General features: G+C 25.3%; 4 protein-coding genes and 1 long non-coding RNA gene across 12 annotated transcripts in view; 2 read left to right on the top strand and 3 right to left on the bottom strand.

Moving 5' to 3' along the window:
* Positions 1-14761: 14761 nt before the first annotated feature.
* LOC126907167 (stromal membrane-associated protein 1) lies at positions 14762-18107 on the bottom strand. 2 transcript variants are annotated; one of them, XM_050688272.1, is made up of 10 exons: positions 17846-18107; positions 17657-17790; positions 17393-17560; positions 16386-16590; positions 16006-16296; positions 15838-15941; positions 15569-15682; positions 15213-15272; positions 15013-15152; positions 14762-14937 (listed from the first exon to the last, which is right to left on the bottom strand). In XM_050688272.1, exons 1-9 carry the CDS (start codon positions 17961-17963, stop codon positions 15024-15026), a joined length of 1323 nt encoding a protein of 440 aa, XP_050544229.1. In that variant the 5' UTR covers positions 17964-18107; the 3' UTR covers positions 14762-14937; positions 15013-15023. The 2 variants fall into 2 exon arrangements, with proteins under 2 accessions (XP_050544229.1, XP_050544228.1); XM_050688271.1 differs by having other exon boundaries at positions 14762-15152.
* Positions 18108-18296: 189 nt separating this feature from the next.
* On the top strand, positions 18297-19769 carry LOC126907290 (GDP-fucose protein O-fucosyltransferase 1). 2 transcript variants are annotated; one of them, XM_050688455.1, is made up of 2 exons: positions 18297-19419; positions 19509-19769. In XM_050688455.1, exons 1-2 carry the CDS (start codon positions 18472-18474, stop codon positions 19524-19526), a joined length of 966 nt encoding a protein of 321 aa, XP_050544412.1. In that variant the 5' UTR covers positions 18297-18471; the 3' UTR covers positions 19527-19769. The 2 variants fall into 2 exon arrangements, with proteins under 2 accessions (XP_050544412.1, XP_050544411.1); XM_050688454.1 differs by having other exon boundaries at positions 18297-19761.
* Positions 19770-20463: 694 nt separating this feature from the next.
* On the bottom strand, positions 20464-55252 carry LOC126906668 (protein unc-13 homolog 4B). 5 transcript variants are annotated; one of them, XM_050687373.1, is made up of 18 exons: positions 54914-55252; positions 28809-29007; positions 25846-26007; positions 25121-25299; positions 24843-25047; positions 24608-24787; positions 24312-24536; positions 24105-24226; positions 23897-24043; positions 23670-23807; positions 23400-23606; positions 22948-23335; positions 22668-22883; positions 22395-22604; positions 22014-22317; positions 21827-21950; positions 21541-21740; positions 20464-20914 (listed from the first exon to the last, which is right to left on the bottom strand). In XM_050687373.1, the coding sequence occupies exons 1-18, from the start codon at positions 55237-55239 to the stop codon at positions 20805-20807; spliced, it is 3642 nt and encodes a 1213-aa protein (XP_050543330.1). In that variant the 5' UTR covers positions 55240-55252; the 3' UTR covers positions 20464-20804. The 5 variants fall into 5 exon arrangements, with proteins under 5 accessions (XP_050543330.1, XP_050543332.1, XP_050543331.1 ...); XM_050687375.1 differs by lacking the exon at positions 54914-55252 and adding an exon at positions 42041-42293; XM_050687374.1 differs by lacking the exon at positions 54914-55252 and adding an exon at positions 34533-34752.
* Positions 55253-66941: 11689 nt separating this feature from the next.
* On the bottom strand, positions 66942-69110 carry LOC126906865 (uncharacterized). Its single transcript, XR_007704369.1, has 3 exons — positions 68855-69110; positions 68022-68163; positions 66942-67544 (listed from the first exon to the last, which is right to left on the bottom strand). It is a non-coding gene; the product is annotated as an uncharacterized LOC126906865 (long non-coding RNA).
* A 693-nt stretch (positions 69111-69803) lies between these two features.
* The window catches only part of LOC126908671 (isopentenyl-diphosphate Delta-isomerase 1), a 2779-nt gene continuing 493 nt past the window's right edge, over positions 69804-72089 (top strand). The window contains exons 1-3 of one of the 2 annotated variants that reach the window (XM_050690951.1): positions 69804-69927; positions 71234-71703; positions 71768-72089. The exon at positions 71768-72089 is cut by the window's right edge and continues 493 nt beyond it. In XM_050690951.1, the coding sequence (XP_050546908.1) occupies positions 71261-71703; positions 71768-72041 (717 nt within the window). In that variant the 5' untranslated portion in view covers positions 69804-69927; positions 71234-71260 and the 3' untranslated portion in view covers positions 72042-72089. Of the gene's footprint in view, positions 69992-71233; positions 71704-71767 lie in introns of both variants that reach the window. The other variant, XM_050690950.1, reaches the window with a different exon arrangement.

Genomic DNA, 72089 nt, shown 5'->3' with positions numbered 1-72089 from the left:
TACTCAAAGATATCACATTTTCAACATTAGATCTAATAAATATTTTACATTACTTACTTTTTTAAATAATTGTTGATCTTCAATTTTAACATATTGCATATAATTTTTTACTGTATGTAAAAAAATAAAATATTTAATAATCTTATTATATATAAAACCTCATCTTCTCAGCTTCGCGTCGAATCTAAAAAACAATTGAAAAATTATTCCTTTTTAAACATACAATTTTCAAAAAAAAATATTTAATAAAAGAACTCGACTACCTTATTTTAATAAAACTATTAGCGAAGATGAGAAAGATGAATTTTAGTACATTGGCGAGCGTTTAAAAATTTTATCAAAAACGTCCACGCACATCATTTTTAATAGAATATGATTTTACTTTTCGCAACCTAAATATTTAGTTGAGATATTTTTTATTCTTTTTATTATTATTTAATTTACAAGTGGGAATAATTGTCTGGTAAATGCTTTTGTGGTTATATTATTTTGTGCCTGCATATAAGGACGTCATTTTTTTTTTGGATGTGTGTGATTTCAAGTAGGCCATTTTTAAAATTCATTAGGCCATATAAAAATAGATATACCTACTTAAGTAAATTATTCTTCTTTTGATTTTCCCGTAGATTATGAATCACAATCAATAGAAATAGTAAATATAAATTATAATAATACTTACTATTTAATATTATATTATATAATGTAGCGGTCGTTTAATTATATATTTATCAGTTCATTACCGTTATCAATTGTTGCTGTTAACTGCGCGACAAAAAAGTTATGATAAAAACGGTAGCACAATGGAGTCGAATGCACAGTATGGACGTGGCTTAGTTGGGTCAAGTATAGATGATATCTGACAGTGATTGAAATCACTATCATAAAAAACGTTTCGATGCAAATCTGTAGATAATGTTTAATTCTAAGAAGTTGGTAGATTACTCCAAAAGCAAGATTAACTCCTATTTTTTGTTCTACATTGACTGCCATTTAGACATAGAAAATAAATAGTCGGTACAAATTTTTTTTTTTTTGAACTTTTAGTACATAAAATAAGCTTTATTTTAACATATATTTAAAAAACACAGTCTTTCCCAGAACATTTTCAAAATTTAAATTGAAAAAATTCTACATTTTATACAAGTTTTCAAAAATTCTAAAAAGCTTTTTGTATAAATTCATAGTAAGTTAGATTCATGTAAATTTTATATTTATTGGCTGACTCATTACTATGGAAAATCCTTATTTTTAATACACGACGCAGCAACCGTACATTACACGGAAACATAACTTTAAAAAAAACGGTAGCACAGTGGGGTCGCGGCATAGTAGAGACAAGTATAGATGATGTCTGAGAGTGATTAAAATCACTATCATAAGAAACGCTTCGATGCAAATCTGTAGATAGAGTTTAATTTTAAGAAATTGGTAGATTATTTCAAAAGCAAAAATAACTCTTATTGCCTTAATTTTATCCCGATTAGTTATTTGATTTATAATTATAATATATGAATAAATAGTAATTAAATTTAGTATGAAATTTATATACAATAATTTAATATTGTAATTTTTACGGAGATATTATAAAACCAATTTTAATTCAATTTGACTATTCTTGAATGGAAGGAGCTCGAAAGACCCCGTGCAATAAGGGATTGTATAAAACAAAATAAAACATTTAATTCATCTGGCTGATAATTTCAACGGGCACGCGATGTGTTTATCGTGAAACGTAGTGTGTAAACTGTATACTGTATTTATTTATATTTACTTGGATACCGAATAAACGCACTTAAAGTAAATAATTTTGAACGAATCACGGCGATTTTTGTGTTTTGGAGAGCAATTAAAAATGTTTAAAATCCTCGTAAAAAACGTCCGAGTTCTCTGCATACAGCCCTTACCGTTGTATATTGAATCATTTTCGGCAGACGAAAATCACGATATGTATACAAACACCGTATTAGTCACCTATCGGTCAGAAACGACCAATGTTGCTAGAGTGCCCTACGGCGTCAAATTACTAACCGTGAATCCAAACGGATCTTACGCGGACAAGATTGCTACCAAACCGGAAAATATCGCCAACACTGACACGATTATGAAATTAGAGCCATCGGCTACCGGACTGATGAAAAACAAACGAAACAGTACTACAGATTGTGACTACGAATATGTACACTCCCGTGCCGAATTTTCATTGGGCTATTTTTTGACTAGTACATCCAAAAATGGCAATTATTCATTATTCTCGGTTTCCATTGTGAATTGTATGTTGAAGTTTATGTTGTAAGAAAAAATTTTATTGATCAACGCCGTGTTGCCACAATACAATTATGTCGTCTACGTATCGCAGTCACTATTTTGGTTTTTGAGTATATTGTGCTAAAAGCTTCTTCTTCAAACCATTCCATGGACCAAAACTAGCACCAGTATTTTCCAACATGTTCATGTCATGAATATGACAAAAATTAAGAAATTTTTCTAAATAATGAGAACAACAGAAATCCATTACGTTACTTACTAAACACCAAATAATAATTTATACAAATAATTTTTTTTTTAAACCGCCCTCAGGGAAACAAAGTACTCTGTAAAATATTCAAATGTTTGATCAAATACATGGCTATGCTTTGTAAAATATTTATCACAATTATTAAACAGCTAATATTTTTAAATATTAGAAATTGAAAAAAAAACGATACTTATTAACATTGATTTATTGTAACTATTTTATATAGTGCAGTGATTTTATTATGATATTTTATAAGAAGCTTTTATTTTTGTTATTTTTTAAGATAAAAAATAATTGTTTTTTTAGATATTAGGTATTTTAGACAATCTTATTATATAAGATTTGTTTATTTTAATGGAAACTTGTGCCAAAATTTTTATTTATTTGAAAATAGTTATTTTAAAATTACTTAGGTTATTTGTAAGTCTATCCCTCATAGATTTAAATTTGCCCTTTGTTGGTAGATTTGTATAAAAATCTTGTTAATTTAACAGTATAAAGGTTACAAATAAATATATAAATGAGTCAGGTGATTATTCTATTTTATATAAAACCTGATAACTAGTAAAAATTTGTAAACTTAATATTTCTCATTTATTTAAAATTTGAACTATAGAAAAATAATTCTCATCATCAAATCAATGTAATCCTTTTTTACTTAAAATTTTTAACAATTTAAATTATTTAGTAGCACAATAGAAGGGATTTTCACTTAAAAATCAACTATTTATTAAGATATGTGATAAATTAATGAATAAAATGTTGTAACATATATATAATGCATCCTTATAAGTACAGAAGTATTTTGTAAAAATCAATAAATAAAATGAATTAAAATAAAGTATATTCGATCCCAAATAGTTGGCATAGAGGATAAGAAGATAATGATTATTTATGCATAAAAAATTGTTTAAATTTAATGGGACTGTCACTTATCGATCACACCTGTATTAATTAATACAGATTATAACTAATAGATATTAGTTTTTTGGCCACACTTTGAATGAAGTCAAACGAGCTAAGTATTAAGAGTGATAAATTCAAATAATCAGATGAATAAAATTAAAGTGTCATAAATGTATAGTACAATGAATAAATCTAATGAGAGAACGTGATTGGCGGCTAAATGGTATGAAAGTATTCTATCCAACAACAACGTTGCTTCCATAAGTCTGTATAATTAAAAAGGACAGAACATTAAAATTGTTTTTAACGCTTACCAATATCATTTTGCCAGTTTACTTGTTAAATTATCTTTTATGAATGTGTTGAAACTTTCATGGATTGTCATATTATTTAAAAAGCTTGAGGATTTATCCATGTTTGCAGTTATTTGCTGATGTTTCGGACTCAATGCAGAGTCCATTTTCGGAGAGATAGTTACTGCTCGGTGGCTAAAACTTTACTGACGGCTTATCTTGTTATCAGTCTATTTTTGTACGTTGGTTGTTTATCATATCTGTTTATGACTCATGTTGTTTACGGTATCTTGTTTTTGTTGACGACTTTGTTTTTGTTTTTGTTTATTGTTGTTGTTTTTGAAATTCTTGGCTTTTTGGTCTTCCTTTTCTGCACCAACAGTTTTCCATTACGTTTATAGTAACTTTTTCTTGTATTGAACTGTTTTCAGCGTTGTTAGTTGATTTTCTTTTTGTCTGGTGTATGATGGGTAACCAGTTTAGCTTATTTTCCATCCGTCTTCTCTATTGAAATTCTCTGAACATTTTTCGATTTCTATTGCCTTTTTGTACATTCGTTTGCCAAAATGAGTTTCTTTGTTTAGTATTTTTACTTTATCGAATTGGATGTCATGGCCTTTGTTTTTAGCGTGTTCGAATACTGCGGATTTTTCTGTCCTTTGGTAATCCACGTCTATTTCGTGTTCTTTTATTCTTGTTGCAATAGCTCTTCCTGTTTGTCCAATGTAGGATTTACCACAAGAGCACGGTATTTCATATACTCCGGATGTTTCCATCTCTGGTAGCTTATTTTTCGGGTTCCGGAGTAGTGATCCTGCGACTGTGTTCGGTTTAAAAACAGTTCTTAGTTTAAGTTTTTTTGCGATTCTTGAAATGCGGTCAGTGATTCCCTGTATGTACGGTAGTATTAAAGTTCCTTTCTTTTCATCTTCTTTGTTTTCTTCATCGTCATTGCGTGTTGTGTTTTTTCTTTTCTCTGCTTTTCTGATTGCCTTGTTGATATTTTTGATTGTGTATCCATTGTTCTTGAGTGCTTCCGAAGATTGACTCTTCAATGAGTCCGAAACGTCAGCAATTAACTGCAAACATGGATAAATCCTCAAACTTTTCAAATAAGATTATCTTTTATTTGAATTTGTCGCTCTTACTACTTGACGTCAGTATTAAATTTATCAAATATCTGTCCATCGAGTTGAAAATTATCAATGAATTTGTCGCCACTTTAAAATATATTTTCCATCTACTGAAAATAGTTGATCGAATTTTCGCTTAAAATTTGATCGATATACACGATATAAACTAAAATTATTGCTATTAATAGACTATCCGGTTGGGTTATTTTCCTTGTTATTTATTGCCCATTAGTATTGTTAATTAATTGCATTTATAAAATGTAGATAAAGTATACAGTTATTGACAGGGGTATAGTTATTGGCACAATTTAAAATATTTTATCAATAAAAACAGATGTGTTGGTTTTGGAAATTAATTTTTTTTTAATAATTAGGCAGATTATTTTACTTTATATTTTTTCCAAAAATTGAATTTTTATTTAACTGTGATAGGTACAAAATCAATTTTAAAAAAGGACCAATAACTGTGTCATCTAAATAACATTAGTTCTAATGGAAAAATTTATTTTTTTTTTTTAATTATTCTATTTATAAATGAAGGATGTCAAATTTTAAATTATTTTAATTAATAAATTCTACATAATTAAATAATATCTAAAATAAAAATCCCCCTAAAATGTTAAGCTTAATTTTATTTTTACTTTTATATAAGTATGCTAAATTTTCAGTCAATCTAATAGTCGATTAAAAAAAAATGAGTCTGTGTCTAGCATTCACAAGCGAGCCATTTTATGTCCATATTTCTTTCGGTGCCAAATTTAATATGTCTTGAGAGTATTGTGAGGATTAATTTCTATCCAATTTTGTGATATTCGTAAAAGACGACAGTCATGAATTTCATCGTTCCCGAGCTAGTCACTATTATATATTTTTTTAATGACATAGTTAACATGGAAAATACTTTAATCTTACAAATTTGAGAAATGAAATTGTAAGTCTTGGTTATTATTTATACATAAGCAAATTTAACAGGGTATTATTTTGAATTACATTATATATTCTAAATAGGTTTAAGAAAAAAATCATTTATACATTGCAAGCGGGCTTTTTATATTTTGGCCTGTAACAACAACGTGGTTTGCCACTTGCATAACGACTAGCTAGAGTAGCAAGGGTCGCCACCACCTAGGCGAGGTGTCACACCTATCAGATATGATTACCGGACCATAGGTGGAATTTAATTTTAAGTTAATTAAAAGTACAATCTAAGTTAATATGTCGTTATATGTATAAATTACTATAATGCCTCGTAGTTTATAGAACACAATTAAGACAATCAAAGTTGTATGTGGTTGATATGTAAAACATACCGTAGCCCGTGTCTAGATTAAGGAATAGGAATGAAATACACGCGAGTAATTAAGTTACTCGCGCAATAAAATAAATATTACAGTTGAAATTAATAAGGAAATTTAATTTAATTGTTAAAAAAAGAAAATTAAGTTAAACATGGACAAAAATGCGAATGCATCAAAAACCATGTCTACAAATAAAGGCAATACAAATAAAATAAAATATTTAAACAAATAATATTACAAACATCACGGACGGTATTGGAACACATCCGTTAATGTTAACAGGAAATTAATGAAGAACACCAGGAGCGGTCTGGACACTCGCTCCTTAGCGTTGGCTAGAAGAAAAGGGAAACACGTGCTCTCCACACATAAACAAAATTAAGTTAATTTACAATAAAATAAAATGAAATAAAATAATTAATAAAATATAGCTCATTACATAAATATAATATAAAAAAGAAAACGATACCCGGTCTCCGAAGAGACCCATCCGATGGTCTGGATGCTTCGCCGAAAAGATCTGGCCGTTCGCCGTTGGCGGCTCTACTCCATCATTGAAAAAAATGTCAATAAAACAACAAATGTGTGCACCCTAGCACGGTCAATGACAGAAGAAAGAATAGAGAAGAGTCAACACCGATCTAACGGCAATTTCAAAACGATAACGGCCAGTCTTTTTGGAAGGGATCAATACGATAACAATTCGATTTTAATTATATTTCTCTTTTATCGCCTTATCTAGCGGTCAGCGGTAAAATAATGAGTGGTTGACACCGCTGTGTCAGAAAAAGGTTCTTTCGCGCGATAAAATAAATAAGTAGACATAACAAAAAAATCATAAACGGTCCACCTTCGAATTTGTGACGTTACAACATATCTAATAATTCATATTATCTTAATAGAGTAATAAAACTAAAAAAAGCTTTGATGTAGGGGACACAGCTCTCATGATAATTTTATCAAGGTTTTTCATCTCCTCCCTTGGTAAAATCATTAGATCACCACTGTATTTTATTAGTATAATAATTAGGGATGGGTAGTTCGTAAGTGAGTCAACTCTTTGAGTGAACTGAATGAGCTGAATCAGTGTGCCATGTACTGTGACTCAATGACTCAGTGTGGACTACTAAGAATTGAATTTAGTTTACAACGTCTTAACAATAAATTCTGAATCATGCGAATTGTGATATATAGATTTAACTTACAGAAGTAGAAGTTGATGGAGTAATATAACTGTTCTTATAGCTTATTACGCCTATTGTCACTGACCTCCTCATTTCACCTACCTCGTGTTCTCCTTTATCAAACTCGTACTCTATATACTCTATCTTACTTTTACTTATTCTTAAATCCTTTTCTTCAAGAACTGATCTCCACACCTCTAGCCTTTCGTTAATTTCCTCCCTATTTTCTCCTATTAACACTATATCGTCAACAAACAACATGCACCACGGCACCTCTCCTTGTATTTTTCTAGTAATTTCATCCATCATTATAGAGAATAAGTAAGGGCTTAAAGCAGAACCTTTTTACCCTGGTACAAGTGCCATCATACATATCTTCTATTATATTAATGTACCTTTTCGGAACTCTTTTTATCATTAATGCCCACTTTAAAACCTCTCTCGGTATTCTGTCATACTCTTTCTCCAAATCTATAAATACCATACACAGCTTTTTCTTCTTTTCCCTAAATTTTTCTATAAGTTGCCTCACACAAAATACTGGCTCCATTGTTGACTTACACCCAAAGAAAAACCTCAATCAATTTTGATAGAGAAATTTTATCAAGGGTTTATGATAATGTTTTATTAATACGAACAAAATAATTATTCTTATAAATAATTATTGTTCAAGACAAGAAAAAAAATTATCATATTGATAAATATATCATAGTTTCAATAGTAATGATATATTTATCAAATTGAACAATGAATTTATTATATAGATCGAGGTTTTTCTCTGGGTGCAGGCATAAATCCAAACTGGTTTTTAGATACCGGTGTCTCATATCTTATACTTTTATCTATTACCTTGACACGGCCCACGTCGCTTCGTTATACACGATGCCCCACGACTCGTGCCACCTTTATTAGCCGTCGCCCTACTATGAGTATTAGACTGACCAACACCGCATGTCATACGCTACGGTGCAAAATCCAGCAAGTGCCGCACGACCGACGACGACCCGCCGCAAATGATACGAGAGTCTTATCCCCGTTATGAGAGTGACAACGTTGACGAACCGATCCTCACCCGCGCACCATCGCCATCAACGCTGCTTATCTTTTGACGCCCGAGGATCACGCCTGACATCGCGTCGTCAACTCCAGCGAAAGTGCCGCGATATTATGCGAAAATTATTATTATTGTGTTCATCTTTTCGGTTTGTTTTATTTTTTTGTTAAAATAACCTGTTGTTACTCATTAATAAACAGCCCAGGGGTCTTTACCCTCAAAACCAGTGTCGACCACATTTTTGCGACGTAAGTCGTGTCAACCTTTTCCCAAATTTTCATACTTGACTCATAAGCTTTATGCTTCTATAATTTTCACACTCCTGTATGTCTCCTTTACCTTTAAATATCGGCACCACAATACTATTCTTCCATTCATTTTGAATTTTTCCTTCTAATAAGATTTTATTCAAAAGTTCTTTTAAACACCTTATGCCAAAATCGCCTAATATTTTTCATACTTCTACTGGCACTTCAACTGCTTCATTATTTTTCATTGATGCCACAGCCTCTCATACCTCTTTCTCACTAATTAAATCTACTAGTTCCTCATTCAACATTAAATATAAACTTATTTTAATTATTTTACCACGTCAAAGTTAAGAAAAGTGGCTTTGAATTTTTGAACTGATAAATATGAAATTAAACCATTGCTATGTCCCTGACGCTACGTTGTATTATATAATATGAGAATAGTAAGTATTATTATAATATATATTTACTAATTATGTTGATTGTAATTCATTCTTTACTATGGAAAATTAAAAGAAGAATAATTTACTTAAGTAGGTATATCTATTTTTATATGACCTGATGAAATTTCAAAATAGCATACTTGAAATCTTGCACACCCAAAAAAAAAACTGAAATGATTCCCCTGGTCACCGTCAGCTCACTGCTGGATTGTATTATCTCTAGGTGTCCAACATGTTGTATTGTTTATTTACTTAGCTTACTTAATAAACTATTATATCGTTGCAAAACTAAAAGTGTTATACATTATTGTAGTACGAGCCTTGGTAGTTACTCTAAGGGAGTATAAATTAAATAATAAACCTCATTTCCTGAGGTAAAGATAGCCTAGCCAGCTATTCCCCGTTGGTCCCTTAGGATGCTGTTGATGGGCATTTAGGCTTAACCCCTAAAAAGCAACGTTACATTACCTTAATAATAGATACAAAAAAATGTAAAAAAAATTTTTTTCTTATTTTTTAATCCGGTGAATAATTTTTTTTTATTAATTGTCTAAAGATTTGGATTTAAAATAGATATTAATCACTAATTTAGTTTTATAATACTAGAGGAAACTATTACGTTTTAATGGATCATAAATTATATTTATGTCTGCTATTAAGAAAATTTTTCCAAACTAGTAGTCGTTCAACATTGTATGATAGTAAATTTGTATAGAATATAATAGAATATATCTATTCTATTAATAGATATTAATAGTCATCAATAACTTCTATATATATAACAATAAAATTATAATAGACATTTGGTTTAAAAAACACTTAACTTCAACTCGCTTAAACAGCTAAATAGTTTATCGGATCAACAAAAATTATGAGAACAAAATTGTTAATACATTTTTTTCTCTCATATTATTTTATTATTATTATTATTTATGTTAAAAATAGCAAAAAATTGTTTCAATAAGTCATAAATTATGTTTATTTATTTATTATTAAATATATACATACTATTAACCAAAAATTCACAATAATAAATTTGTGTTGAATATAAGTGTATGTGATTATTTATAGACATAAATTATTTAAGATATGATTTCCGAAAAAATTATAAATTTAATTATCGCTAATTTTTTCAATTTTTTTTTTTTAATAGATGTTCTTATCTATCATTTGATATATTTTTTTATAAATTTGACCCTTTACCTACTCACAGGGGGGATTAAAAATGACAACTTTTTCAACTTAACTATTTAAAGTGTTCCGGAAATACTGACGCTTTTATATATACCTTAAATTAAAGTTTATGTAATATATTTTATTATGGAAAAAAAAGTTTCTGACTTTATTTTGTCTTCACGGTGAAAATGGCTACCAAATGATATTTTTGTGTGAAAATTCTCGATCTTATATTTTACATTTTTTACTTTAAAATGCTACAACTTTTTGAAAAATGTATGTATCAATACAATTTTTTCATGAGAAGTAGTATTTATATACATCTTTCATTCGACATACTGTTTTTTTTAAATCGGACCATTTCCCTTTATGCAAGGGTCAAAACTTAAAAATGTATATGAAAGTAGAACTTTTTCAACTTAACTTTTGAAAGTGTTCCGGAAAGTCTGACACTTTTATATATATATCTTAAATTAAAGCTAATGTAATATACTTTATTATGGAAAAAAAAAATTGCCTGACTTTATTTTGTCTTCACGGTGAATATGGCTATACCGGAATGCTATTTTTGTGTGAAAATTCTCGATTTTGTATTTTACATTTATTACTTTAAAATGCTATAACTTATTGAAATGTGTATGGATCAACACAATATTTTTATGAAAAATAATATTTATATCCCTTTTTCATTCGACATACTTTATCTTAATCAGGATATTAATAAGGAAATAGCAGATCATGTTGCTTTTGGAATAATTCAACAATTTTTTAAAATTAAAAAATCTAAAAATTTGCATCGAATACTTGATCCAACTATGCCACGTCAACACTGTGCCGCGACCCTCCTGTGCTGGGTTTTTATAATAATAAAAGTATTATTAGTAAAATTAAGCTCAACTGAAATATCATAATTTTTGTTACAATATCCTTAACTGTTAATTTCGGGAAAATTACAGTTTTTAACATTTAATAATGAGTTTAAATTTTTGCGATAAGTAAATCATAAATATTTTTATTTTTAACTAACTAATGCATAACTTATTGAAAAGTGGATGGATCAACACAATTTTTTTANATTATTATCGGATAATTTTTCTGAGAACAAATATTTATTAACATTATTAATGTGACATCAAAATTTAAATTAATAAAGTACTTTAAAATATCAAAAATCCTTAATTTTCATTAATTGTTAAAGTCACCCGAAAATATAAAAAATTGAGAGTTTCGACGTTCAATATGAATATATATTAATAAGTAAATAAATTAGCTTCTATTACAATTTATTTTGTTATTTTCTATGTTTAAATATATTTAATAGTAAATATATTTTTAATAATACTAAAATTGGTTTCCATAGCTTTAAACTGATAATTAGTCGTGTTATTTTATGTTATTCAAATTCAATCGTCAGTTCTACGATTACTAAATATAACTTGCGTACTTCACATCAAAATTTACCATCTCAACAGTGTTTACAATTTGAAAAGATGATCAAAAACTGGAAAGATTTTTTGATAGGTCTAATTCAGCTCTGCCTTCTATCTTGTTATTCATTTTGCATATTTCTAGTCATTTTGTATAAACTTTATCAACACCTTATTGCAAAGTATGAACGTCCTGTAAATGAATCGTTCGATAATATAAACTCATCCAATCCATGCATGATGACTGAAATTAATCCATATGATAAACATGTAACTTTAACAAAAACAGGAATTGACCATACGATTGCTGTAGAATTATCAATGGAGACGTTGGAACAAACACACAATATGTTTATATCAAACTCCGAAATGGAATTAGACCCTACGGCAAAAAGAGTAATGATTACATTACTAAGAAAGCTGCCAAGTCTTATTGAACACGATAGACTTAAAATTGACTCCTTAGATCATTTTAAGCCACAAAAGAAGTGTATTACAAAAAAACAACCCTTGAAAATGCAGTCAAAATCATTTATCATTGTAGCGGAACGCATTTGTTTGTTTGTCAGAGTGAAAAAACGGTACTTTGATAAACCTGAAGTATTATGTTCACAAAGCGTAAAAATTCGTATATTAGACGGAACAAAAAAAATGTGGGTCTTATAATAATGGACAGTTATATTTTGAAAAAATGTATTGATACATACAGTTGTTTTGAAACTAAAACGTAAATATTCATTAAAAAAGGTAAAAATAATCCCATAAAACATATTGTAATATTTAGCTGTTATAAAATTATTTCAAATTTCATTTTTAATGTTTAGAAACTTGTAGTAAAACTAATTTAAAGTATTTTTGTTTATAAAATATTCTTTTCATAAATGAATTGTTTAATAAATCTTTGTTGGATAATTTAAAATCATTATTAAGGACATTTAATGTCAAGGTTATAAATAATATATATATATTATAATTATATAATGAAATATTTTTCATACAAATATTTTTTAAAACAAAATATTACTACAGGTCTACTTTAAAAATCATTTATTTATAGATATATGTGTTTCAAATTATTTCTTAAATCATATTAATTTGATAAGTAAGATTATATAAAAATTAAAATTTCTTTAAAGTTACAAATATTTAATATACATGTTTAATTATGATGTATGTTTTATTAACTTTTTTAAATTACACATATTATTATACTTATATTTTTGTGTATTTATTCAATTGAAGTAAGATGATTATGAACAGCGATGACAAAGCAAATAGTTTTATGTTAATTTTGTTTACGAAAATTCCTAAAAATATTTCAAATCTGCAATTAGATTAATGTCCGTGGTCTCTTTTTTGAGATTATTACTAATTTATAAAAACGAGTATTTAAATTTAAAAATTAATTTTTAATATGTTAAAATAATCCATTCAAAATGTCATGTTTAACTTTTTTTGGTCCTTTAAAGTTGATTTTTATAAAAATTTATAATTTATAAATGTTGAACTTTTAATCTTTTTATTAGTTTAACTTGCAAATTTAAAATTGTAATATTCTCCTCTAGAACATTTACAAAAACCAATATAGAACCACAGAAAAGAATATACTAACACTATTACACGTTTAATTTTGACTTTTGGCTATATAGTAGCCATGAGTCATTGTCTTTCTCAGCGTCTTCAAGACACCACAACGGTACTAAAAAAGGAAAATAATTATTATAACTTTTTTGCGTTGATTGGAATACAAACTGATGACTGTATGTTTCTATAAAAAAGTATAACACATTCAAAACCCTAATCTCCGTTTGCGCCGTTCGTGACATAAGGGCTGAAGACCCTATTTTCCACTCACTCAATAATTTCTTTTTCTCAAATAATCTCTTTTCTACTAATAAGAAATAATAAAGTAAATAGGAATTAATTACTTTTGGTATAATCCACCAATTTCTTAAAATTCAACACTATCTACAGATTAGCATCGAAGCGTTTGTTATGATAGTGATTTTAATCACTGTCAGATATTATCTATACTTATCTAACTAGGCTACCACCACACTGTTGCGACCCCACTATACTAAAGTTTTTTTTAATTATTTACGAATATAGAAATTTATTGAAAAATATTTTTATTTTTAATTACATGTATTTATATGCGTATCAGAGTCGTTCTAGGTTTTCAAAAAATAATTTTTAATTATGCACGTTATAATACAAGAGGTGATTTTATTTTCATAACTATCAATAAAACCACAGTCTCACAAAATAATTTCTAGAAATACATCTTTTATCATAATTGATAAAAATCTCATTTTGAGATACGTACTGCTGTAGCATAGCGACGAAATAGTCATATTTTAACAAACTTTTTCATGTAAAATTTCTTACAGAAATAAGCAATAATTGCTATTAGACTATTGATATTAAACATAAGCGCTACATTTGTTTGAAATTAGATTTTGTTGATACTCTTTATTATCTATATCTGTAATGAGTATATAAATATATTATAAACATTCTTCAACTATGGAATCATGTTTCTATCATTTTCAAAAATTATAATTAAAATAAGAATGGTCGTTGTTTTAAAAAGTTTACTTGATTTTTAGTTTTCATAAGTACATGCAAACTTTTAAAAATACTTGGCAGATATCAATTTAATCTTATGCAAATACACAGATTAAAAAGTTTCATGAATTTTTTTTATTTATAAATAATAATTTATTTTACATATAAAGTAACTTAAGTTATATAATATATCTACATTAATAAATATAAACTTTTTAATAGCAAAAAATTATAAACATTGTTTTTGAATGACTCAATAATAAATAAATATGATTGATTTATAATTATTATTTTTTGACTTGGAAAGAAAATTTTCCAAAAATAAAAGTGATTCAATTAACTAGTAAAAATAATTATGATAATTGAAAGTTGAGATGCTAATGTTTATCAAGATCACAGTTTGAATAGTTCAGTAATTTTAAGGTTAGATATTTTTGATGTAAATATATTTTAATAGTATATTTTAGTCTTAATATATTTCAGTGTAAATATTATTTAAATTAAACAACAAAATTTTGTGACAACAACAACTAATGCTTTAATAGTAAAATTTAACACCAGTACAATTATGTATTTTTAATTATTTAAAGCTTAATTTGTTTAATATGTATACATGCTCTAATCCCATTATTTGGACGGTATGTTTATAGGCGAAGCAAAATATAATAATACTATAGTAATAAGACGACCTGAAATTTTGTACAGATAGTAAAATCAGAGAAATATTGTTTACATATACAAAATATCAAATATTTATGAACTACCACATTTATTTCTATTGCCACAAGTTAGATGAAAGAGATTGATTATTTTGGGTTTGAGTGTTAAAATCTCCAAATCCATTAGTATTTGATGGAACAGTAGTTTGACATCCTAAATTCATGTGGTTCATTTGTTGTGGCAACTAAATGATATTTATTATAAATAAAAAAAAATTGAAAATTCATTATTATTTTGCACTTACATTGGCTAGATTAGATGATTCAAACACAGAAAACTGGCTAGTTGTATTTATTGGATTCTCCTAAAAATAGATACAAGGGATTTAAAAAAAAACTACTTAACACATAGCTATAGTTATAATTGTCCATTTATGATATAACTTAACAAGACATACATAAATTTATTCCAAATATATTACAAAAGGTATACTATATTTAAACTTTATATCTCAAAATTGTTTATGCTTTTATATTTTTTGGAAATATTATTTCTTTACAATAATGCTGAAACTATAAGTGCCAAAAATTTAATGAACCCTTAAAATAAAAATTAAGCAGTTCATGGCTTTGCAATTATATTTATTAATTAATGACTTACTTTATTAAGATATTGGGAAGAAGCGTTTTTTGCTGCCATATTGTAAAATGGATTTGATGTTTGAGCATTATTAAAGTCAATTGAGCTGTTAGATAGTAAATTAGTAGGTAGTCCCTAAAAAATAATGGTAAATTATTAGTAATAGTTTTGAAGATTCTTGAAATAAATTCTACTTAGTTAATAAGCATTTCAGTAGATAGTTAAACTCTGAACATTTTTTATACATTTTACACAAAAAAAAAAAAAATTTATGTTTAAAATATACATACAGTTACATTGACTTGGGGAAATGATTGCATATTTTGAAAACCATTATTGTTGAAAGCATTAAAAAAGGGCTGAGGTTGTGAAGTAACAAATCCATTATTTTGACCTAACAAAAAAAAAAAAAAGGAAGAAATGTAAATTCTAAGAACTTAAAATTATTCATTTTTTACTTTTAAATTGGCTAGTGGAAATATTGTTTGGTTGAGATTTTCCATAAAGCGCTAAAATTGAGTCAGTAGTAAGTTTATTTTTTGTAGCTGCAGCTGATTGATTAAAAAAGTTATCTTCTTCCGATGAACGTTTTACTGTAGAGTCTACTGATTGCTGTGTTTGTGGTGGAGATGTAGTTGCAGATGACAAAGATGCACTTAAAAAACTACTAAATGGATCAGTAGAATCTGAACCCGATGATGCAAACGATGTATCAATTAACGTTGGATTAGAATCTTTTGTTGGGGTATCTAATTATTAAACATCAAATAAAAATGATTGATAAGTTAATTTTATATTTAATTAATTTTACTTATGAATTTATATTTAAAAAGTATACCTAATCCAAGAAGATCTGTGGAATTAATTGATTCAGTGGATAATAACTTCTTATTTGATGTCAACTTTGGGCTAAGAGAGGCAGGTTTTGGTAATGGGTTTGGTATGATTGATGGTACATTACGAACAACTGATCCCAGTTTAGATTCCCTCTTTTTTTTTTTTAATTTTTCGGCTTCTTCTTCTAATTCTTTATCCCAATTAACCTGTAAAATGTTTTTATGTAATTAATTAAAACAAGAAAAGAGAGTATCATATTAGATATAAAACTTGCAACAAAATATTTTATTTTGATGAGTGGTATTGATAATTCAAATAAATAAAATATTTTATTAAAGTACACAATTTTAAAATTAATCTATTACATGAAATTTCTGTATTTTAACAGGAACAATTATTAATGTTTTACAAATCTCCAAAATAGAATTTTTTTTTTTAATGTCTGGTAACAAATGGTATTGCATTGAAAATGGCAATATTTAATTTTTACATTCAATAGGTCAAAACCTAGCAAGTAATGCAATAAATACTAAGTTTGTCATTATATTTGTTTTTGGCTCTTCCTTTTAAAAAAATCATTCAATGATATACATAATATCTTATAAAAATCAACCCAACTTTCTTTTAAAGAAAACAAAAACATTTTTGGTTTACAAATAATTGAAAATAATTTTTTATACTATTCATACTAAATGACAATTCGATATGAGGTGCTCACAATGGACCAACAGGTCTGAGTGCATGGGCATTATGTCTACATCAATAATTGAAACTAAAACTAATTCATACTAAAAAGTATTTTATTTCTTATGCATTATATCCTATGTTTGGTAATCTTAAATCTACCTTAAAATAAAAAAAATAATTTTTTTTTTATATTACAAAGCAATTTGTTAAGTAAACTGTAACGTAATTTTTAGAATTTTAATTTTAATGAACTTTTTTAGTTCAATTTTTAATGAAAAAACTGATAAAATAAAAATTAATAATATTGCAGTGAATATTAACTTTAGGAATTGAAGGCTGAACCCATTCTTTGGCAATATATTTTTTATGCTCATATTTTGACCTAATAAAAGCTTCTAATGCAGAATCAGTTTGAGGTCGCCTAAAATTGTCAGGTAGATTAGCCTCATATACAGCACGAGCACGACTATTTCCCATCTGCTGTAAATTCTGTAACAAAAATAAATTAGTGTTGAATATTTTATACAAATTAATTTATCTACTGAAATTAACAACACTATTTAAATTTAAATTAATAATACATACAGCTACTTGCTCAGGTGTCCAGGAATCTAGATTAACAGACCTCACTTTGCTTATATGTACCCCAAGATTTCGATGAATCCCTGCACACCGAATACACAAAAAAATTCCTAAATTCCAGGATGCCCATCTGGGACCTAAAAGAAAATTCGGATTGCATTCAAAATTTAATTGCCTTGAGTTATCTCTCACCTTTTGAATCACAATCCACACAATATTTATTATCGTCATCTTTTAGCATTTGATTCAATAAGGCCTGGCATCTATCTTGTATTAACTTCTGTCTTTCTTTTTCTGTTTTTGAAGACATATTAATTCACTTAGATTAAAAATCAGAAATTAAGAGAGAAAGAAATTTGAGAAAAATCTGTAAGGCAGTAAAGATACTAACACATAATTCAAGTCTATGAATTTTAAGTACGAATTGATTGGTTGAATTATTATACAAAATTTTCATTATCAACATTTTCAATTCATACTTGGGAATTTGGCTATTGAACTTATACATTGAAGCCAACTTAACAAAAAAAGCACACGTCTACATCAAATTAGTCTATTAAAGAACAATTCTACAAAAGTTGGTAATCGTATGATTACACACTGTTCGTTATCATTATCTGTAATTCAAACTGTTTGAATTTTTATAATTTTTGAGTTCAACTCTACTTGAACAATACATTTTTTATTATAATACATCCCAATTTTACTGGTCTCAACCTAGTATACAATTTTGTATTTAATAACTTAATAATCATAAGATAACATAATTTTTATTAAACTCTGTAAAATAGTTATTATTTTTTATCTAGTCATTGATTATGATGAATTTGTTCCTTTATTTATGTATATTAATTTTATATTTTGCCAATGCTCAAGATCCTAAAGGCTATATTGCTTATTGCCCTTGTATGGGTCGTTTTGGCAACCAAGCTGATCATTTTTTAGGTGCACTTGGTTTTGCTAAAGCTCTTGACCGCACATTGTTATTACCACATTGGATTGAATATCGTTATGGACAGCCAAAGTCAGAACAAGTACCATTTGATAAGTATTTTAATGTTACTCCATTATTAGAATTTCATAAAGTTCAGCTCATGAACGATTTTATGTCCAAATTATCAGGCAGTTTATGGCCTCCTGAAAACCGTGTCTCTTTTTGTTATATGCAACGTGGTGAAAAAGAAGGATGCAATGCTAAGTTTGGCAACCCATTTGAATCTTTTTGGGATACATACTCAATTGATTTTTCTTCGTCTGAATTTTATTCGCCTTTAAATTATGATGTATACCATCAAAATATGGCAAATAAATGGAATGATAAGTATCCACCAACTGAATGGCCAGTTTTAGCCTTTGTTGGTGCTCCTGCTAGTTTTCCAATTCAAAAAGAAAATATTTATCTTCATAGGTATTTGAAATGGAGCGATGAAATTGAAGATTTAGCAAAAAAATTCATTGAGCAAACAATAAAACCTGGTAAATTTGTTGCAATACATTTACGTAATGGTATTGATTGGACACGTGCTTGTGACCACATAACAAATAATAATTTATTGTTTTCTGCTCCACAGTGTTTAGGTTATAGGAATGAGTATGGAAAAGCAACTGAAGAATTATGTTTTCCAACATTTGAAATCATAATCAGACAAATTAAAAGACTAATAAGGAAAAATTTAAATGATATAAGTACATTATATGTAGCATCTGATAATAACCATTTAATACCAGAATTGACTCAAGCACTTAACAGCTTTAACGTGAAAATAGTTAAGTATAAAAATGATAACCCTCATGTCGATCTTGCAATATTAGGTCAGGCAGACTATTTTATTGGCAATTGCATATCATCATTTAGTGCTTTTGTGAAACGTGAAAGAGATTCAAAAGGTTTTCCCAGTGAATTTTGGGCATTTCCTACTTATCAAAAGAATAGTCAAACTATAAAAGAAGAACTCTAGTACTATAAATTGCAGTATACTAATAGTTATGCGAGTTATGTTTTAAAATACAAAAAATAGTGATAACAATATATTTTAGATACATTGTTTTATAATAGTTTGAAAGAAGATTTGCTTAAGTAAATTTTTATTATTGTATTTAAAAATTTTTTATAAACATTATTTTACTAAAATAATAATTTATATAGTATTTTATATTTATTATTAAATGCTTTTTAATATTTTAATAAAGATTTGTATTTAATTTTTGCATTATTTACTGTATTATTATTTTACTCTAATAATAGAATAAAACCAGCAGTTAAAATGATTGTGCTTTAATATTTACTGTTTAATTAAATAGTATGTATAGAAATTTAATTTTAATAGATACCAAAATTTTCTAAGTATACTATTACCTGTAAAAATTGAAAGCCCTTGATAAAGTCTCAGTACTAAATATGCAAAAGTTCCGTTCTAAAAATCTTTAGTAATTTTAATCAAATATACATTATTTACAATTTAAAAATTAGAAATAAATTTTAAATAATAAAAAACTTCACTAAATAAAAAAAAAAATTACTCACATTTTTACAAGAAGATAACTTTATTGAAAAAAATATGCATATTTACAAAAATTCAAAATGCAGATGGTAAAATCAATAATTTAAAAAAACAAATAATTATAATCAAAATATTTGTTTAACTCATTGATAAAAAAAAGATTAATATGATTCACCTAAAGTGATAGATAAAATTATCATTAAAAAAAAAATTTAATTATAATTAAAAAAAGATGATATTTGATATATTAAAAGCCTTATTTATATAATAACTAGGGCTATTAACATAAAATCAGTTCAGAAGAAGTACATAAAAATGTATAAATATGTTTTTATGAATCAATCAATATATTTTACGTTATTCACATATATAAAATTGTATATATAAATAGGTACTCTAAGTGAGTCATTAAAGATAGTGCTTTTACAAAATGTCATCCCTTCACATAATCCATATGAACGCCATAAACACCAATTTAGATTTATCACTTGTTCAGTCTTAAGTTTGATTTGTAATTGTCAATTCAAAGAAAGTGTGTTGCATATAAAAATAATTATAATAATAATATTGTTATTAGATTAGTGATATCTTTTTATTTTTATTTTCAGAATGGACGTATTTCTTTTGATCCGTCCAATCAGTCTTTGCTGTCATTTTTTCGGTGGTGCATTTGAAGCTATTTTTATTTTTTGACGTTTTAAAAATTCTTTTGCTACTTTATCATTTGTCCGTGTTTCAAGAACCTTGCAGATTTTTGAATCTAGAGTATAAATAAGTTAATTTTAATTTTATAGAAAAATTAACATTTATTTTTCTTAACAAAAAAGTTATTATAAATATATAAAATTTTAATAACTCATATTTTATATTTGATATTTTTTATTAGATACATTTACCTTTCTTAAACTTAAGTCTTAAATGAGGATATTATTTATTACAGTACAAATACTTGGAATAATAATTATAATAATTTAAATCATAAAATTATTTATTTTCTTTAAATAAAAGTAACAATTTCATACTTGGGAAAAATAAAAAAACCCATTTCTCTAATAAAAATTTTCTAGTGATATCTGTGATATACTGTAATAAATTTTTTTTTTTTTTTTAAATAGCCTTTATTAAAATAATATTTAGCTCAACAATTATATTATTATACAATTATAAGCGAACAAAGTATAATAGTCATATTACTATGTTATAACGGTACAACAAATGCGGCAATAATTGTAAGTATTATATTAGTACATTATTTAAAATTATTGTTAACAGAGCCTGTAATTAAAGTTTAAATTAATATTTTATAAGTAAACACAAGAAAATTTAAATTTTTGATAAAAGATATTTAAAAAATCTATTTAATTGATTATTATTACAAAATCTCACCTAAAGATTTGGGCACGCTCAATTTCAATCTAATTTGTGGAGCATTACCAGAATCGTTCTCTAAAGGTGTAGATGGAATATCTTTAAAGTGTACATAAGCTTCTGATATGAACTCATTTGTCATTCCCATAAAATCTTGATCTTTCAATACAAATATTATCAAACCATTTTCTTCATTTCGTTGTTCAGGAGTAAGAGTTCTAAAATATGTAATAAAGTAAGTATATAAAAATAAGTATATAAATAATAAAATAATTCATAATATCTTGTATAACATTTAACCAACAATTTAAAACATTCATCAAACAATGGAAATAAGGTTTTCTTTTGAACAGTAGTTTTGGATTTAATGACATTCTGGAACTTATATCTTGGAAGTAAACAGATTTTGACAAATGGATCACTAAAACCTTTAAAAAAATTAATTTTATAATTTAATTTATATTTTATAGAACTAAATTATGGAAAATTACCATTAGAATCCATTGCTCTAATATTATTGGCATTCAGTACTTCTATATTCAAACTATCATTGATGAATATTACTTTAATTGACAAAATACCCTGTTCAGAGTCTTGAAGATTTTGTTGTTCATGATACCTTTCAAGATAATATTCATGTATAAGCTCATCAGTTTCTAATGTATGAAGTCGTAGTAGAGCTTCTAATTTTTGGATTGTTTCACTCTTTTCAGTTTCATCTCCACTTCTCAGGAAGCCAAATAGCATGTGAAAACTGTCTCTCAAATTTTTAAAGTAAGAAGGTGGTTTTTTTTTCTATTCATTACAAAGTAAAACGATTAATATAAGGTAAAATAATAAAATATTATTGAGAATAGTATTACTATTACTACCTCAACACTCTTCTGTATCAAGCCATTCATAATGCTAGCTAGTTGTTCAACTATAATATCAAGAATTCTTTGAAAATTTTCCTCATTTAGTTCGTTACTCAGTGTACACAAACTTTCATCAAGATATTGCATCAAGTTGTCTAAATGGTTATTGTTTGTGTTGATTGTTTCACTTCCTTCAATTAAAAATTTGCTCATTTCTGGCGACATCTTAAAATAAGACATAATATTCAAATATATGGCATGCAAAATTTAATTATTTATTAGTCATACCTTGTTAACAAGAGTTTGAAGTAGATCAATAATTTTATTGCTGACAGTATCAATTGAATTGTCAACAACTAAATCTAAGGTCTTCTTACAATGATCAGCTGATGACTCACTTTTGTAATTAGCCAAGTTATCCATCAATTGGTTTAAACCTAAATCGTTGACGAATGGCCTTATTGACTGTTTTACATAATCAATATTATTTACTGCCAAACACCACTTAAAAAATAATTAGTTGAATTGAAAAAATTATATTATTAATATTTCTCATTTGCATGATTACCTCTTTGGTAACTTCAAATTTCTTTTTATCCACTACTGTTCGATTGACTTTATAACCCATTTTATCTGAATAGTATACAGAACATCTACAAATATCATCTATAATTTTTGCCACAAATGAATAGGAACCTTCAGCGTCAGGCCAAGCTAATTGTTGCCAAAAGACTTTGATTTGATAATAAATTGCTAAGGTATCTACAGCTGAAGAACTATATTCGACGCTTGTGTCCATTTTCACTAATTTATCTAAATCAACAGCTCTTTCAATTCGCTGCATAGCTTTGTATGCTGCTATATCAAGCCATCTAGCAACACCTTGTTGAAACCATAGATGATATTTTGCTATATGGCTAGTTTCAGGATCAATTTGACAAGATGATTTTCCTAGGCTATAAAAAAAAAATAAAACCTGTTAAATTTCTATTAATAAAATAATTTTTAAATAATAATTACTCAGAAAACTTTTGAATACTCATGTAGAGTTCAAATAAAGAAGTACCCATAGCTAGTGGATCTTTATCAACTTCAAGTCTTCCATTTTCTTCAAAATTTATAGGTTTCATGTTCATACAAATGCGAGTAATAAATGGTTCACACATTTCAGATATTTTGCATTCATAAATTGAGAATAGAGTACAAGCATAAGAAAATTGAATTTTCCTTAAAAGAAAATATCTGAGATTTAAATTACACTAACTCACAATAATAGTACAAGTGTATTACTTAATAAATATTTTGTCATAGTAATCTAAAGCTTTTTGAAGATCAGCTTTAAGATGTTGAATAATTTTTATGTGAAGTTTCATTTGTCCTTCTTCTGTAAAATCATGCGGTTTATTGTGTTCTAATATATGTATATACCTAAAAAAAATACACTATATATTATATATCTTTTACGAAAAGACATAACTAAAATTTATTTGTTCATGTTCAATAATATGCTAATTTACCAATCTACAGCTCCTTGAACAACTGCATCATTTAATGTTGTCTTTATGTCTCTAATGTGTTCACATGGCAATAACCAACCGTACATATCTAACGGAAATAGATCAATGTCACTTGGTTTTTCAAAAGAATGAAGGTGTCGCAAGATGCTAAAAAGAAATCATTAAATTAACTTAGATATTGATATTAGTTTAAATTAGATCAATTTACTTTAAATTTGATTCTATTTGAGCTATAAATCTAGAATCTTCTGGCGATACCTTTCGTATCATTCTTATGTTAGTGTAGCAAAAAGGCAACAGTTTTTTAGAAAATGACCAAAATAACTTAAGCTAAAATGTTGACAAAATTATTAATAATTATAACTTCACATTTATATTTTATTTTTACATTCATTATTTCTTATTTATTCATTACCTCTTCATTACATATTATTCCAGTAGAAATTGGTTTCACTAATTTTTCAAGTATATCCGAAAACACTTTAAAGCTTACAACTGGACTTAAGACATGAGCATTACAATACTCAATCCATTGACTTAAGTATTCATCTACAGGTGAAATATTACCTTGGGCCACATGTTGCTGAATTATTAACTTAGATTCCGGCAAGAAATCTCCCTCCCATGAATTTGCCTCGAGCTAAAAAAATAATTTAAAATTCCCAAATTAACATCAAATTAATACACATAACATAAATATGATAAACTTACTTGTCGAGTATTCATTTCATGAGCCAAAAGAATTCTTAAAAGATGTCGGTGCTCTTGAGCAGCCACTTGTTTGTCTTTTTCACTACCAAAAGATAATTTAAGAAGTAAATTTCCTTGTGGCTTAGCCTTTCCCTTTTTCTCTAGATTGTACCAAGCTAATTGCCCCCGAGAAGGAATCATCTATACATTATAAACTTTAGAATCACATAGAAATAACTGAATAAAAGAAATTTACTTTTACTGGAACAATTGTACCACCAATAATCTCATTATCATGTTTTCCGTTTGTAGCTGTCACAGCAATTTCTTTCATAAATCTTTTCATTCCTTTAAACCCTTTTATGTCACCAACCTTGCCAACTTTTTCTTTAACAGTCTCTGCAGGGTCAAAATCCCAAACTTCCACACACAATATATCATCATCAGGAACATTAACTGGTCTAAAATATATTTCATTTGATATAAATTAATAGTTACAATTTAAATATCAGAAATTATTTTACAAACTCTTACAGTGAAAAATGTTCTTCCCATACGGGTCGTAATGTCTGGGTTTTTACTGATGTGTTATATCTATGTTGAGGTTGGGATGACAAAAATAGAGTACAGAACGGGTCGCTAAGTCCATTTGCATCTTTAGGTTTAATTTCTTTACCTTCAACGATTTCAATGTTTAACATTATATTTGGTGCCTTTAATAAATAGTTCAATAATATTAATATTATAAACACATATATATTATACATATTTCGCAACAAACTTTAGGAATGTATGAAGTAAGAAGTATTTGAAATAATTATAGAGTAAAAAATTATTATTAAAAATTGGTTGAAGTTGATTTTGTATAAATAAATCTAATAGATTAATTTTTTTTGTTTGTACAATTTCTAAATATTTCTAATTGTAATTGTATTTTAAACGCAACTATATTGAGAAGAATGGGCATTATAATATCTTAAAAAATATTTTATTGCGAAATCCATCGTCAAAAATTTTTTTTTCAATTTTATAAGAAAACGATAGACATAGTCTACTTTGACTTTGCATAAACTGAATCCAATAATGTATTTTTTATTTTACTTAATAGTATATAAAAAACATTTAGTAGTTATCAGTAAATCATCGCATTAATAGTTATTTTTCGAAATTTTTAAGAAAAATATTCAAAAATTTTAGATTGAACACACTCTTCTTCTCATGAATTATGTAATAACAAAATTGTTTAAAGCCTAACTTACTTGTTTCTGCTTAACTGTTCGGTAAATGTTATCGTGAACTTCTGGTTCAATTTTAAATGCTTCTTTAGCAAATTCAATCAATGTATTTTTCTGAATTGTGTTCTTCTCGGCACCCACGCTATGAATAATCTCATGAAGTACTTCTTCATACAATTCATCGATCTGTAAATAATACACGTATCGATGAAAACAACATAGTTTCTTACTGCAAGTAGATCCACCAGAACCAACAGTCATATTTTGCATGCGAATTTTACTTCTTCTCTCCATTTCCTCTTTTTTAATACCTCTAAAGTTAAACAATTTTTCCTTTGCTAAACCAGGCATCATTGTAGTGCATTACACGTAGAAATTACAATTGAAAAAAGTATTAAAGATCGGACGAGAAAAATTATGCTGAACACTCAAAAGAAATGGCACTTCTAAAGATAAATCGGATCTGCGTGACGCTCAAGCCAAATGTGCTATTTTTATGATGATCCGCTTTTGTGCCAAACTATGATTTAAACCAAACCCCGTTCTAATACAAAAATTTGTTTACATATTTTCGGACCTTTAAAACATCAATTATCAGGGGCAAAATGGTAGGCCACAAAAATTGTGATGGCCCTGCTACCTCCAAAAAAAATTTGAATTGCTTCAAAAAAGAAATTATGAGTAAAAAAAAAGTTCAAAAATCAATTTTACATATTGGATTAGGCTATTCATGGTTGCTCTCATCGTTCTATAGACAATGGCCCCCGTGACGATTACTATACTTATTCCCGAGGCCACTTCTCTCGTGACAATAATTAATAGCAACGTACTATCCAACCATCCCTCATAGATTAGAGCATACCAGTTACTTATGTTTTCAATGGAAATAGTACTTTTTTCATGTTTTTAACTAAATGTTCGTATTCTTAGTGATGTGTAAATGTTTAATGAGAAAAATAATTTTTAAGTAAAATAAAAAAGTTTTCAAGTTAATTAATAAATATTTATACTCGCTGATGATGTATTCACAATATCTTAACAAAATGTATAAGTGCATATAGCCCTATCCATCATTTTATAATTTAGGAAAATGATGGGCAAACAAAAATAAAGTTTACTTATTTTTTCAAAAGCTTAAAAACACAAATGATTTTTCTGAATTTTTAAACTGAGCGAATGAGAACTATATGTCTTCCACTATACACCAATTCGATTACTAAAAATAATAACTAAAACGCATAAATTTCTTAATTAGGCCTTGTACTCAATAAAATTAGAGTATTCCACCACCCCAAAAAAATACAAATAAAACGTTAAGTAAACGATTTGAATTTTTTAAGGGCTTCGACATTTTTGTTGTTTATGAAAATGTGTCAGATTAAATAATTTTAAAAGAAAATATTGCAACGAATTAAAAATAACTTACATTTTCATAATATAAAAACGTTTGATTACGTGGGACACAAGGTTTTTTTTTAATTTCTAAGTAGTTATTTAATTTAATTAGCAAAAGACACAGAGGATAAGTAATAATATAGATAGGCTTGTTTTTATAAACTACATAGAAAAAAAAAATGTGTTAGCTAATATTTTTTTTAATAATATTGATTCATTTTTCTTTCCAAAAAAATGTTTACATTCGGTGTGCAGTAATCACATTAGTTGGGAATATTTAAATATCTAATCTAAATAAATAACCTTAGCTTATTTTATTTTATACAAGATAGTTTTTTTAAATATATAGATATTTTATTTATTGAGAATATATTTTAAATACTATTATTTAATTTTATATATCGTTTCAAAAATATTTTACAATTATAGTAAAATAATAACACTACATTTTATGAAGATAGAAGTGAAACATTTTGGTTGAAAACCAACAAATACGTGATGTAGTTATTAAGTAACTCTACAATTAATGTTTATAACAAAAGCATGTTTTTTTTATTTTTGTCTACCACACCTAATTTAAACAATACCACTGCTCAATTGCTATCAACCAAGTTAAATTACTGTTTAAAAAATGTGTACAAGGGGTATATAGAAAATGCATTTTCATTTTTTATGTAGTGTTAAAAGATAAGGTACGAAAAGTTAATGATAGATTAATGCTTTAATCTACCTGACAACGAATAAAGATGAGTGGCTAGAATGATATAAAATCTGACCTTGTAAAATTGTTCTATTTAATGTTGGAAACAGTCCAGATTATTATTTTTTATGTATTATCATCCTAAACACATAATCTCTGAAGTTCATGAACTTATAAATATATTTAAAATTACCCTTGCTCTTAGATGGTATGTACAACCAAAAAGTTATTACATTAATCAGTAGTTTTCATAAAAATTTGTTGGCACAATTTTTAACCATATGTTTTAATTCAATAGAATTGTTTAAAAATTTTAGTTAGGTCTATAACTTGTTTTTGAATTTTTATTATTGAGACTAAACAAATAAAATGTCTAACATTAATTTTTGACTTCCATTTCTATTAATCAACACTGTTAGCACTTATTAATTATTAATTAAAATTACGTACAAAATTTCTTAATGTACCACTCTGTAAAATATAGAGACATTAACATATATTACGAAACTATTAAACAATAAAAATTAATCACTTGTAGTTAATATTATTTAAAATTAAAAACTTTTGTGGATTTTTGAGTTAAATATTTTTTTGATTTAAATTAATATTTTTAATATAATTTTAATTTTAAAGCATTATTGAATTAATTTAATTAAATCTTATTAGTAACTGTGTTAATTGTAAGTTTTAAGTAACGCAGTCGAATTCTTTATTTCTAAAGAAAAAATAACATTTATTATTATTATTAAAAAAACTCATTAAAATAAAGATTCATACAAATTATGACAAAGATTGACATTTTCTATTGAAATTTTTCTGTTAATAAGTTATTGGCGATTAAAAAATATTATAAAATAAGGAAAATTTACTGAGTACAAATTTCATAACTTACATTTAATTCCAACAAAGATGAAAAAAAATCAGTGTACGATATAGTTTTAGAGGCAGTGTCTTCATAAATCTTAGCTAGTTCTTTTTCATCTAGAATATCCAATTGGTCTTCTTTCTTAATAGCTGCCGATTGTTCTTCAATATTTTCTTTGAGTCCAGATCCATATCGTTCAAAAAACCCTCCATCTAATTGTTCAACCCTAAAAGGAGAAAAAAAAATTCATAAGATATTCCAAAAAAATATTTATTAGTATTTAAGAAGATTCTAAAAGTTGTATTTGATTTTCGTAAGCTAACAAGGTATTATTATTTATTTCTTAACCAATATATTGGTATATATTGGTATTATATATATTTTATAATATTGCCTTTAGAGATTTGCCCCGATTTTTTTAAGTCAAATGATTTTTTTTTTGAAAGTAAATTTCTTTGTGTCTTTTTTCAATTGTCAACTTAAATATTTGACATTATAACTATGTACTTGTTACCTGAAGCTTATGCACCTCTTACCTTCTTTGATTTAGTGCTACTTCAGATACAAATGTATTCATAAATATACGAATTAATCAAACACTGATAATTTATTTTAACTTCTTCTTCAGGTTTCTCAGTCTTCCGACTGGTATAGCCTTCTTACAATTCTCCTCCATTTATCCCTGTCTTCTATTTTCCTTTTAACATCAACATATTTTAGGCTCATTTCTCCGTGATATGAAATTTGCTCTAGGTCTTCCTCTTCCTTTTTTCTCTGGTATAATTCCTTCGAGTACTACTTGTATAGGACTATCATGTCTCAGAGCATGTCATAGCCATTGTAATTTTTTAGTTTTTATGAAATCTATTATTGCCCTTTGCTCATTTTAACTTAAATCTTTTAAAAAAAAGATTGAATAACAATGAAATAAATTATCTGTTATTGTATAGATTTCTAGTTTACACACCTACAATGTTTATGCAGCATACATCATCAACCAGTTTACATTTGTTAGTTTTCTATATCTCTCAATTTCTAATGTTCAACTTTCTCTTAAAAATTTCTTTCAAGATATTCGTCAATCGTTTTTTAAGTATAGAAGCTATATTCGAGGAGGAATGAAATAATACTGCCCTCAATCATAATGATAACTTTTACATACATTCGTTGTAGTTTAAGCAAATTTTTATTACATTATATTTTGGATACTACCCAAGAATTTTTTTCCGAATGCAATTTTAATAAATTAATTTTAACATAAAAATTAATTTATATTAAAGATATATAATACAATCTATCCTTTTTAATAAATTAATTTATTATAAGATAATTTAACAAGAAGGAAAATGGTTTCATTATAATACGGTAAATTTCTTTTCACTCAAAAAAAAAAATATCAAGTTGGTCATAATATTAAAATAGTGACGGAAAAGTGGCAAAACTTATGACAACAATATTAACCCACGCTAAAAAAAACTTAAAACTCTTACTCAATTCAATCTAATTATAATAATTTATTTCTTAATGAAACAAAACTACAGAAAATTATTAAATCTTAATTAACAAAATATTAATAACACCTTTTCACAACAGCTTGTAATTTAATATGTAGAGCAAAATATATTTAAATAACAATTAAATAATTTAAGGAGAATTCTTCTCCTAAGATAATAAGAAACTTCTCTTATAAGTCAATCTATCTGTTTCTGGGTATCAAATAACTGTTTATTCACATAAATGTAAAATAATATTATATGCTTTAACAAATAAGACAAATATTATTTTACTTTTTCCAGGTAAAATAATATCGGAACTTCGGAATTTGTAATTAAATGGAATTACGTTCTTAAATACAATATTACGTTCCAAACTGTTGAATTATACTTAATTATTTTATAATTATTTTGTTTATCATTATTCTATTATAAAATATGCTTTTTACTATTTTATCTACTCGATAGTAATTAAACTCTAAGCAATTTGTTTAAATCAATTAGTTGTAAATCATATATAAGAAATGCTGGTTATTCTAAATCATTGTCCAGCTAATAAGCAATTTTAGTACAAAATTATTACTAGCAAAACGGATATTACAAAGAATAAATTTCTGAGAAAAATTAAATTTTTGATAATATTTGATAGTGGAATTGTTAGATATAAGTGAATTAAGTTTTCCTTTTATAAAATATTACATGTCCGTGTAACAATGAAACTTTAAAATAATCATTGGCGTAACTAGCCGGGGGCTTAACCTTCTAAGCTCCTCTTAATTAGAAAACTGTTCCTAAAATTTCAGAAAAATTGTATGCATTATTATATAAATATATATTTTTAAATTGAAAATAATTGAATATAACCGCTCAAAAGAGTGTGTTGTAGTTACTCCAGTGAAAATAAATAATGCTGTTATCTCATTGTCTTAAGTTCAACTCTATAGAAACACTTACTATGCTTGACTGTGCAATGTTACTATTTGTGTATAAATATATCTGCAATGTTGTTCCCGTGTAATAAAACTATTCACAATAATATAAAAAACAGAGTAAGTCTCGCTATGCGCGGTATTTCTAAAGAACGTATATTTTTATCAGTAGTATTATCGTTAATAAAAATTATAAATATACTTTAAATAAATTGTGAGCAAAAAGCATGTACTATAAGGTAATCTGTGTTCCAGATAATGTTTTTTCTAGTGTTCTTAAAGTTGAAGACACTATTTTGGCATCTTTCCATGAGTATTGTACAAGTCAGTAATTTTTCATTAATTGGAGCACATTTATACTTTGATTGCACATTTTTGTACTTGTTTAAACCAATGTTGAATGTTGGAAATTAAAAAATTTTTATGTAATAACTTTAATTATTTGCATTTAATTTGCTTGATGTTTAGGGAATATCTATTGATAATAATGTAAATACTCAAACAACTTGTGTAAGATTTATAAAATAGATTTTTAAATTTTGTTTTATTATTATTACAATCCCATAATTGTAAATTATTAAATAATCAACACTGAAAAATTACTATTTGAATTTTAAATTACATAAAATACTCTTTTGAAGAACATTTTAGTTCAAGATGTACAATATGGTTTATTCACAGTTATAAGTCAGGATTTTTTTTAGTTTGGTTTGGTACAACTATAAAAATTTGAATTAATGAATTTACTATTAAAATATTTAATCAGCATATATATTAAATATTTGATGCGTATAGAGTACATACGACGATATATATTAATTTACTATTTTGTTTTTAACAGGTTTTTTCATCTAGTTCTAAAATGTGTATGCAAATTAAAACCACATGCAAAAACACAGTTTTTTTTACAGGTTTTAGTTTTAAGAATCAATAAAGTATGGTCCATAAAACAAAATTTAATCACAAGTTTTTTTGGAAATTAAAAATACTAAGTTATTTAAACTTTCACCTATTTACTATTCTAATAGTCAACACCAAAAACAAGAAATCCTTGGACCAATAGCATATTTTTTATAAATCATCATGTAAAATTATTTGATAATTTTCATGGATCAAAATGGATCAAATATTATACCTAAACCAATGCTTTTTGTGTAATGAGTGTTCTATCATTCATTTTAAAGAGCATAAACAAACGTTTGATACCGTAAATTAATAATTTAAATTTTTTAAAATTTTAAATGCTCTAGAAACTTAACTACAAAATGACTTTGCTACCAAATTATTTCTGAATATATATTGTATAAAATGCTATCTCGATTTTTTTTTTTACATTTCTAATAAGTTTTTAATATATATATGTATATATGTATATATCTATTTTTATTTTTGATAAAATTAAAGTTCTAAGATCTAGTATGGCTTAAGAAAATAAAGTAACGAAAAATGTTCAATAGATAAAAATTTATGAGATTTATCAAAACTTGGGGGACACAGTATATAAAGCGTGATTCTTTTAATACTAGTCACTCGATTTCTCTTAAAATAATAACAATGTTAAGAAAATTATTTTTGTTTTTTTTTTTTTTTTTAGTTTTATATATTTTTTATTTATCAATTATAATTTTTCTATTTTAGTCCGAAGTTATCAACTATTTTTTTATTTAAATTAAAACATGCATATTTAAAAAGCTTAAAAAATAGAAAATGACTGGTCAATAACAACTTTTGACACATTTTTCGGAAATTATTAATTTTTAAATTAGATTGTAGGTGGCACGGGTATGACAATATTTATCATTAGAAATTTCTCGAGTTCACTACTCCTCCCACCTAGACATAAGAATGTTAATTACTTTCTAAGTACTGGTCCAATAGTTATACGTTATTACATATAAGTACTTTCATCGTTCGTTAATTTTGTGAATAAAACAATTATAACTAAAAACCAACAAAATAAAAATAGGCGATGACTGGCATAAATCACAAAGAAAACAATAGATATATATCCACTTAAAGTAGTATAATCGTAGGTGTAATTTTATTATTCAAATCAATGAAACTTTATTGGGCAGTTTACTTGTAGGACGTAGTACTATATAGATATAAAACATTTACAAGAAGTTCGACATTGAAGTTTTTAATTAGTAATTAGGGAAGGGTTGTGGGTGCACAACTCCTCATTTTAATTTAATAGTGAAGATACAATTATTTTTCGTAGAGGTAAGTGAAAGGTTCAATTTAGTATATAATACCTCAAGACGAAAGCCTAATTACGCCATTGGTGGTGTTGCCTGACTATACAGCGTGATCAGTTTATTATAAACCATTCGATTACTCGCAAAATAAATACAATATTGAAAAAAATTGTTAAAAATTATTCAACACATATATTATATTTGTTGATTTATCAAGTAATAATTACTTTTTAGATTGATCTCTTATAAATTAAAGGGGTGTCAACTTTATTTTTTTAAATAGCTACATACATATTTAGCTAACGTATTAAATAGGAAATTTTCTTATTAAAATTATGACGGGTCAATAACAACTTTTGTAACAGACTAACGGTGAGGAGGAGTGCTGCTATTTTTATCACTAGTCATTTCCAGACCGTACAGTTCCTCTAGCTCAGGTATAAAAATTTCAATAACTTCCGAAATAATGGTAATTAGATAATTATCTATTAAATAAACTAGATCATTATGTATGTTCCCATTTGAAAAATTGAAATTGACACCCTTATAATGTTAAACGGATGAATATAAAAAATACTTCATGATTGATAAATTTAAAAAAAATCTTATTATTTTATTTTTTGACTAATTAAGTGGTTCATAATATTGAAAAACTGTGTTATGATAAACATTTTTAAAGAAAAATTGATTTGATGAACAATTTTGTACAATTACATATTTTTTTATTGGTAAATAATGTTAATAAAAGCCTTAAAAAAATTAATCAAAAATTATGGTAAATAAATTTTAAGTCCTAAAGGAAGGTCCTGATTTAGATTGACATTATAAATATTTTCCTACAAATTCCTTTCCTATAAATTATAAATTTTTTTATTATTTATTATTTATTATTTAAATAAAAATAAAATTTAGTTTAGATTAAAAGTATATTAATAAAAAAAAATGTTTTAACAATATTAAAATCCCTTAGCATGGCATAATAATTAATATACCAACCTAGATTAAACTTATTAATAATAATTTAAATGTTTACAACTTTTAAAAATTAAAAAAAAAATTGCAACACTGTAGTTACTCTATTTTCTATTAAATAAGTGTAAAGTATTTATTTTAAATAATCACAAATAATACCTTAAAAATTTGATTGGATTAGCAGCATTTTCTTTTAGTGATGTATCATAATGATTAATGATCTCCGTAAATTCAAAAACAACTGAATTATGATTCAGAGAACTACCCATTTCAATAAATAATTAGCTCTAATATATTATATTATATTAATTTTAAAACTATGAAAACGCAAAAAATTAATGATCATAAAAATATCTAACTATAAGTTTATCCTAGAGTAACTCGATATAAAATGCACTACATAATCTAGTTAATAGATCTATGATGCACAACTAGCACTACGATTCGTATATTTCTAGTATTATATATCATCACTTTAGAGTGGTGTAATATGAAACTAATTATAGCTATAGTAACAGCTAAATGAAGCATACTTGGTAAATCCGAGTTTTTTTAGTAAAAACGACAGAAGTCAATCGATTTTTAATCATTTGTTAACTGAAAATTACACTAATTTTGCAGGGATTAATACTTTATTGTTATTTCATTCAAAAGCAACAACTATTTTTTTGATAATTATTAATTTACATTTATTTTTAAAGTTTTTAATATTATAATATTGTTTATAAAAATTTAAAAGCAATTGAATATTATCCAAATTGGTATTTTTGCATGTTATTAGAAAGGTGACATTGACTTTCATTTTTCACACAAGACTTCTTATAATTCTATCTTTAATATTTTAATCACTTCATCGAATCTATTATTGTAAATTGTAATACCTTATATCCGAAATGTTTAATAGCTCTTTGCTTTAAAATGGACAAGGTGATACAGTGTTGAAAAACCTTGGCCTAATTTATTAGCAAAATATGAAATTTTGATTCTATGAATCGATAATCGAAATCGATTAAATTGATAATCTACCAAAAATGGTAGATTATCAATAATACAAACAAAGATAGATTACAATTATCTCAGATCAGTTGATTTAAACGAATCGTATAAACGTTATAATATCCCAAAATCATATAATACAACAAATATCAATAATAAATATTGTATTGTTATTGGCTAATACAAACTTTACGCTTGAATAACTTTAACGCCTCAATGCATTTTTAGATCCCATGATTTTTTTTTTTTGTTTTTATTTAACATTTAAATATATTAAAATATTACCTTAATATTGAAATTAACGATAAAACATTAAGTTTAAAGTATTTTGATTTCAAACAGTGTTAAATTTTTTTGTTTTAAGTTATTACCATATTATGTTTAAAACGGTATTAAAATTATATGCATTTTTAAGGATCTTTTAGCTTCGTTGCAAAGCTGAGAAGGTATTAATTTTACCATGATGTCTGTTGCCACTTTTTTTTCAGTTCTCACCGAACCGATTTCTTTCAACAATACGCCAAAGGATTACAAATCGTATCTAGTTGAAGACATTACCCTTAAAAATTGAAAAATTTTCCCTCGTTCCCCGCAAATGGGGGAAATATCCAAAAAAATTACAAATTTAAAAATCGGTAATTTTTTCATTTTTTTCACTTTTTTTTCTTAAAACTTCCATAACTTTTTCAAAAATAAACAAATCAACATAATTTTTTTTTATACTAAAACCTTAGATAATTACCTTTCATTTGATATCATTTTTTTGAAAATCTAACACTTAACCTGCTCATTGGGGGAGATTTAAAATAGCAACTTTTTTACAAAAACTAACTTTTTCAACTTAATTTTTGAAAATGTTCCGGAAATACTGCGTCCTTTAAACATATATCAAATTAAAGCTTATTTTATGTACTATAAAATGAAAAAAAAAAATTTGTCCCGACACTTTTTCTTCTACATTTAAACGGCTGCCGTAGTTAAAAAAACACTATTTTTGTGTTAAAATTTTCGATTTTCGATTTTTAATTTTCAACTTAAAAATGCTATAACTTTTCGAAAAATGCATGTATCAGCACAATTTTTTTTTTTCTAAATACATTATAAGTACATCTTCCATTTGACATACTTTTTATTAAAATTAGACAATTTCCCCTTATATAGGGGGGGTTCAAACTTTGAAACATTGTATAAAAAATAGAACTTTTTCAACTGAACTTTTGAAAATGTTCCGGAAATACTGCGTCCTTTAAACATATATCAAATTAAAGCTTTTTTTATGTACTATAAAATGAAAAAAAAAAATTTGTCCCGACACCTTATCTTCTATGTGCAAATGGCTGTCGAAATTATAAAAAAAATGTAATATTTGCGATAAAAATCACCTTTTATAACGATGTTTTTTGTAATTAAAACTGCCATAACTTTTTCAAATATTAACTAATCAAAATAATATTTCTTTATACTAAAACCTTAGATAATTACCTTTCATTTGATATCATTTTTTTGAAAATCTAACACTTAACCTGCTCATTGGGGGAGATTTAAAATAGCAACATTTTTACAAAAACTAACTTTTTCAACTTAATTTTTGAAAATGTTCCGGAAATACTGCATCCTTTAAACATATATCAAATTAAAGCTTATTTTATGTACTACAAAATGAAAAAAAAAATTTTGTCCCGACACTTTATCTTCTGCATGTAGGCTGCCGTAGTTAAAAAAACGCTATTTTTGTATTAAAATTTTTTTTTTGCAAATAATTTTTAAACACTATATTTGTGATTTAATAAGTTATTTTATGTTAATAATGATTTTATGATTATTGATACTTAATTTATGTTTTATCACTGGCGAAAATAAGGAAAGTATACGAGGATAAATCTCCCAATTATATAGCAAAAATACAATTTTTCGTTTGGAGTGGTAGTGAATAATTATACTATATACATTCCCCGAGAAAAAACCTTAGTAATGCCATTGTGTTTTATATTTTTTATTTTTGATCATATTTTGAAAAAAAAACTAATTATCCATAACTTATAATTACAAATAATGTTATCCATTCCTGTTAACTAGTTCACATATAATATATAAATATTCCTTAATGAGAGATAAAATAATAATCAACGAAAATAAATTTAAATAATTAATTAATAAGTTGATTGTACGTTTATTTATTTTGAACTCATATTTTTTACTCCCCTGATCAGTATTTTTATTTTTATAGATTAGTAAATTGAAACGTGTATTATTATATTTTAAGAAAAGTAACTTAGATTGAATAGAAAAACAATTATACTATTACTAAATTTAGTGCCTCGCGTGACAAAAAAATTTGTATTTTAACATTCATTACTAGTTTAAAGGTACTTTAGAATGAATACTTAAAGATTATTACGTGGTCGTATTTTCGACACTTATACATAGTACAGATAATTTTACAGACTACAAGTTTAGTCACAATTCAAATTGATGGTTAAGTCATACATAGATGATTATTAACTAAATATGCATAGATTATACTACATTGCATATAAGTTAAAACATGTGAATCTGATATGATAACTATAAAAAATTTAAGTGTGGTGATAACAAATTTAACATTAATGACTCAATTAAAAATTAACACATAAAATTAAATGATAAAAAAATAACCCAAACATTTTTAAATTTACTAAATTAAAGATTTATAAAAATCATAGGCATAGGATAGTAAAAATCGTTAAGGGAGGGCTAAATTCAATTTTGCCTTAAAAAAATAGCTAAATAATAATTCATATAATGTTGCTAAATTTCTAAGGGGGCTCATATTGTAAGCTAAAGGAGACAAGATTCCCTAGTCTCTCATTCGATACCAAAGATAAAAATATTATTTTAATTAATAGTCTATCTACAAAATTGTACTAAAGCTTCTTTGATCATTTCTTCATTTCTTCGAAACATTATTTAAAACATGAGTTACTATTAAGTATTTAGAATACTATAGATTATAAAATATTATTTTATATTTTTTCATTAATCCAATTTTATTATGAAACACTTAAGAATGAAAATACAAGAGAAAACCCCAATTTTTCTTATGTAATTAATGTCTTTTTTTACTAGTCATTTTTAGGGTAGTTCCATAATCTTTTAGGTTACAGTATTTTTGGAGCGTACCAATCTTCATGTCATACGCCTTTAGTATAATATAATTATTAATTACTTATTAGAACACAAGATTAAATATTTACCACTAGGATTGACCAAAGAAAATTTATTTACAGTCAGGCACGTACCCAGAAAATGTTTATTGGAGGGGCCAACAATTTTGGGCCCTTGTATCATTTTCCATAATTTGTTTCCCAAGAAAAGCTTGTTGGGGGGCTCCCTCCACTCCACCTTAGACAGTATCCCATACTATGAATCTTACAAGTTCAAAATTTTACCATTAGTTGGTTAAAAACAAATTGTTTTCGTATAAAGTACACTAATTATTACAGTATTTTAAAAAATGTATAGTACCTATAATTAAAAAAAAAAAAAATACTTTCATCTTCACTATCGGGATGAATTTTTCATATTGTGAAAAATAAATAAAATAATGATGTGAATATAAGCTGATTTTCAACTTTTAAGCTATTAAGTTGTAAATAATTTTTAAAATAAATATAAATTATAAACAATGTAAAATTTATTTTATTTAAAATTAAAAACAATTCCTGCCTTTTTTTAGTAATATTTTTATTACTATTATTTAGAGCAAGCAAATAACAAAAACAAATAAATTACCTATTGTAACTGCTAAATTATAAAAAAAACCAAGCATAGGGAGGTCGCGGCACAGTGGTGACGTAGCATAGTTGGATCAAGTATAATGATATCTGACAGTGATTAAAATCACTATAAAAAAACGCTTCGATGAAAATCTTCAGATAATATTTAATTTTAAAAAATTGGTGGATTAATCCAAAAGCTACATGATCTGCTAGTTCTTCATTAATATCCTGATTAAGATAAAGTATGTCGAATGAAAAAGGAATTATTAAAAAATATTATGTCTCATAAAAAAATTGTGTTGATCCATCCACTTTTCAATAAGTTATGCATTAGTTAGTTAAAAATAAAAATATTTATGATTTACTTATCGCAAAAATTTAAACTCATTATTAAATGTTAAAAACTGTAATTTTCCCGAAATTAACAGTTAAGGATATTGTAACAAAAATTATGATATTTCAGTTGAGCTTAATTTTACTAATAATACTTTTATTATTATAAAAACCCAGCACAGGAGGGTCGCGGCACAGTGTTGACGTGGCATAGTTGGATCAAGTATTCGATGCAAATTTTTAGATTTTTTAATTTTAAAAAATTGTTGAATTATTCCAAAAGCAACATGATCTGCTATTTCCTTATTAATATCCTGATTAAGATAAAGTATGTCGAATGAAAAAGGGATATAAATATTATTTTTCATAAAAATATTGTGTTGATCCATACACATTTCAATAAGTTATAGCATTTTAAAGTAATAAATGTAAAATACAAAATCGAAAATTTTCACACAAAAATAGCATTCCAGTATAGCCATATTCACCGTGAAGACAAAATAAAGTCAGGCATTTTTTTTTCCATAATAAAGTATATTACATTAGCTTTAATTTAAGATATATATATAAAAGTATCAGACTTTCCGGAACACTTTCAAAAGTTAAGTTAAAAAAGCTAGTTTTTTGTGAAAAGTTGTCATTTTGAATCCCCCCTGTGGGCAGGTAAAGGGTCAGATTTATAAAAAAAATATACCAAATGATAAGTTAAGACATCTTGCATCTATAAAAAAAATAATATTGATTTGGTTATTTTTAAAAAATTTATGGCAGTTTTAAGTAAAAAAAATGGGGAAAATGTCGAAAATTAGCGATTTTTAAATTTGGATTTTATTTGGAGATTTCCCCCATTTACAGGGAACGAGAGAAATTTTTACAATTTTTGTGGGTAATGTCTTCAAATAGATACGATTTGTAATCCATTGGCGTATCATTGAAAGAAATCGGTTCGGTGAGAACTGAAAAAAAGTGGTTACAGACAAAAAAAAACACATCATAGTAAAACTAATACTTTCTCAACTTCACATAAAAGCTAATAATTCTTTTTTATATTGAAACCTTAGAAATTTTATTTCATTTGTTAACATTTTTTGATAGTAAGATCATTGTGACATACTTACAAATATCATACTATGATGTTTAAAGTAATAAATTATAAAATTATTTTTATTAATCATTAGCGTGTTAAAATATTTTTTCTTTTTACAATCTTGTTTATACTAAACTTAGCAACAGACTAGGTATTGAAAAATTATCAAAGCTTGCACCATTAACAATTATTGATAAAGAACTATTTATGATATACTTTCAGTAGTTGAAGTGGGGAGATACGTAGGGATGACATCCCTCTACTTTTGTTAATTCATATTTTTCTTCGTTCTACTTATTCAGTTCAATATATTGTAAAATGTGCATTAAGTTTATAAATTTATATTGGTGATTTTAACAGTGGCATAGTCAAAATGACTATTAAAATAAAGGCCGTTTCTCCACTTATTTTGAGGCACTTAGATCACAGTATATTTTTAAATTATTATGTAGCAAAATTATGTGATAATATATTTTAAAACTGATTAATTTATGTCCAGTGTTATTTTATGTATAGATTGTTAACTATTTTTTATTTGTATCATAATCATGTACCAATACGATATTATTAATATGCATAAAATCATAATGTAATATACAGTAGTTCTATATGTCATTAACACCATAAAAAGAAATTGCTAAAACATTAATTAAAAAATTGATTTTTATTAGAATTTTCACAATTTATTTGTTCCTTTTGTAGAATTTGTAATTTAGAACCTTTATGATACAGCTATTTTGTTCATGCCACTTCTACATTTGATATTAAACTTATTTCTAACTTACCAAAAAGTTGTTTCATAATATTTCTTATTGTTTTAAGATTTCAATTAAAGATAGAGTTATAAGGTCAGTAGTATCCTTATTTAGATGGAATTAGGAACGTTTATTATATTAATACTCGCCTTAAAACAACAAGCAATTAATCTGACAACGCTAGAGGTAATTTTTATTTAAAAGTGGTTATCGTCACTTTTATATTTCCCTGAATTATTTATTTATTTTAATAATAAGTTTATATTTATCAATACAATGATTGTATTTATTTTCAATTTAAACTCGTTAATCAATCCATAATATATATATAAAAGATAGTTGAGTAATTTATTTACTATTTATAACATATATTAAAATGATCTACTAAACTAACTATAAGACAAATGTATATTGTAAACTTTGAAAAATCCTTTCTATATTAGAAAAATAATCTTTAATATAGATTAAGTTTAGGTGATTAAACACACCAAGATAAAAAAAACTTTTATTAAGATTAATTTATCGAGAGATTACACTCTCAAAGTATTTATTGACTAAAGAATAATATAATATTCAAAAAACATCTCGATTTATATAAAACATCATCTAATATAATTGAGTAGTACATTATATATTTATAAGATTTCCTTTTACACAACAAGACTTATTTTAACGATAGAACTTATTTAAAATAACTTAGTAAAAAAATCGAGTTATTAAAAATTTGAGTTCTATTACCTAACTTCTGAAGAGCTTTGTCTACTAAACTTCCGTTGTATGCGGTCGTAAAACCCTTTCCACATAGATTCTTCGTCTTCCATTTTTGTTATTTTAGATTCAAAAAATATTTGTTAAATTTTCGGTTTTCACTAACATACACTAAAAAAAACAAAACGAATTTAAGATGTACAGTGTGATCAACAGAACACACTCCGTTCTACCATCGCAACACAACTGGCGACTACAAAACTCGAACTGGCGTAGAGTTCTAAACAAAACCGGTTGCTGGTCGCCTCGTCGATTAAACAGTACTACTAAGTAAAAACCCAAACAAATCCAAGAGAGTGGGGTTGACCTTTAAAAATAATAGTTGTTTTATGTCATAATAGTAATTTTGTGAATAATATTTTGTATGATTTTCTCGTAATTTGACATAGTAATATTTGGATACATTTCTTTGATAAAGAAAAAATTAATGAATTGAACAAGTTTTTTTCAATTTTATGTTTTAAAAAAGTTAAGTACAATCGGAATCTAGCGTAGTTGAGGTAAGGAAATTGTGTAGATTCTAATTGCTTGATATCTGACAGTAATTAAAATCACTGTTTTAAAACCCATCAACACATATTTGAAACAAGCTTAAAAAAAATGTATCAAAAATTACTCGATCATTAATTTTTAAAAGCATTAATTTAATGTAAGGTAAAAGTTATCCTACTTGCAGAATGTTTCTAAAAATTGAGCTGAAAATTTATTTTTTTGAATGCATGGGTGTTCTATTGAAACCTTTCCTGTACTTAACTAGATTTTCATAAAAAGCATATCAAAGAAAAGTTATTGTCTCAAATGTTGTCGATATAAATATCATTAGATCAATGTAATTCCAAAGAAGTTAATTCAAAAAAGTGACGACTTTTTAAAGAAAATTTGCAATTTCTGGAATTCAATTACTCATAGAAGACAATCGTCAAACGATTTTTTTATAAGTTTTAAAATATTTTTCAAATGAGTTTCTCATTGAAGCACAATTATCATAAAACATCAATTTGTTTGTGAAATGTAAATTTATTAATGATTTACACTACTATTGAGTTAACACTAATTTATGTCAAAAATTATTAAAATTATCATGGCAGATAATACCTTATTGAAACATCTGATTTAAACTTACAAACGTGAAAATAGTTGAATGTAACGTAGTAACATTTATATGAATCAATAGAAACAAACGTCTAAAATTCTTTTTACACTACCTAGTTTAAAAACAATTTTTTATTAATAACATAATTGTTTATCCTTGACTAACAAAAAAAATTGCCTCGTTTAAAAGTGCATCAATTTATATTTATTAAGCAGTAATTAAAGAAATTTAAACTTAGTTACTATTAGGCAACTAAATTTCATTCTTTAGAACTAATTTTTGTAATATTTATTCGGTATTTTTTCAATATAATATTTCATTTGCTCTTTATCAAAAATAATGGTTTATTATTTTAATAGTAAAATAATAACCATTGTTTGTTAAGAATGAAATCCTACATAATATGAATACTTAATTTTGAAAATTATTCTTAGTTAAATTATTTTAATTTATCAATAGAACTACTAGGGTTTCAATTTCTTTTTTAACAAATAAATCAGAAAACTTTAGTATTTCAAGACTCCTAACTCAATAAATGTGAGGTAGACATTCAAATAATTTACATTCACATTAAAAGTTGTCTGCATAGTAACCTGTTATTCAATTGTGTTGTATGAATTTCATCAACAGTACTTTTTAAAACGTAACACAGAGGGGACGACAAAGAATAGAGGGGACCCAACATAGTATCCACAACTGTGGACACAGATTGAAATCTAAAACTAATTAACTATAATCACTATCATAAAACGCTTCTTTGCGAAAAAACGCAATAAAATTTAAAAAGTATTTAGAGGAAGGGTATTATTCCCTCAACCTTCCTCTCTTTATATGCTTATTAAATAGAAACTAATTTGTATAAAACTCTCCCTAGAAAAACTTGTGTAAAAAAAATAAAAAATAGCTTATCTGAATTTTGTAATATTATCACAATAATTGTTATTTTTCTTTAAGCTTATTTTTAACTTTAACATTCATTTACATAAAAGAAGACAAAATCTTCTAATTTTCTTTTAGAAGATCTTAAAGAAAAAAGATTATCGCACATCACGGTCTGCTTTACGTTCGGCTGTAACATTTGTCCATCACGAATGGATTCTATTGTTTTATTAGTTATACGGTCAAAATTTTATTATTCGATGAACGTACAAGTTCAATAAATGTGAGATTTCGATAAACTTTACATTCCACGATTGTTTGCAATTAATTGTAATAATAAAATATTTATTTTTAATTAATATATAACTTTTTAATAACAATAATTTGTTACTAATACATAAAAGTCTATAATTTCTTAAATTAATTCACTTGAAGTGTATTTAAAAAACGGTAGCATAGTGGTGTCGCGGCAGTGTGGACGTGGCATAGTTAGGACAAGTATAGATGATATCAGACAGCGATTAAAAAAACTATCATAAGAAACGCTTCGATGCTAATCAGTAGATAGTGTTTAATTTTAAGAAATTGATGGATTATATACCAAAATTAAAATTATTTCCTATTTCCTTTATTATTCTTGATTAATAGTTTTTTGTTTAGAAGTATAATATAATGTAATATATATATATTACATATATAACTTGAAAAAGTTGATTTTTGTTATTTAGTATTGTAATTTTTATAGAGAAATTATAAAAAATAAAGTAATATTACTTCTATGACAAACATGTATAAACATAGAAGTGCTTGATGCAATAATTTTCAAAAAAAAAAAATTGTTTGTTACTTATAAATAAATTTATTGATCTACAAGGTATTTACTTTTCTAACCCATTTTTGAGCATATTTCAAATATGCAATTAAAACTTCGCATATTGACTAAATAATAACAAAATTCTTCTAATTACTGTTATAGTAATTATAATATTTGTTATAAATATTTATGTTTCATTATTATGTTACATATGAATAATCAATAAATATATTATAATTAAAAAAATACGTAACCTGCATTGTAATAATTTAATAAAAATCAATAACTTAATAAAAAAATTTTTTTTAATTAAAGTTTTCATGTTTTTCTAATTAGTAATAATCAATAAAAATTGGGGTTAATAAAGTATATATTGGTCTATAATCATTAAAAAATATTTTATTTTATTGATTTGATTTTGCTGTGTAATTCAGTATAAAATCGAATTTTATATTTCTATATATGTTGAGATATTTAATTAAAAAAAGTTTTTTTGAAATAGCTATTTTTTACAATAGCGTAATTTTGAGATATTTTCTGAATTTCTAAAATTAAATTATTTTTCCAATTATTGGGGATTATAAGTTTAACAAGATTAAAATCGTATTCTTTTAACGTATTAACATTGGTTAAAAAGCTGAAAATAATTAACCTCAGACACAAAAATAAACTATATAGTAATATATTTTGATACGAATAAGAAAGACGTTCTCACACACAAGGGGAGACTAAAGTGATAGGATCCTCGATATCCATTGAATATTTTGATTAAATGTTATTTAATGTATATTTTTCAACTCAAAAAAGAATTAAGAAAAAAATGCAAACAAGTTATTACGACTGGTAGTGTTTGAACTTCGTAACCCGAAAATAAAAGACTTTATTATATACGATTTTTTTTTTTTTTTAATAGCCTTTATTAAAAATTATATACGATATATATGTTTTTTTCACATAAATTATTAATTAAAAATAATTTTTTTTATGTTATCAAATTGTAGTATCATGATGATAATAAATTTGTAAAATGCAAACTTTTTTAAGTATCAAATAAAATGTATAACTATAACACATATTCTAAAACTTTGAGTAATTTTGTATTATATGAGGATGTTATTTATATACATTTGTTTTTCATAATATTAGTGTTGAATATATATGATTCACATGCTAAATAACTTTAATGACATCCAAAAAAAAAAAAAAACAAGGGGACTAAGGTCAAATTAGTATTTTTTATTGTGATTTTATAAGCTATGAATACATTCAAAGTAATTAAACGTATAATCTATGGTATTTTTCTCATATTTTTATGTAACATAGCATAATTATTACTTTATGTTCAACAATAACATAAAAAATAGTATATTTTAGAATAGACTTCACAATAATTGTTTAATAATACATTTATGATTAATTAAAAGAATTAAAAATAAAACTGTTTTGTATTATTTGAGTATCATCAATGTACATCGGGCACTTTTGATACGTTCAAATAGAAAATTCAATGTCAAATAGCTAAATATTTTGAGTACTTTTTATATTAACTTGGATTTTTAAATCGCATTATAATTGTTTTCACTATTAATTATTATTATTAATTTTGATTTAAATTTTACACCAATTATACATCCATAGAGTAACTAGAATAAATTTAAAAATTTTTCCCACCCTTACCCAATTTTTATTTAATACAACAATATGATTAATTTTCTAAATTTAGAGAGCTAATTTTTTAAATAGGGGCTAACCCCCCTAGTATATGTATAGATATATTGCATAATTATTTAAAAATAAACAATATTTAGTTATATTTAAAATTATGTGAGTTAACCTTATGCAAATATTATGTGTATGAGGTACTTTTTCATATTAATTTAAATACAATTTACATAACTTCTTTGATAAATATTACTTGATGGATCCGATTTCATAATATTGTAATATAGCTACTTCAATTATTTTTAAAAACAGGTAAAAACGATAAATGTTTAATAATAAAAATAGTGCCATATCAATGGGTGAAATGTTATTAATAAAATATATTTACTTTCAATCAGTCGTCCTTCTTTATGAAAAAATTACCATTCGCTATCAAAAATTATATTGATATGATAAATTTATTATAATTCATTCTAATTGTAGGCGAAGGTACTTAAATTATACATTGATCTCCCATGTAAATATTTCATAATTTATTTGCATGTAATTAAATTATGTTTTAGTTTGAATAAAGTTAAAATTGAATAGAAGGTATTATTAGTTTTTCTTAAGTATATGTTGGCGTAATGAATTGTACTCTTATACAAATTTCAAAACATTACAAGTTCATTATTTATTCTACCCGTGTTATCTATTCCATTATCGTATAAATTCAAAATTGCATTCAGAATTTATATTTTAATGATAAAAATAAAAACGTGAATATAGTAATCAAATACATCCTATAATCTATTAAAATACTTGTAATAAAGCTTAAAATAATTAATTTTGTTTTAACTAATTATTATACAAAAAATAACCCACTTTCTTGGAATATAAAAAATAATGTATTTTTAATACATACTATTTGTCAATGTATGGAACAAGAGAAATATTCATATTATATAATGTGTAAATATGACACTTTAATCAAATTAACACTTGGACAATTTTTTTCCTAGAAAACAAGATATTAAAAACCTAAAACCCAAGAGATATTTAATTTTACCATAGAGACAGGACTCTTTGAACATTAATAGGAGTAACCTAATAGAACATTATATATATATATACAGTATTAAATATACAAATAATGGCAAAAACATTTCGGTATAAACACTTATGTAAAGAAAGCGAATTTATATAATTCAGTAGGATTTGCACACAATGGACCTACAGGTCTAAGTTCACAGGCAGTTTTTGTCCACCTTTTTAACAACTAAAACTAAAACTACTATTAGTAAAGAAATGTCTTAAATATTTGAATATTTAAGTTCAAATTTACTTCAATTTTTAAAAATATTTTTCAAATTCAGATTTCAATGGAATCAGTTTAAAAGTAACACTGACATTATTTCGGTAGGGATATGATTCCTATTATTGATAGGAAATATCGAATAGTAACTATCGAACTATTCGACAGTCGTCCACTATTCAAACTATTCGAATAGTAAAAATATTCGATAGTTACACGATATATTCAAATAGTTTTAAAAACTATTCGATAGTCTATGCTAAAAATAAACTATTCGGTTGTATAAACATAATTCGAATAGTTAATCGATAGTTTAAAATATTTGAAAATACCCATCACTAATTTATACTATTATTAATTGTATAATAATTTATTTTAAGTATTCATTAATTATCTTCTTATAATAATTAAGTGTACTGAACAAAAATTTTAGGTAAAACTAATCGAATATTTGTTGAAACCATTGGGTAGTCCATTCGAAAGGTTTTTAAAACTATTCGATAGTCTATTCGAATAGTCTTTAAACTATTAGATAGTTTATGCTAAAAATAAACTATTCGGTTGTATTAACACAGTTCGAATACTATTTGATAGTTTAAAATATTCAAAACCGCCTATCACTAATTCCTATGTCCCCCGAGACAAAAATATTGACTCAAGATACAATGTTTTTTTATTTGATGAAGGTTACGAAAATATTTACTTTTGCATAACTTCTGGATCAAAATTTTAGTTACGTCACTAAATTAAGAGTTAAAAAATTTTTTTATAATGTCTAGTATTATTAATATTTTAAATCCCAATGGTCAATAAACAAAACTAAAATAAACCTACAAACATTTATTTCACAAATCCCCACCCAATCATAGAATTCCCGCAGAGAATATTTAGCTTGAATATTATACAAGAGGTGTTTAAAAAAGTAAGGAAATAAGTCAATTGTATGAACAATGAATAGAATAGTAACCATTTTCCTTATTTACTGAACACCCTATATATTACAACAAGTAAATAGTCCTACTACTATTATACTTAAAGGTATAAATTTGTTTAGCTTGTTAGAAACAATAAGTAAAAATGAAGGTTGTCAAAAGACAAAAGAAACAATGAATAATAGCAAGATATGCTCGGTCATTCATGGTGTACATTATGGAAGTGACACATAACATATATACTATAATAGAGCAGACAGAACCCATTTAAAAAATTAATAAACTTTAATATTAGTAACACCTTAAAAGATAAGTACACCTATTTAGCTATTATTGTTAACAAATATTAACAATTAAAAGTCGAAAACGCTTCACCCGCATTTTACTTTTTTTTTTGAACACTATCAAAATTTAAAACAAAAACATAAAGGTTTATTATTATAGCAAGAATAATAATATTCATTTTTAAAATTATCTTAAGAAAGTTTTTTTTAGCATGATGAGTATGGGAAATATATCATTATGTCAATAGTTTGTTTTTTTCTCAAGCGTTATAAATTGTGACGGACATTTTCGAATATTTTAAACTATCGAATAGTATTCCTTAGTTTTTTAAAACTATTGAATAACTATTCGATTTTTTTTTTAAGGCAACCGAATAGTTTATTTTTAACATAAATTGTATTCGAATATTTTTACCTTTCAATAATTTTTGAATGACTATCGAATAGTTTCAATAGTTACTATTAAATATTTCCCAACACTATTTATAAATACCATATTATGTGTTATTTATCCAATTTGCGTATAATTCCTTTGTAAGTAGATTATAAATAATAAAATAAAAAATTAATTAACAACATAATAAATGAATCGGCATTTCCAAAATAATTTATTTCATAAATTTATTGCAGATGAATGGTCATTGCATAACATGGTGATTTCAAACTAAAATACCTTTGCCAATAATGGTATATAAATTACTTTTTACATAGTATGTAGAAATACCGTTCCAAAATATTTTTTTTACAAAAATCTCAATTTCGAAAAAAATGTTTTTTTCACCTAACAATTTAATTTATGACGTTAAAATAAAAAAAATCATTTTGAATTTTTATATCTATTGTTAGAGCGTAATCAAATTATTGTAAGAATAATCAACGAAGATGATATTTATACATATGTTAATGTAAGTGTGTCAGTTAAGTATGTCATTTAACAATATATACTCATCTCACGATAACTCAATACAATTGTAGCGAGTTATTTCTATAAATTGATTTAAATCTATTAAATATTTAAGAAATGTACAAAATATTCATCATGTACAATTAAACTTATTATGCAAATCTATTACTAAGTGAAGCGTAAATGTTTTTTACATCATTTACACAAGTTTTGAAAATCATTTTATCAATAAATTATAAATTATTATTATTAAAAATTCGTTAAAATTATTTTTTAATTTAAAAAGTAATAAAATTCATTATATAATTTATTATTATTAAAAATATTATTATTTTACTATATACCTTAATATGTGATTTAATATGTATAGTTGTCGAATGTGTTGCATGTTACAGGCGAATATCATAATACAGCAATGCAATAAATAGACTTATTATTAGTCTTAATTTAATAGTTATTATGTGTTTAAGCATTTCTATGACGATTAATTGATTTTTACTGAATTAAAATTCTACAAAGCTATGTTATTTTTAGTAGAACTAAAATCTTTTTCAATACATGATTAATATTTAAAATGATTAGGCACAATAATTCTAATAAACGCTAAAAACTGGAAGAAAAATTAGTATTTTTTATCAAATATTAATTTTCTACTCTAAAGTACTTAAACTAACAAGTTCTAGCAAGTAAGTTTAAGAATTTAGTAAATCAATAACCCCAAAAAAATTAAAAACTAATTATTATAAGAAGAATAACATTTTCCTTAAATGTTAATCATTAATAATCAAAAAATATCTTGTGCTTAAATGAAATACTTAAAATTGTCAAATTTAGGAAAATAGCCTAAAAAAAGGCTTTTAATAAAAATTTTTGGAAAGCCATTTTCTAAACATATACTATAAAGATGTTTTGTTTTAAATTATAGTTTATCTATAAGTATGTAAAAAATAACCAAACTATTTATATTAAGATCATATAAAAATGTTTTTAGTGAGGTTAGCTTTGATTTGAATACGTTTGTTATAATTGGTTTATTTTATATATATTTAAATAGTACTGGATAATAATTGATATTAATAAAATGAGAATTTTTTTATACGCATTATATTAAACAGGAATTATAAAATACATAATGAAATTTATAATTAAATAACTTTTTCATTTCTATTATCATACCATATGGTTGCCAATATACAAATATTTTTGTTCAATTATTATCTTTAAGTAATTCCCACACATTTAAAATTATGAAATAATTCAATTAATATCAAAGTTCATTACTCTGTAGAATAAATGATAAAATGATGAAAAATAAAAATAATTTTTTTGTTATTTAAAAAAATAGTTTAACAGCCAAAGATCAAGGATAAATACTATGAGGACTAAGAATTTATTATAAAATGCTCTTTAAATTTTGTAAATATTAGAAATCATAAAAATATTAGTGGAGAACATGAACTCACTGATAGTACCTAAATCCATACTAAAAATGAAGAATTATACCTGTTACATTGAATTATATGTAAATTATTGATGTATTTTCTTCGTGGATTATAAAAAAAAGACTAGTAATACAAAAATATGTGGAAATGGAACATAAATATCATTCGATTGTGATGATATCATTGTTATGTTAATAATTTCAAACATTTGAATAAGGTCATTGACACTTATCAATTAAACAAATTCATAATATAAATAAACAACATTTTTATTAAATAAATATTGAAACAACCTAAATATTACAATGAACTTTCTTAAGTTTCTCACTTAATTTTCAAAGTTATTTTTTGTTATTCCTCGAATGTATTTAAAGAATATGAATCCCCTACCTAAATAAAAATATTTATATATAAATAAATAAATCCAACCTAATCCTATTTGAAATTAAAATCGTTAATATGTGCAATAAGTGTCATCATACTATTGATATTTTCTTATTAATCGATAATTGTGTTAATTATTACATATTATTTTATGGCCTTATTTTACAATCTTAGACAAATTTTATTATTGCATTGACATATACATTAAATCTGATGACTAATAGAAAATGAGTATCATTTAAATATATTTAAAATATGCCATAAAAAAGTTCTAATTTTTTAATTAAAGTTCCTCTTTATTTACCAAACCTGAGAATGTCTACTTATATAACTTTAAAAGAACCAAAAACAATACTGAAGGGTGGAATCACAGGTTTTCTAAGTTGTGTAGACAAAACTATCCAACGCATTGGATATTGATGAACAAAATTCGTCAAGAAAAAGTAGGTGATAATAAAAACTCGAATTGTATTTTCTATACAATTTTTTCCGATTAAAGACAGTTTTTCTCAGTAGTATACAAAAAAAAAATACGGTTAAAATAACCATATAAACGGTTAATATAGTAACAACTACAATGAAGACAGTTGGAATAACTGAAAGTTGGGTTAACCCAATCATTTATTTAAATATTCCAACTCATCTAAAAAAAATATGAACAAATAATATCTATAATCATATCAAAGAATATATTAAATAATTAAAATTTAAAAAAGTATATGATAGATAACAGCAAGAGATATCTTTTAACATTCATGTTATGCTCGTGTATTTTGGTAACCACTTAGTAAACCATTTATTACTTAAAAATATTAACATGATAAAATTTTAATAAATATTCGTCAGGAACATCGATATTATGTTTTTATAAAAAAATTAAGAGAAACACATTTTATTTAATATGTGCTATTCAGACGATTCCTACCTAAATTAACATATATCACAGAATGCAACGACACCTTTAAAAATTTATTTAAATATCCAACTATTTTTATTAGAATTGTCACTATATTAATTGTTCATTTTTTTCGTGGGTTTATATTTAAAAATTAACGTGTTCTAAAATGAAATACGTTAATAAATAAATAAATTAGGCTCGTGATCTTATATTATCGCAATTATTATTTTAATATAATAAAACTGTAAATAAATTTATAATTGTTGATGTAACAGTTCACACGCATATTTTAAACGGAAACCAAAATCGACTGAGTAATTATGCTTTTTGATAGTGCACGATTGTTTCCAGTAAACAATGTCCTGTTATAACAATTTAACGATAAAAGTTTTTTAAGGTACGAACAAATAAATTATGTTCGTGGAAATTACGTAAACTCAAACTTAATTTTTTATTTGTATACACAATCCAGAGCAATTACCGTAAACAATAACAATGCATGCTATCTGTGGTCAATCATGTAAGTTTGACTTATTACTTTTACTTAAAATATTACAATGAAACAAACCTACTCTTTGTGTAACACACCTTTTCAAAAATTAAAAAACCTCAACCCCAGGTGTGTATGTGCATTATGCATGATTGCTTTACCGTATCGCACTAACAACGTATATTACATATATCTATGTAAGGGTTCACATTCGAATATAATATTTAATTATTTTCACTCTAACAATTACCCGTATAAAAACAAATTATTTTAAATAATAAAAATAACTTATTGTTTAACAAAATATTTCGGTTATAATCTTTTAAAAATGTATGTATACAAATTATTTTATAAATAATATGATAACAAAATTTACAACAAAATTTTTTTTTTACAAAAAAAAGAAATTTCCTTAGAATTTTAAATACTATTTTAATTTTGATAGTTTCTGTTCGTAGATCTGTTTCTATAAAATAGAAATCTTTTTCAAAATAACTAATTACAGATTGGTAAAATTATTTATAAAGTTAAACAAAAATCAGAAAGAGTTTTTTTCATACGTAAAAAAATACTCAATAATAAGATACCGTTATCATAGATAACGTAAAACAGACAATTAAAATCCTAATAGTGATTGTGTGATTAAATAAAAACCGCAGCTGTACAAAAGAAATCATTCTTATAATCAACGTCCCGTTTATTGCAGGTGTTAATAAATCAAAAAACAGAGTTTTGCATAATTTCATTATAACTTTTAATTATGTTATTGATTTTATTACACTAAAGACATTATGTATTCGATTTCGTTGCTCTTAGTAACACCCGAAGACTTTTAAAGGTATACATATTTATAGTGTTGTCTTGGTACAGACGACACTACTGTACTAAGTATCTTAGAAATTCGTAATATGTTAAGTTAATCAATGCTTAGTGATTAGTTAATATAAAGTAATTTTTTAAAAAGTCTGTTATAATAAAATCATTATTTATGATTTTGATTATTGATTTTTTTAAAAAGACTGAGACTGGAATGTCAAAATTAAAGTAAACTTTTTTTTTTAACTAAACTATTAAAGTATTTAAACAAAAAATAAAACTTAATATTTTAACACAGAAATAAAAGCTACACTAAAAAATTTAGAAACTATAATTATTTATACGTTAAGTATTATTTTTATACGTTGCAATATATTTGTTTCTTTTAATTTTTGCAAAAAATCGTTTTTTCCTTGTTCTATAATACATATAATTAGATATAACAAAAAAAGTTATTACTTTGTATTTATGGTTAACAGATTATTTTAGAAGATAAATAAAACAAAACCTATTAAATAAACATTCATTTTAAATCAAATAGTAAGTTAATATTCATTACAGAGAGTTTTTAATCATGAGTTAATTGTGCTAAGGTGTAAGTTAAAATTATTTCTCTAATCATAGATAGCAAAAATTTAATGGTTCCAATTGCATAAATTTAACACTAGCTAGTACACTCTACTGAGCTTGGAAGTTATTTATTTAAGTCTTACATTCGCGGTGAAATTTACAAACCAATATTTATTTCAGAACTGTTGGTTACTTTTTTAAATGCAGTGAGCCAAATAAGTTGTTTAATGAAAAATATCAATGAATTTAGTATAAAGATAATTCTTTTAAGTTCTACATTTTCATTTACATCGTCCTGGCTCCTAATTAGCTCTTGTCATTCAAAATAAATTTTTTTAGTTACACTTATAAGATACAATTTATTCAATTTAATGTACTTACGGTTTTATTTTGCGTCCTCTTCTTTTATGCCATTTATCTGTTACTGCTTTAGTGAACACGGCTTTTTTTCCAACCAAATTACGGCCAAATTTGATCGCTTTTTTTTTGGTAGATTTCAGTTTTCTTCTACAGTAATTCTCTTGCGTTACACTTAACACCTCGGCCATTGTATCGCACACTTTATAGTTATTAATTCGCTTTCTGAACAAATTTCTATTTAAGTCAACGGGAACTATTTTTTTACTAAAAAATCTTCGCGTATAATTTAAGAAAATAAAAATTTCGGCTGCAGAACTACATTGGCACCCCACCGGTATAAGCTGCATCGGCGGAAGCAAGATATCCTTCTGAACTAGAGCCACAACACGTGCAGTACAGTCTTGAGCCTCCGATTTTGGCGCTCTCTCGTGACTCATTTTTATAACTCACGCTCCCCCACGATCAATACACAAAATTTTTATAAATGTTTATCTGAAATCTGGGTATTACCAAACGTAAACACAGTAGTGAAATTATTACATCTAAATTTAAGATAATAATTTCCCAAGTAATAATAATGCATTTCGTAAATAACTTGCAATTATTTTGTAAATGATTTTGTCAACTTAATACATAAAATAACTGGGCATTTTTCAAGATCAATGCAGATAGAATAAGAATTCAATTTTAAATTAATGATTTACATAAAACAACCTTAACTTTTCTTTTTATTATCAAAAGAAGTTAAGTATTTACACCAGAGAGCGTGCTACACAATTGCATTGTTTAAATGAAAACGCTATTCTTTAATCATAACAATAAAATAAACACTATTGCGTGTCACCTTTAAATCGATTATAGGAAATAGAGAGACCAGTAAACAATAAGCAATTACGGTAAAATAGTATAGTCTGTTAAGGACTTCCGTCGGCGTGTGAAAAAATATTTAATTAATCAATTCTAAGACTTTATATATTTAAAGAATAAAAAAAAAATCATAACTAACCAATAATGTTCCAAATTCTAAACGACGAAATTAATGTGTAACAGTCGTTAATTAAGCTCTTAGAAAAAGATAATAGATCACTTTTATCAAAAGTAAATATATACAAAATAAAAACACGGCTCAATTAAAGAATTGTTCTTGAAAAGCATATCTAAGCTGTTAATGAGAATCGAGATAATGTACTTGTTGTGTGCCAAGATAAATACATCGGAAATGTTGAATAGCCCAAGTAGGAAATGTGTTAGTGAGAGACTTGAACGCCGGGGAATAGTTCTTTCGTGAGGTGTAAAACAAAACTTGGTGGTTTGCCAGCCGTGAAAGATTTTCTTTGTTTTGTTGGCGATTCTTCAGCGGGTCAAGTACTGTCACGGGCTACCGGCTATTACGGCAATAGGCCTCGCGTTTTACCGCAATTATGTTATCAGTCATTAATACATTAAATTTCCCCTCCACGCAAGAAAAACTATACAAGTAAGTACAACGACCGCTTCCCGTGGCTGGAAAACCAAAATACTAGTACTATTATACAGTTGGATGAGTCACGCGTGTTACGATAACACAACACGGCGGTCTAGTCCACCGTAATTCCTGTCGACACACCGGATCATTATCATTGGACATTACGAGTGCTATACAAATGCACGAAGTCGACTCTGAATTCGGTCACAAATGCCATTTATGGTAACCTGGGGATTTGCTCAACAGACCATGGGTGGAAATCAAAATGTTTCATCTACGGAAATGTGTACCACAGATTATTACTATGATGATACGATGATGAGCAACACCCTCAAATATGTATGATATAATTAACTTGATTATAGCCAATCCACGATGTAATTATTTAAGAACTACGCACGTATATAACGTGTTGCAAACTTGTTTAGCGAGCACATCGACATGCAATAAAAAATACCATTTGTTCAGTGAAAACTGAAATAATAGGTTATAATTCTACTGGATAAATCGTTATGATTTTTTTTAATACTGATCCTAAAGACGTTAACCTTTTATAAGCGGTTCGAAAAAGTTGACGAAGAGCAAATTATGTCCTATACTCATTTAAAATAAAGTGAAAAATATTCTACAATATCGACACAGCATTTATTAATTGAAAAATGGATAACTGATATTGAATTATTATATTTAAAAACTATTTATTCCTAAACGCGAGGCTGAATCGATTAATTTCCGAATATAAAATTATCAATGTTGGCTCGTGGGGGGTGCTGGTGGTGAGGCTGCGACTTTAAATATAATACCGCTAGTCATATGTACAAAAAAATTGTCAAATATAATAGAATAAAACACAATACACATGTTATTATTTTAAAGGTCACGGTAGAAAATATAAATGAAAATAATAATAATAGCGATTATAATTTTATGGCAACCGATAACGAAGAGCAGTTAATTCTAAAAATAAATTACCCAACATAGTGTTATTTTACCGTATGGACGACACTGCCGGTCGTCCAAAACCCGTTTACAAGATTGCAACTGAACCCGGACGCTCACGATTGGACGCCTCGCTTATGATTTACATCTCAGAATATTGTTCGGACGACGCGGCCGGTCGTCCAAACACACGAGTAGTGTTTGGATGTGTATCGGCCGCACGTACTGAGGGAAACGATTCTAATGTTCGCACACGACAAATGTATTATGACTATTTACTATTGTAAAATTTGCATTTTTAATAAAAATGTACAGTTAAGAATATACAAGTAGTTTTCTTCTTTTAATTAATTTTAATAGGAGTGGGATCGTCCAAACCACGAATTGCCACTGTAAATTATATTAAACGATTTTTTCAGTAAGTTTAACAGTTCTACAAATTTTAAGTGTCGTACAGTGAAATAATTATTTCATAGTTCTCCCTTAAATCCTAAATAAATTGATGTCAATTGTAAACCACTCAATTTAATAAAATTGTCAAGAGTAGAATAAACACACATAAATCTGTATGGACGCCTATACTTTATTTTAAGTGTAATAATTGATCTTAATAATAAATATATAAATAAGCCTACCACAATTTACTATAAAACATAAAATTGACTCTATACTTCAGTCACTTTTTGTTTTTATTCTTTATACTATACAGTAAACAATATAAAGAATGGAATATAAAAATAATTATTGAATAAGTGGTGTGTAATTTAATTTATTGATATACTCTAAGCACTCATTGGCTTACAGGGTCTTAGAAATTTCTCGGTGAATCCCCACTATCAATTTGTGCAACATAATGATATAATAGATGATATCTGACAGTTATTAACATTTCAATCATAAAAAACCTCTTCAATCCAAATCAATGTTACTTTTGACAATAATTTGTATATTTTTAACTTTACAATTTCTGTTTTCTAAAAATTCTCTCAAATATTAATGCTTGTTAAATAATATGTTCTGTTGAAAATGGTTTTTTTTTTACATTGGCGGCCAATTTCTTTTTTTTTTTTTTAATGCAGTACATGTCCAAGTTTTTAATTTGATTGATTTAATAAACGCAGTCAATTTGGAATATTATTCAAAAATTGATTCGAAATGTTAACATGCGTAGGTGGTCTTTTTCAAACTCTTCCTGTAATTAGTTTTTTCATTGAATTTTCAGGTAAAGCATATCAAAAGAAAGATTATTGCCTCTTGTATACCTCATTAAAATTTAACGAGGATCAGCGTTTTTAAAAAAATTTATAGAAGTGTTAAATGCAAAACAAAAATTTTGAAAATATCATTTTTTACGATAGTATAATTTCGAGATATATTTCTAAATTTTTAAAATTGAAGAATTTTATCCAATTTTTGCAACGATAGATTCAACTAGATTAAAATCCTGATATTTTGACGTATTGATATTTAAAGTAGGCATAGTGAAAGAATTTTTATGGAAAGTCATAAACAAAAAAAAAACTACAAATCACAATACCTTCTCAGTTTTGTATCGATGCTAAAAAATGTCACTAAAAATAATGCGTATTAAAAAAATTACTAATCATTTTCCGGTACAAAAAATAGTCCTTATCGCATTTAGATACATTATATCAATTAAATTAAATATTGGTAATAAAATTTGTTATAATTTTTTAATCAAGTGTGTTATTTTTGAAACATATCGTGAATAATTATTTAGTATATAATTTTTAATAGCTTTTGTCCCGATTAATATAAATTGTAACAATTTATATTCATCTGAGAATGTTAGATAAAAATGAATAAATTCTACAAATTATAATACGTTTATAATATGAGTTTATTGAAATATTTAATGTATGTTTATTTACCAAAATGTCTACAGAAAAAATTCAATATTATTTTTTCAACATAGGAAGGACAAAAAATATTTTATGCACTAAATAAAATTTTTTTTTATAAATTTAGTTTAGTAGTATAATCTATAAGAGGATTTAAAAAATTCATTGAGCGTTGTTTGTTTTAACTTGATAAAATGTATTCGATAAGATTATCATAAAAAACGATACATTTAACTGAAATGACTGTTAAGTATGTAGTGTCCACAGAGCTATGAATACTTTAAGTGGGAATTGAACCACTGGAACGGTTTAGGTTTTCACGAGCGTTTATACGAAAACTATTAGTATGTACTCGGTTTCCGCATCAATTTATGAAAATAGTTGAAACAAAGTAAACAATAGCCTTGTTATAATAATTAAAATTGAAATAATAAAAATGAATAACTCGGCCTATGGACAATAGAACTGTTCGAGTCACGAATTACTTTTCTTTAAATCCAATCAATTAAACAAACTTATTAAATATAACTCATAATATCACAAATTTTACAATAACAACATACGTTAAAAAATTAAACATAGTTAGTCCATTTAGTTTTATTAGGGCATGTAATTTATTCTTATAATTGATGTTAACTTTTTCATTCTTTGAGTTCGCCATAAATTTAGAATACATACAAACTACGTATTCAAAATACAAGCTTAAAAAAAAAACAGATTTTTAAAACTTAAAACTTAGTAATCGCTATTTATACATTATCATTTGTTAAGTTTGTTATAGCCCAATCATAGAATATTATTAGAAAGTACCTAGTAATCGAACACTAATATTTGTGATTTCTGCTCAATTTAAATAAATTTTTCATTTAAAAAATTTAATTTGTCCAAAAAATTAGAGCAATAACCTTCGAATAAAAAAGGTACGGTCTTTGAGAAGGTCTACTTGGATAAGAGTTTAAGTGAGAGTAATGAGGCGGCACTCATAACTTAAAAATGTACTTAAAACTAAATAAAACTTAATTTAAAATTTTTGGAAAACTATCTTACTATATCAATAGTCCCACGCATAAAACCGGTAAGTGCACTTTTAAAAATTTTGCAGGCGCTCTATTTAAAAAATAATATCATCATAGCAGTTTTTGTAAATTTTAAATTTTGAAAAACTGTAAAACAGTAAAATTTTAAAACTGAATAAAAATTTAACTTGTACACAAATTATTATTGTATAAAACGTATTACCTCCTAAAATTTATATATATAGCTAAATATAGTGGTTTCTAATATCTTTCATCAAATGTTAGCCGTGGCCAAAGGCGGATTCAGGGTATGATGCAAAGAGCATAAAACATCTCTTTTAACTATCATTGCCCAATTAAAAAGAGTAATTTAATAAAATTAGCAAAACATTGATTTTGACGTTTAAAAAATATTTGCGACCCACTGATTGTGATTTGATAAACACTACCAGTAAAAACTTTAGGTTAGTTTTCTTAATTTTTGAATTGTACACAATTTATTCGGCAATAAAAGCAATAAGCGTATATTTCGAGGAGTAAAAAAAAAATTTTAATCTTTATAAAAGTTGACAAATTTTGTATATAGAATGGTTACTTTTTTAAATAATATAAAGAAATAACATTAATTCAATAACATCAAAAGAAAACATTAATTTTTTAGAGATTTATTTCAATTAAGTTCTCCAAGACTACCACGTTGTCGAAAGCATATTTAGACATAATCTGACAACATTGTGTCTTTTGGTCCCTCTCTTTCTCTCTAAATGGCGCTCCCATCAAAGCTTGGCGGGACGCTCTGTCTTGTGGTGCCATCCGTTTATAATGGAGCTTTCGCGTCCATTCTGAACTCATGAAATTTCTGCTCCATATCCTTAGGAAATTTTCGGCAGTAGTCATCTGGATAAGAAAGATCAACAGTGTAGCCGGATTTTGCCTATCGGCAACGCGGCGATCTTGGAGACCTTACTTTAAATCAGGGATAGAAACCGTACCGAAAAATACCGGTTGGAACCCAAAACCTTCAACATATGAACTCAATTATGACTAAAATCTTAATTTTAAAAAAAATCGGGCCATAACCGAAACTCAATTAAAAAGATAAAAAAATGCGTTTTTAAGTTTCTTTGAATTTAGGTATTTTTAAGTTTATTAAAGGACGCGATGTGGCATAGTGGACATTACAAATGTTGATAAGACTAGTGTTAAGTTACATCTGCTGACATACTGTACGGATAAGTGACCATACGTACGGTGGCAAAAAACACCAGTGCAGAAGGCAACGGGAAACCACTGCACTTATTCCTTTCCTAGTAATACCAGTTCACCTTAGGATATCTAGTATCCAACACCCGAAAACGGATAGAAATTTTAAAAAAGGTTAATATATGAAAGGTAATTTTAATAATTATTTCAATTTAAAACAGAATTCCGTTGTGAGAAGTCTGAATTCATAAATGAAGTCGACGTTAAATTCCTTTCGATATTAATATGAGTTATTGTTGTAGTAGTGACATGTTATGTCTTATTGGATGTATCTAGAAAGTTATATGCACTCATACATTGTTTTGGTACCGATTGAAGCGTTGCGACGGTTAAAATAGACATGTGGGTATTTTAGCTAATCGACAAAAAAAATGACTACGTACCAGCTGTGAACTGTTGGACAATTACATAGCACGAAACACGCATTTTTTGTCGATTTCAATTTTTAAATCACTAGTAAATTATGAGATCTGTAAATTAGCTATTTTATTTTAGTAATAATATGATAATGGTCCATCGTTCTCTATCGGTCATTTATTTATAATAAAGAAATAAGCACTTTTAAATATTTCATTTTCTAACTCAATTACATAAATCTATAATAAAAAGTTAACTATTTTTAAGTTTTTTATTAATAAGAACTTTTTATTATATTAATTTAATATTATATTTAATTAAATTAGTTTTGTAAAAAATATTCATTAAATAAACGTGTTTTTCTTAATATTATTTATTATATTTAATCATATCAATAATATTTTTTTAATTTTTATTATTTGAAAAAATTTTACTTAAAGGCAAATATGACAGTTTAAAGTATTTAGACAATGCGATTACAATTTGAACATTAATCATATTACTAATTAGTCATTTACCATTTACGAATTTGAACAATGTGTTAAAAAATACATTTAAATGCATATATATTTATTGTTATTTATATATATATATATACATATATATTTATGTATATAAATGCATTTATATACATATATATTTATATGTATTGACAATACCCAGTATCATATTTATAGAAGGACATTTAAAACATTTGTATTTGCCATAGGCGCAATTTGAACAAAATTTTGGGAAAGTTTACTTAATTTCCTTCTTCTTTAAAAAAAATTCCTGTATAAAATTCCTTGTAATTTTATTATTTTTGATGGGCTATGACAGAATTTTGAGGGAGGCTAAGCCCATCTAAAACCGTCAGATTACACATATGGTACAGGACTCTATTGGACGAAGTAGCACCTGACAACATAATTTAAATTAAATAAAATAATATTGTAATTAATAATATTTTACAAATTAATTATATAGTAAATTACATATTATATAATTAATTACAAAGTTATAAGTTCGAATATGGTCCTTGCCTATATTTAATGGGCCCAATGTTTTCAATTGTTCTGCGAAACAGTAAATTGAAGTCTGATAATACCTACAGAAGGTAATCAATTACTTCCCCCAAAACTATTATATCGGTAAAATCACACTAAGTTTTCAATTCAATTAATATAAATGTGTACTGGCTGATGGCGTGTTCGGCATAACTTAAAAAAATGAATAAATGCATATAATTCCGCGGTCCACTTATGACAATTTATGTTAACGTTAGTTGTAGTATCAAGCAGTCCGTTTTAAAGTTCTCTCACTCTAAAAAAGTGATATGACGGTTCTAGATGTTGTTAATTCATTTAAAAGCCAATACAAGTATTATAAATTAGACACAATTATTTTACGATAGGTAACTTTAGCCCACTAAATTTATCGTATTAACATGGGTTAAAAGAGGGTTTGTATTTTTTACCTTGTTATTTAGTATGCCATCAAAAAACTCGAATACGAATTTCATAAGTTGTTCGGTTTGAGGTTTAACAATGTCAGTTTGGAATACCTGAAGGAAAAAAATGATCGTGTACGAGTGATTAACTACGCATTTCGGCTAGCAAATGCATTTAATGTGTTTAAATGATTAACATGAATCAATATTTCTTTTTTTGGTTATAAGTAATTTTTTGTCGAAAAAAGTAAAAATCTATTAACAACTTAAAAATTTCATTTTTATTTACTGAGAATATTTGCTAATTGGTTTTTATTATGTTAACAATAAGAAAGTGATGAAACTTTTCTCATCAATTAATTCATTAAATGTTTTATTAAAATTTGATATCTTCCTCTTTTTTTCCACAAGAAAATAATTTACTCGACAATAATACAATAACAAATCTTTTAATATTCTTGTTATGCCTATGTATTTTGGTAACCCCTTAGAATACCATTTATTACTTAAATATATTATATAATATTAAAAATATTAAGTATAGGATTTTTATAACTACCTAACTTATGAAAATGTTCGGGTAAACACCAAAGATAAAATAATTTAGTACATTTTAATATTTAAGGCTAATAATATATTTATTTAATATTTTAACAGCATTTAAATTTTATTATTCTATGAATGGTTCTCGACACTTTTTTCACCAAGATATTACTCAATTTAAAATTTGTTGCAGTAAGATAATATGTTATTGTAACATTTAATTTATATATATAGTATATTAGATAGAATATAAAGATATTGAGGAGCAAATAATTTGATTAAATAATAGTTGAAAAACATTTGAAATAAAAATTAATTATATAAATGAAATTTTAGTAACAATTAATGTGAGTATATTTAATGAAAATTAAATCAAATATAAATTAAAATATGACTAAACGATTAATTATTGTTAATGTTAACTGAAATACGAATGTTAAACAGTAGAAAATAAATATTTATTAAATATTCATTCAATACTTATATGTTACTTATGGATATAAATTGTTTAAGAAACATATATAAAATAAAATTAAGAACAGAGTTTTTAGGTATATAAATAAGCTTTATTTCGTCAAAATTACAATAAGCATGTGTTATTTTACAAATGAAATTTAACTCAGTGTGAGTAAAAAAAAAAAATAAATATTGAAAAATATAACAATATAAAATGCGTGAAAATTTATATTACACAAAAAGAAATATGCAACAAAACAAATATGAAATAACAATAAAAAGAATCAAAAATAATGAAAATGCGAACAAAAAACATCCACAAATGAGTGGAAAACAACAGTTGTCAAACATTTGAAAAATAATCAAACTCTGACTTATGTGAAACTCCGTAAGGAGCGACTGCGGCGCGTTGAAGAAGATTGGCGGCGGCTTCCATGACAACCATAACGTATCATGTCACACTTCTTCAACAGACGCCTGTTGCGAGTTGCATAGGCCTCAAATTGTGCGGCTGAGTCACTGAGTCTTACGAACATACTCCGGCCATATTCCAAAAGAGTCGATGGCTCATATGACGATGAAGCGACCAACTCTCTGAGCTTTACGCACCGGGCGGTGGTATCTAGAACAGTTGGCTCGGTCGAGGAAGTATGCGGATCGAACAGCTTTTTAAAGATAAGCATAAATTCCCATACTGGTCTTATACGCCGCATACTACGTATTTCCCCGGGACCATATTCGTCCGAATAATAGTCGATGGTGTTCATAATGTGCAACCGCTGGGCCATTAAGCAATCTCGCAACACTTCGAAGGCGGGACTAAGTGGTTGAGTGTTCCTGACAGCGGATTCTGGATCCCACAGATCATACTCATCTCCAATTGAGTGGATCAGATGTCGATACAGTTTATCGGTGTCCAATAGATCTCCAATCAACTTGTCCCGGCCTTCTTGGATCTGCCTGACTAATCCTGATAGCTTCGTATTTTGCGAGTCCATGTTGAGCTTGTTGAATGAAATGGTATTCACAATGCACAGTTTTTTTATCGCAATCAACGTTAATTAGAAACTTATTAGACGAGAGAAATCGGGCAGACCCGTAAATTTGTCTTCGATGTTCACCGTATATATAGGCAAAAATTCTCTAGTTGCTTAGAAACAGAATAGTTATAATTTTATTTTCGGCTAGTATACTTTATTATTTTACTTAAAGCCAATATACGTTTTTTACTACGAGCCAGCATATTTTATCATTTTTCTTCTAACTAATAAGTAATTTTATTTTAGCCAGAATGATTATAATGATTTTTTAATTGACAAAAAAATTAGAAAATTAACAGTTTCACTTGTACGTATATTTTAATATCACTATAAGCAATGAAATATTTAAAAAAGTCTATAAAAATATATACAAAAAGATTTTTTAAATATGTGTAGCAATTTTTTAATGGCCGTTTTTACATGAAAAAAAAATTATTAACTTTGAAAATTTGTTAATCAAACATTTTTATAATAAACTATATAGTTTATTAGACATTTCTTTTTGGCATTAATATAATTTAGCTCACACGCGTTTTTTTTTTTACTACGATTACAGATATGTAAAAAATATATGTTGGTCAATAAATTATAACCCTTTAAAGTTTGCATATAAAGCAGTTATTAGGTCGCGAACATTCCATTAATATTCTTCTCAATGTTGTGTTTGTCAACAATCATGGAGAAAAAATACTCAAATTGAAAGTACCTATTACTAATATTGTTGTTTTGAAAGCCATTACGCCTCCGTTTTCATCTTTAAATTTAATTTTTCAAAATAATGTGCATTTTGCAAGTAAATATTATTAGTTAAAACAAATTTTCTTTAGGTAATGCTTATAATATTATATAAATAGGTTTTCTATTCGTATTAACAATATTAATTTAATAAAAAACATTTTATCATAGGATGAAGTACCTACACAGGAAGTTAAAGTTGAAAATCAAAACTATAAAACATAATTCAAGAATTGATATTGACAGATTATTTTAAATAACTAGATTATAGTTAGTTACAAGGTTTTAACCTTATCCCTTTCAGTTACACTTGAAGCTTATTTAGACAATTTGTAGTATTTATAACAACTTAAAAGCATATCTTAATTTCAGTGTTACATAAACATAAAATTTCATTTTACTTATTTCTATGAAATGGAAATATTGATTTTTAAATTAAAGTGATTACAGATTTTTACAGGTAAATTGTAGGAATTTTTTTTATATTGTTTAAAATGATTATTTAAATGTACATTAAAATTGTTTGAATTATCAAAATATCAATCAATAAAATTTAAAAAAATTACAATTATAAATTAAAAAATACTTTTATTCAAATATTCGATCCACTTTTTCTTAATTAAAATAAATAAGAGGTAAACAAATTAAATTTTGGATTGTGGTTGTATTTGTTTAATATTGAATAAATTTTTCAAAAAAAAATTAAATTAGATTTATTATTCCCAAACAGATTATTAAAAATTAATAAAATATCTGTTTAAAAAATATAAAATTATAATTTAAAATATGTTATATATTATAAAATATTATATAATAATTATATTTAAAATTTAAATTATTATTTAAGAATACTTAATAATAAATTCACTAATAAAATTTATCACATCAAGTCAAAAATCAAAATAAGTAGAACTTAGCATAACAATTATAATATATTCCTATTAAAAAAATAAAACAAAGTTTATTTAAAGTGAATATTCAATTAATTACAACTTTAATAATATATTTTGTTGAATTACATTTAATTGATAATAAAAATTTTATTCTAAATTATCACAAGTATTATGGTTTCTTATAAGTTTGATATAATTAAAAATATATATACAGTAGTCTTACACAAAAAAATATTATGTTTTACATAAAGAAAAAGGTATCATTTTTGGATTATTAAGTTGGGTTCTAAGATTTATCATCAAGGTCATAATTTTAAAATTAAGTCTAAATTTATTATTTATAATTTTAATATATTATGATAATATATTCCATTACAGAAAATATTGTAAACATGTCTTAAAATTAATGAATCCTTAGGTAGCAAAACAAAAAATAGTTTAAAATTTTTTTAATTTAAGTCATTGAATATTACACATCTATTCCAAATGGAATGGGATTTATTAATGATATTATCTCTTATTTTGATCTAAATATGCACCATATTCAAGCAACTTTTAACATATCGATGATTTATCTTATCCATAATGAGGACTTCCTTCAAAATCCAAATTCAAAAATGTTAGCATTCCATTGAGATTGTATATAAAGGAACTCTAAAAACAAAATTTTTATATGAGTTGAAAACAATCTAGAAATTATTTTTAAAATGTTTTTACAAAAATTTTATTATGAAAATTCATTATTAATATATTTTAACCATATTATCAGAATAATAAAATTTAACTATTTTATTAATATAATAACACTAAAACTATGTTAATTAAAATATTTGGGCGTTGCTTGCTAAACTTAAAAATAATATAAATATAAAGTTTAAGGGGAAAATTAATTACTTAAAATTAAATAATGGACTTATATGCATTCATACATTTTTTTTAGCCACTTTGAACAAACAACTAGTTTGTTCAACTTAGTTGTAGGAATACATTGAAGCATAAAAATATATTTAATTTTAGATGGAATAAACTTCTCTAAGTTTTTAGGTCAATTAATAAAAAATTGTTCTGGCTGATAATGTGTTAGAAATAACTTAATGAAATTTATAAATGCATATGAAATCTGTTTCTTACTTAAATACAATGTCCATATAAAATCTTGTCATATTAAAAATATTATCAGCTACAATAGAAAAACTATGTTTATTGCCAAGCTCATGTTTTTCCAACCAATCAGTAAATCTTTTCAAACATGCCAGGAAAGGATCGGTTTGTTCTTAGAACAAATCGAAAATTAAAATTAGATTATATAATAATAATTTAATAAGTCAATTAAAACATTTAATTTATTATTTAAATATATTAAAGTTGTTTCAACAAGAAAAATTATAAATTTGCTATAGTTTTAAATTATAAAAATTAACAGTCTATGAAATTTATATTTATAAAGTCAGGAAAACTTATAAATTTATTTTTTTATTAATAAAAATTTAACATATTTATTTTAAACTGAAACATAATATGAGAAATAAATTTTTAATTTTATATAAAATAAGAAACATTAACTTTTTAAGTTTGATAACCTTACATAAAGATTTTATAGTTGAAAATAATTTAAAATCAATTTGAATAAAAAATTGTTAGTTAAGTTTATGAGAAAAGAAAATTAGCATTTTAAGAAAATGTTACTGAGATAGTAACATTGTATGTTAATCTTTCTGTGATGAGGTCGAGTATAATTATAATATTATTGACTCCCAAAGTCTTAATAATTTGAGAGTAACACTTGAACAATTTATCAAATTTTAATAGAAGTAATTTCCATACTTGGAAAGCACAAGAGAAAAATCATCAGTTGATTTAAATATTAATTGACATTATCTATCTATTAAAAATTAAAATATTAACTTTTAACAATTATATATTACAAGACTAAATACATAACTTGTGTATGTAATTTTACAAACCTTTAATAGTTTTAAAAATGTATTTCTTTGGTTACTAATTTGTTCAATTTGTATTAACATTTTTTTGGATGCATTCTAAAAATCTTGAAATATTAAAGTGAATATTTTGCATATGTAATAACTACATTTTGCTAAACTAAAAAAAGATTTTAATTAGAAGTACAGCCTTTAAAATAAATATTTAATTGATAGCTAACTCAAATTTATGTATAAATAATTGTGTTAAATAAACAAATTACTACAGACACTTTTGACATAGATAAAATAAAACAGATAAAATGTTTATGTTTATTTATAAAATGTTTTGATCTGAGATTATATTATCACAGATAAGGTAAAACATCGTTAAGTTATATTGAGTTTCATTTAAATCATTTACTGCTAAATATATAGTATATTTGAACAACTAATTAAATATTAATGATGTTTACTTAAGTATATCTTTTTTTTCTAAAAAAAAATAAAAAATGTAATGAAATGAAATGAAAAAACACAAGATATACTTTTAAAAATGTGCCCAGTAGATACTTTTTATTGAAGTCTAAATATTATAAACATATTTAGCATTCAGTAGCAGAATATTTAAAATCGAATTATTTAATTTGCTTTAGAGTTAAAAAGATTAATGTAGGTAGATTAATAATAGGTCAACAAATTCACCAATAAATAATACATTATGGCTACTTAAATTTTGGAAATTTTTTGAAATTCCATTAACATACAATGACTTTATGTATACATGCATTACTAATCATTTTGTACAATAATTATACTAAAAGGTGTTGTACAATAAATTAATATCTTATATGTGGTGTCACTGTATTGAGGTAGGTTCAAGTTATCAGTAAGTCAAGAAGAGCACAATAAGGGTTTATCTTATCTGTGATATTATGATTTCAATGGAAGAATGAATATTCCAACTTAATAACATATCACAAAAAGTTATTTTATTAATCATCAATGGAAATTATAAAACATGGGAATAAAAATTCTCTCTTTGACCTTCAAAAAAACCAACGGTTTTAGTAAAGAAGTTTGATCAAAATTTAGAATTAAGTTAAATAATTTTAAGGGTTAATCATTTTTAATTCATATAATTAGTTAATATATAAAGTAATTACTTTGTTGACTCTTCAGGTAACAAAATGAAATTTACTAACTTGAGATTATTGTCAGACTTAATCTAAAACTTATTTTTCTTAATAACGATTATTAATTTTAGTTAATTTTAACTTTCCTAATTTAAAATTATTCTACTTAAAAAAATGACTTAAATTATTTAAGTAAAAAATTTCAATATTTACTGTTTAAATTAAAATTATGATGGTATTTTTTTATATTTGAAATTACTAAAATTGTTTCAACCAATTCGAATTTCAGTAAAAATTTCATTAAAAACAAACTTAAATTGTATTTTATAACTATAGAAATTTTCAAAATAAAAATATATTTTAATAACAAACTAATATATTATTTGTAAGTGACAACAAATAAATTTAACATAATGCAATTTGATTATGTTGATTCTATACATTTAGATAATTTGTATTCAAATAGATACCTAAATGAATGTTAATAAGTAATAAATATGAATGTACATTTTTTTAGTAATTTTTTTTTATTTAAGTGGTATCATTAATTTTAAATTACTTTATGGGATCCTTATTAAATTAAGCTTAATCTGAAAATTGAGTCTTCTTATTTCTTATTCTGACTTTATTATCCGTATTAACAAATATTTTAGCTATTGTTTAAACCTTTGGTGCATTATATCGTTAAATCTACCTAGATTAATCAGCTAGGGTTTAATTTTTACTTTATATAATGGTCCATGATAATTTAAAATAATAACCTCTTGAATTTTTTAATATAAGATATTCTTTAACACCATAATTTAAAAATAATTTGTATTAAGTTTTATAAATTATTTTTGTTGGTTGGTTTCTATACAAAATTCTTATTTAGCTAGTTCATATTGAAGTTATGTCTGTAATATACATATTTATACTCATTTTATTCTATATTTATAAAATATGTAGGAATACTTTAAAAAAGTGTTTTATATAGCTAAAACAGCCATACAAAGTATACAAAAGATACATCTACTATTTGAAGAAATGTATTTTAAAATACTTCCTTTTGTTATGTGTTATTATTTCACAGATTCATAATTATTTAGATAATAACGTCAACTATAGTATATTAGAACATATTTCTTTTATCATTTATTTATTTATTCTTTTATATTTTAAACAACTATTGTTATTTATCTGTTAATTCTATTCAATAAGTATTTAAATAGTGAACTATTAACAAAAAAAAAAAAAATACATTATACTTAAATATTGTAGTATTCTAACTTCTTTATTTGTTTGACAGAAATCTGTAAATTAAAATTTTACTTCAATGAAATCACTTAAACAGTCATTTCAATTTCTCCATCATTTTCGGTTGTTATCAACTGTTACACAACCATTAAATCCAGTCCAAGAAGCTGCACTTAATGAAAAATGTATTTTAGTTGACCAAAATGATAAAGAATGTGGATATGCTAGTAAACGAGATTGCCACAAATTAGTCAATGGTGAAATTCCTCTTCACCGAGCATTTAGTGTTTTTCTTTTTAATACTAAAGATGAGCTATTATTACAACAACGATCATCAACAAAAATTACTTTTCCAAACCATTTTACCAATTCATGTTGTAGTCATCCATTATATGATATTATTCAAGAGCGTGATACTTTAAATGGTGCTAAAGCAGCAGCATGTCGACGACTTTCATTTGAATTAGGTATACCTCGTGAACAATGTAAACCAGAAGATTTGCAATATATTACCAGAATAAGGTAAGTTCTCAAAGTTTGTTTATAATATTGTTTATTACATTGTATATATTAATTTTTTATTCAGATATATGTCTGAAGGTGATGGAACTTGGGGTGAACATGAAATTGATTATATATTTGTTTTACATAAAGATGTTACTTTGGACCCTAATCCAGAAGAAGTGAAAACTGTTCTCTATGTACCAAAAACCAAAATTTATAATTTTCTAAATAATCTTAAATATCCAATTACTCCATGGTTTAATCTTATTGTTCAAAATGAATTATCACAGTGGTGGGAAAATTTACAATCACTGGAAAAAGTTGAAGACCATCAAAATATTATACATTATAACTGATTTTAAATTTATTACATTCTTATCAACGTATACATTCCCATAATAACA

The sequence above is a fragment of the Daktulosphaira vitifoliae genome, unplaced genomic scaffold, assembly GCF_025091365.1.
Source record: "Daktulosphaira vitifoliae isolate Bord-2020 unplaced genomic scaffold, ASM2509136v1 Scaffold_5, whole genome shotgun sequence".
Classification (NCBI taxonomy): Eukaryota; Metazoa; Arthropoda; class Insecta; order Hemiptera; family Phylloxeridae; genus Daktulosphaira; species Daktulosphaira vitifoliae.
The sequence above is the reverse complement of the archived record's forward strand: the minus strand, read 5'-3'. Positions and strand labels throughout refer to the sequence as shown.

What these genes read in the sequence shown, in the direction of transcription:
- LOC126906668 (XM_050687373.1), bottom strand. Translation starts at nt 55,239, where the DNA reads ATGCAGCTTATACCGGTGGGGTGCCAATGTAGTTCTGCAGCCGAAATT. An exon ending in ATGAAATGAATACTCGACAA is followed by an intron (nt 24,537 to 24,607) that starts GTAAGTTTATCA and finishes TTATTTTTTTAG; the next exon opens with CTCGAGGCAAATTCATGGGA. An exon ending in TGATACAGAAGAGTGTTGAG is followed by an intron (nt 22,318 to 22,394) that starts GTAGTAATAGTA and finishes TGTAATGAATAG; the next exon opens with AAAAAAAAACCACCTTCTTA.
- LOC126907167 (XM_050688271.1), bottom strand. Translation starts at nt 17,963, where the DNA reads ATGTCTTCAAAAACAGAAAAAGAAAGACAGAAGTTAATACAAGATAGA. An exon ending in TTCCCCAAGTCAATGTAACT is followed by an intron (nt 15,683 to 15,837) that starts GTATGTATATTT and finishes ATTATTTTTTAG; the next exon opens with GGACTACCTACTAATTTACT. An exon ending in AATCATCTAATCTAGCCAAT is followed by an intron (nt 15,153 to 15,212) that starts GTAAGTGCAAAA and finishes AATATCATTTAG; the next exon opens with TTGCCACAACAAATGAACCA.
- LOC126907290 (XM_050688454.1), top strand. Translation starts at nt 18,472, where the DNA reads ATGATGAATTTGTTCCTTTATTTATGTATATTAATTTTATATTTTGCC.